Source organism: Oncorhynchus masou, unplaced genomic scaffold (genome assembly GCF_036934945.1).
Source record: "Oncorhynchus masou masou isolate Uvic2021 unplaced genomic scaffold, UVic_Omas_1.1 unplaced_scaffold_1388, whole genome shotgun sequence".
Taxonomy (NCBI): domain Eukaryota; kingdom Metazoa; phylum Chordata; class Actinopteri; order Salmoniformes; family Salmonidae; genus Oncorhynchus; species Oncorhynchus masou.
Window position 1 is genome coordinate 28,567 of NW_027003801.1, and position 72,089 is coordinate 100,655.

Here is a 72,089-nt window from a genome sequence, read left to right on the forward strand (position 1 = left end):
GAACCTTTCTATTGGGGTGAACCATCCCCTTAACATACAGTACCAGTCAAAAGTTTGGACACACCTACTCATTCAAGGGTTTTTCTTTATTTTTACTATTTTCTACATTGTAGAAATGTAGGGAAGACATCAAAACTATGAAATAACACATATGGAATCATGTAGTAACCAACAACGTGTTCAACAAATCAAGTGGAGGCCCAGTCATCTGATGCAGCCCTGCATCACTCTCCTTCTTGGTCAAATAGCCCTTACACAGCCTGGAGGTGTGTTGGGTCATTGTCCCGTTGAAAAACAAATGATAGTCCCACTAAGCACAAACCAGATGGGATGGCGTATCACTGCAGAATGCTGTGGTAGCCATGCTGGTTAAGTGTGACTATCATGGTGGTGCCCCCGGCAAAGCACCATCACACCTCCTCCCCCATGCTTCACGGTGGAAAATACACATGCAGAGATCATCTGTTCACCTACTCTGCTTCTCACAAAGACACAGCGGTTAGAACCAGAAGTCTTAAATCTGGACTCAAAGGACATTTCCACCGGTCTAATGGCCATTAGTCGTGTTTCTCTGCCCAAGCAAGTCAGGGGGCAGTGATCCCTATGGACCTGAAAGGGGCTGCAGTGTGCTCCAGTCTCCAGCAGGGGGCAGTAAACCCCTATGGACCTGAAAGGGGAAGTGAGGCGTTAAGTGTGATGCTATTGAACATTGCATCACTTAACCAGCATTCTGCAGCGATACGCCATCCCATCTGGTTTGGGTTTGTTCTCACCTGATTGTCTGTGAGGTGTACCAGGTGTGTCCCAACTTTTGACTGGTCCTGTAGTTTCTGTAGTGCAGAAAGTATGATGCTGTCCTAGTTCTGCTCTGTGTTCTGCTCCAAGGAAAGACTCATCTCTGGACACTCTCACATACCCTGTTACCTGCTGCACTGGTCCCCGCCTGCTCTGGTCTGTCTCTCCCAGTCTGGTACAGGTGTCCTCTCCTGCTCTGGTCTGTCTCTCCCAGTCTGGTACAGGTGTCCTCTCCTGCTCTGGTCTGTCTCTCCCAGTCTGGTACAGGTGTCCCCACCTGCTCTGGTCTGTCTCTCCCAGTCTGGTACAGGTGCCCTCGCCACTCTCTCTCTCCCCGTAGCTTTGCTCTCCTACATCACACATTTATGACTTGTTGACTGATCTGCTGTTGGACTATTTGATTAGTGATTGTTACTATGTTTGTATTATTATTTAGGATTGTTTTTAGCTCATTTAATGAGGGTTCAGCGTTGTGTTGGCTACATGTCTTAGATTGCTTAGTGCTGTGTTTCTCTCAGATCAAAGATGAGGCAATAAAGGATCATGTTGCTGCTGTTCAAAGGAGAAACTACACGCCTGCTCTGTCAATGAGGAAATATGATGAGTTTTCTCTTGCTCTGTCAATGAGGAAATATATAAATGTTTCTCCCTCGAGTTTTGGGAGAAACTACACTCTTGCTCTGTCAATGAGGAAATATATAAATGTTTCTCCCTCGAGTTTTGGGAGAAACTACACTCTTGCTCTGTCAATGAGGAAACATATGAATGTTTCTCCCTCGAGTTTTGGGAGAAACTACACTCTTGCTCTGTCAATGAGGAAACATATGAATGTTTCTCCCTCGAGTTTTGGGAGAAACTACACTCTTGCTCTGTCAATGAGGAAATATATAAATGTTTCTCCCTAGAGTTTTGGGACAAACCACACGCTTGCTCCATAAATGCACGTGAGATCGATGCACATTTCTCCCAAACAACATGGGAGAAATGGGACTGTTGCTCTGACATGTCAGGACTGTTTTCTTGGTACTGAACCGTGTCCCTGGACTTTCCTCATCTCCTGAATGTTGTGGCTTTAAAGATTCTGGTGACGATGGATTGCCCTTCAAGTGCTGCCTATAAATCCACATGTTGGAACCCTCCATCTAGACCGGCCATTATCTAGCTGCTTCTACTGTCTGGAAATGTGCAGTCTGACCCAGGTCCTGACATCCTGTCCAATGAAGTAGTCAGAGCGGCCTGAAGTTTCTGCATGTGAATGTAATAAGTCTGCTGATGTAGTATGATTATGTGGATATATGGATAAAACCTGCCCACCCTGATGTATTTATGCTTTCTGAAACCTGGCTACAAAAATATATTGGCAGCAATGGTTATAATGTTTTAGGTGCAGATGGTCAATCTAAGGGTGGTGGTGTTGCTGTTTACGCAAAACACAAGATCTCAGCGGTCTGACTTCTACTCAACCTCAGCAAGTTGAATATCTGGGGTTGAACCTTAACCTTGGTTCCTGTTTAAATATGGTTGTATCTTGTTGTTACAGACCATCTGCTCCTGTTTAAATATGGTTGTATCTTGTTGTTATAGACCATCTGATACTGTTTAAATATGGTTGTATCTTGTTGTTATAGACCATCTGCTCCATTTAAATATGGTTGTATCTTGTTGTTATAGACCATCTGCTCCTGTTTAAATATGGTTGTATCTTGTTGTTACAGACCATCTGCTCCTGTTTAAATATGGTTGTATCTTGTTGTTACAGACCATCTGCTCCTGTTTAAATATGGTTGTATCTTGTTGTTACAGACCATCTGCTCCTGTTTAAATATGGTTGTATCTTGTTGTTACAGACCATCTGCTCCTGTTTAAATATGGTTGTATCTTGTTGTTATAGACCATCTGCTCCTGTTTAAATATGGTTGTATCTTGTTGTTACAGACCATCTGCTCCTGTTTAAATATGGTTGTATCTTGTTGTTAAAGACCATCTGCTCCTGTTTAAATATGGTTGTATCTTGTTGTTATAGACCATCTGCTCCTGTTTAAATATGGTTGTATCTTGTTGTTATAGACCATCTGCTCCTGTTTAAATATGGTTGTATCTTGTTGTTATAGACCATCTGCTCCTGTTTAAATATGGATGTATCTTGTTGTTATAGACCATCTGCTCCTGTTTAAATATGGTTGTATCTTGTTGTTACAGACCATCTGCTCCTGTTTAAATATGGTTGTATCTTGTTGTTATCAGACCATCTGCTCCTGTTTAAATATGGTTGTATCTTGTTGTTATAGACCATCTGCTCTGTTTAAATATGGTTGTATCTTGTTGTTACAGAATCTGCTCAGATTTAAATATGGTTGTATCTTGTTGTTACAGACCATCTGCTCCTGTTTAAATATGGTTGTATCTTGTTGTTATACATTTACATTTAAGTCATTTATCTGCCAAAACTGCTCATCTTATCCAATGCGACTTACAAATTGGTGAATTCACCTTCTGACATCCAGTGGAACAGCCACTTTACAAAGTGCATCTAAATCAGAAGGGGGGGTGAGAAGGATTACTTATCCTATCCTAGGTATTCCTTGAATAGGTGGGGTTTCAGGTGTCTCCGGAAGGTGGTGATTGACTCCGCTGTCCTGGCGTCGTGAGGGAGTTTGTTCCACCATTGGGGGCCAGAGCAGAACAGTTTTGACTGGGCTAAAATCGGGAACTGTACTTCCTCAATGGTAGGGAGGGAGCAGGCAAGAGGTGGATGTTCAGCAGATGATTGCCCTTGCTTGGGTGTAGGGCCTGATCAGAGCCTGGAGGTACTGCGGTGCCGTTCCCCTCACAGCTCCGTGGCAAGCACCATGGTCTTGTAGCGGATGCGAGCTTCAACTGGAAGCCAGTGGAGAGAGCGGAGGAGCGGGGTGACGTGAGACAGGTTATAAACCATCTGCTCCTGTTTAAATATGGTTGTATCTTGTTGTTATAGACCATCTGCTCCTGTTTAAATATGGTTGTATCTTGTTGTTATAGACCATCTGCTCCTGTTTAAATATGGTTGTATCTTGTTGTTATAGACCATCTGCTCCTGTTTAAATATGGTTGTATCTTGTTGTTACAGACCATCTGCTCCTGTTTAAATATGGATGTATCTTGTTGTTATGAGACCATCTGCTCCTGTTTAAATATGGTTGTATCTTGTTGTTACAGACCATGTGCTCCTGTTTAAATATGGTTGTATCTTGTTGTTACAGACCATCTGCTCTCCTATGGTTGTATCAGGTTGTTCAGACCATCTGCTCCTGTTGGCTCTCTGGATTGTATTTTCATATTATCACAGCATTTAAACTCTGAGTTTGTCCTGATAGATGATCTGAATCAGGACTGGTTAACATCTAGCTCTGATCAACTCTCAATTCTATCCAATACCCAGAATCTCACTCAGATTGTCAACAGTGTAACGAGGTTGAATATAAAGTTTCCTCTGAAATCCTCTTTGATTGATTTGATCTGAACCAAAACTGCTCATCGTTTTAATGCTTCTGGTATTTGATCACTGTGCTATTGCCTGTGTGAGAGATGGTCAAATTCCTAAACATCCTCCACATGTCATTACGAAAAGAAACCAGAAGCTGTTTGATACTCCAGGTTTTTTACATGATGTATCCAGAATTAAATGGAATAGAATGGAATTAATCCCTGATGTTGAATTAGCCTTTTCTTACATCCACAATGCTTTCCAGGATGTACGCAATAAGCCCCTTTAAATAAATTCAGGATGAAGGGCAGAGAGAATCCCTGGTTTACTGAGGAACGTACTAAAATCACAAGGGAACTAAATGCTATGTGGGATAAAGCAAGAGGGTCTGGTTCAGCAGATGATTGGACGTCTGAAATATGGGTGTGGCTTTGATCTGAAAAGTGAAAGCAGACCACTACCTGAAATCTACTTCAGATCATTTAAATAATCCCTCCACATTCTGACAAGTAGTGAAAGGTTTGGAGTGAAAAGAAGATTCACAGCTTCCCAAACTATTGTTGGTCGACACTCAGGAAGTAACTGAGAGAACCTCCATTCTGAAGGCCTTGAATCAGCATTTTATAGATGCAGGCAGTTCATTTAAAAATGTTAAAGGTCCCCCTGTCCTTCCTTCACCAGGTTCTCCTTCACCAGGTTCAACTTCTCATCCTTGACACCCCTGTGCTCTCCTTCACCAGGTTCTCCTTCTCTTCCCTGACACCCCTATGCTCTCCTTCACCAGGTTCTCCTTCACCAGGTTCTCCTTCTCATCCCTGACACCCCTGTGCTCTCCTTCACCAGGTTCTCCTTCTCATCCCTGACACCCCTATGCTCTCCTTCACCAGGTTCTCCTTCACCAGTGTTCTCCTTCACCAGGTTCTCCTTCACCAGGTCCTCCTTCTCTCCCTGACACCCCTGTGCTCTCCTTCACCAGGTTCTCCTTCACCAGGTTCTCCTTCTCTCCCTGACACCCCTGTGCTCTCTTTCACCAGGTTCTCCTTCACCAGGTTCTCCTTCTCTCCCTGACACCCCTGTGCTCTCCTTCACCAGGTTCTCCTTCACCAGGTTCTCTTTCACATGTTCTCCTTCACCAGGTTCTCCTTCACCAGGTTCTCCTTCTCTCCCTGACACCCCTGTGCTCTCTTTCACCAGGTTCTCCTTCACCAGGTTCTCCTTCTCTCCCTGACACCCCTGTGCTCTTTTTCACCAGGTTCTCCTTCACCAGGTTCTCCTTCCCATCCTTCTCTGTTTCAGAAGTGTGTAAAGCCCTGAAATAAATTGATAGAACAGAATCCCCTGTCCCTGATGAACTAGACCCCTGCTTCCTACACCTGCTGCTGACATCATTGCTCCCCCATATATTTCTAACCTCACGCTTGACGTTCAGGAAATCCCCAAGTTATGGAAATCTGCTTTTGTACTGCCTCTCCTGAAAGGTGGAGATCCATTTACAGCTACTTGACAACTATCGACCCATATCAACGCTGTCTGTACTGTCAAAGGTCCTGGAGTCCTGGAGTCCTCAGTTAGAAGGTCCTGGAGTCCTCAGTTAGAAGGTCCCGGAGTCCTTAGTTAGAAGGTCCTGGAGTCCTCAGTTAGAAGGTCCCGGAGTCCTCAGTTAGAAGGTCCCGGAGTCCTCAGTTAGAAGGTCCCGGAGTCCTTAGTTAGAAGACTAATTTGGAGTCCTGCAAAGTCCTTAGTTAGAAGGTCCTGGAGTCCTTTTAGTAGGTCCTGGAGTCCTTAGTTAGTAAGGTCCTGGAGTCCTTTGTTAGAAGGTCCTGGAGTCCTTAGTTAGAAGGTCCCAGGAGTCCTTAGTTAGTAGGTCCTGGAGTCCTTAGTTAGAAGGTCCTGGAGTCCTTAGTTACATAGGACCTGGAGTCCTTAGTTAGTAGGTCCTGGAGTCCTTAGTTAGTAGGTCCTGGAGTCCTTAGTTAGTCCTTAGTTAGTAGGTCCTGGAGTCCTTAGTTAAGGTCCTGGAGTCCTTAGTTTAGGTCCTGGAGTCCTTAGTTAGTAGGCAGCTAAAGGCCTCCAAGAAAACAACTTATTTAATGCAGTCAGGCTTTAGGTCTGGACAAGCACTGTTTCAGCAACATGTATCAGGTATGATGTAAAATACTGGCATGGCTTTTTTCTCTGGAGGCCAGGAAGGACAGCTGGTAGGATGTACAGTACTGGCGGTTGTCAATCTTCCAAGTGATGTTATATATATGCAGGCCTCAACCAGACCCTGAGAGAACTTGATTCAGTGTATCATGCAGCCCTCAGGTTCATTAGCCAATAAGGAGACAATAACACATCATTGTGATCTCTACAGCGCTGTTGGCTGGTGGTCATCTACCTTGCGTAGGTTTAAACACTGGTATACACTGATTTATGGCCATAGGCCATATTGTAGGTTTAAATACTGATTTATAAGGTCATATTGTAGGTTTAAAACGGGAACGTTTTTCATCCAAACACTGATTTATAAGGCCATATTGTAGGTTTAAACACTGGTATACACTGATTTATAAGGTCATATTGTAGGTTTAAACACTGATTTATAAGGCCATATTGTAGGTTTAAACACTGGTATACACTGATTTATAAGGTCATAATGTGATTTAAACACTGATTTATAAGGCCATTTTAGGTTTTAGTGATGGTATATATGATTTATAAGGCCATATTGTAGGTTTAAACACTGGTATACATCTGATTTATAAGGCCATATTGTAGGTTTAAACACTGATTTATAAGGTCATATTGTAGGTTTAAACACTGGTATACACTGATTTATAAGGCCATATTGTAGGTTTAAACACTGGTATACACTGATTTATATTGGGTAAAATGCCATAGTTATTCTTTAGTCAGGTCAGTAAATAAATATAAATTACAGTCCCATTCTGATTTGCTTCTAACAGAACCAAGAAGTAGAACAGGTCCTGGTGGAAATAGTTTCAGTTACTAAGCAACGAGGTTCTGGACCATAGTAAAGACCAGTATGGACTATCAATACAGGTACTGTATGTAGAACCATAGTAAAGACCAGTATGGACTATCAATACAGGTACTGTATGTAGAACCATAGTAAAGACCAGTATGGACTATCAATACAGGTACTGTATGTAGAACCATAGTAAAGACCAGTATGGACTATCAATACAGGTACTGTATGTAGAACCATAGTAAAGACCAGTATGGACTATCAATACAGGTACTGTATGTAGAACCATAGTAAAGACCAGTATGGACTATCAATACAAAGTGACCATTTAGAATGAGGCCCAGTTCAATGAGAGGAAGTCTTAACAGAACTGGGGGATGACAGACAGGAAGTGGGGGTGGAGATCTAATATATTTTTGTGCCAAACACTAAAGCATGATATTGTAATAAATCTACACCCTATTCCCTACGTAGAACACTACTTTAGACCTGGTCAGAAGCACCATAGTGCACTACGTAGGGAATAGGGAACCATTTGGAACAGAGACAGTAATTCCCCTGAACATCTTCCTCTTCCTCATCTGGTTTCTTGAACAGCCCTTCACTCCTCCCCTCTTCCTCCCCTCCTCCCTCTTCATTCTATTCTATCAGCCACACCACTAGCTCACCTCCACACAATACATTTACAAGTTAAAGACACACCTTGGAATAAATAACAAAGGAAAACTATTACTAGATGAAGTTGAGTGTTTTTTATTATTTCCCATCACCATAAATCATATTTAATCACTGAACAGTAGCAGACCTAACTTCATCTGTTCCTGACTCTGGATAGTGGATTAAAAAGACCATCAATCTCCAATGATATTAAAGTACTATTCTGAACATTACTGATATACTGAGTGGCAAGTCAAGATATCTGCTGGTTTTATTGTTTGGTCAACAGCACCACCTGCTGGACAGGTTTAATGTTGCTGGACTGAGCAGTATGGGAGGATGAAAGATGACACATTTAGGGCCGGTTTCCTGGACATCTACATTGAACATACTGTTTAGTCCAGGACTAGGATTCATCTGTGTCTGGGAAACCAGACCATATAGTTTAGTAGAAAGGAAGTGATACCAGCTTGTAGTGGGCTGACTAGTCCTGAATTGTCCTTTAGTTCCTGGACCATTTTCCATGCAGCTCCAGGTGACAGAGAACACATCAATTAGGACCGAGCCAACAAGCTGATCAATGATACTGAGGAGAATTACATAGAGACAGAGAACCAACTGAGAAAACATATCAATGGTTCTGAATGACAACCAATATACATCAACACCAGACATCATGATTCATGGAAATGTACAAGATTAAAACATTGCATTGAATTTTAATTAGTAACAAATCAGTTTACAGTTTAACCAGCTCAGCAGTATCATTATAATCATTGAGATAAAACCCAGGATAGAGGGGCTGAGTGAATGTGGTCTGGACTCTGTGGAGGAGGGTCATTGTGTCAGAGACACTGTAGAAGGACAGAGTACCTGCCTTGTGATCCAGGTACACTCCTACTCTGGAGGACTGAGGGCCTGATACTTTAGTCTCAACATTATTGTGTATGAAACAATAACCACAACTATCGTAATATAAACTCCAGGACTTGTTATTGTATCCAAATCCACCATCATTACCTCCTCTGTTCTGCTGATGTCTTTATATGAGACTGCTGTATGAACACCACCAGTCCTCTCCACCTCCCAGTAACAGCGTCCAGACAGACCCTCTCTACACAGAACCTGCCACCAGTAGGTGAATCTGTCTGGATGGTCAGGATATGGTTGGACTTGGCCTGTACAGGTCACCTTTCTGTTCCCTTCAGACAGAGAGAGGAGTGTAATGGTCACCTTTCTGTCCCCTTCAGACAGAGAGAGGTCTATATATATATATATATATACACCAGGCTGCTGATGTCATGAAATATATATATATATATATATACACACCAGGCTGATGATGTCATTAAATATATATATATACACCAGGCTGATGATGTCATTAAATATATATATACACCAGGTTGATGATGTCATGAAATATATATATATATATATATATATATATACACACCAGGCTGCTGATGTCATGAAATATATATATATATAATTATACCAGGCTGATGATGTCATGAAATATATATACACACCAGGCTGATGATGTCATGAAATATATATATATATATATACACCAGGCTGATGATGTCATGAAAATATATATATACACCAGGCTGATGATGTCATTAAATATATATATATATACACCAGGCTGATGATGTCATTAAATATATACACCAGGCTGATGATGTCATTAAATATATATATACACCAGGTTGATGATGTCATGAAATATATACACCAGGCTGATGATGTCATTAAATATATATATATATATACACCAGGCTGATGATGTCATTAAATATATATATACACCAGGCTGATGATGTCATGAAATATATATACACCAGGCTGATGATGTCATTAAATATATATATATATATACACCAGGCTGATGATGTCATGAAATATATATATACACCAGGCTGATGATGTCATGCTGTCTGTCGGTTTGTATTGATACCTTTTCATAACGACAGCTACAAGATTGATGTTAGACTACAAGTTCATGTTCATGATGTCACTGCGACAACTGTCTACAGACATGTCAATAGATTTAAACCAGTCTTTAGTCTTGAAATCTTTGGTTGTTTCGTACACTACCGTACTCACTCTGTTTACTACACTACCGTACTCACTCTGTTTAGCACATGGCCTCACATGGGAATCCTTAAAGAGGTGGGTGGGGTCGATACTGAATGGGGGTAGACAAAGAAGAGCTCTCCAGTAGGTGTAACAAAACATTCAAGGCCCATTACCTCAAAAGTGGGGTTACAAGTTTATCAACTTTCAAAGCAGAATTACTTTCCCATTGTTCCTCAACTGTAGTGTCTGATAAACCATTTTCTATCTCTGAGTCTTACTTCTATCCAATGTAAAAAACACATTTTAAAATATTGATACATAAGATGGAATAGAGCTGGAAGGTCACAGTTGTCATCTCATTGTTACTTAGGGAGCTCGGTCTATTATATAGACAGTGGGTGAGTTCTCTCCAGGGTAGTTGCAAAAAACTTCCAACATTCTTTGAAAACCCGGTTGGAAGATTCACGGAATCAGGAGGGAATAAGAACTTTTGGCGCCAACCTGTTACTCATTGAGACTTTTTTGATATTTTTAAACAGGGAAATAAAACAAAAAATGAAGTTTGAAATGAGTGGGCTAATCCCCTTTAGCCACCTCGTGGCGCCAGATCTAGTGTGATTGAGGCAAAAATAGCAGCTTTAGCCAACTTTTTGGCTAGCTCTGGCTCTAACAGTACACCAACTGCGGAAAGCCAGCCAAGTTCATTTACTTCTGTTGAAATCAAAGGCTACAAAACATTTCCATACACACAACGGCTGTTAGATCGCAATATGATGCTACTATTGTCACAGCACTATTTACATCATCAGCAGACACTCTTATCCAGAGCTCGGGTTAAGTGTCTTGTTCAAGGGCACATTGGCAGACTTTTCACATCATTTGTTTGGGGATTAGATCCAGAGACCTTTCGTTTACTGTCCCAACGCTCTAGGCTACCTGCTGCCCCATCTGACAGATAGCTAGAGGCTAAGGCTGGATGCTAGACCTGAACTGGCTGTGGTAGCTACTAGCTTGCTAGTTTATTCACCTCAGTCGAGAAGGGTTGAAACGTTACAAAACTAACGTTACATGTCAGTTTGAGATGGTAGACGTTTTACAGGCACCCAGCCTATTGCTTATTTGCGTTGTTTGCAACAGTCGAGATGAAACTTTAGCTAACGTTAAATGTCAGTTTCACTACTAGCTCAATAGTGGGAATAAACACTAGTGTCGTTTTTTTCTGTTGAGTCAATCAATTACCTTGCCAGCTACATCAGTCATCTAAAGAGTAGCTGGTTTCTGCTCTGCTTGCTTTTACAAAAGGGTCGGACTCCGGCCGCAAGACCTGAACCTATAGTGGAGGGTCTGGGTGGGCATATATCCGCGGTGGCAGCTCTGGTGCGGGTCTTAGACCTCGCTCCACCTCTGACTCGGCCCCCTTTGGTGTCGCCTCTGGAGCGGGGACCGTGTCTGGAGGCTCCGGACTGGGGACCGTCTCTGGAGGCTCCGGACTGGGGACCGCCTCTGGAGGCTCCGGACTGGGGACCGTCTCTGGAGGCTCCGGACTGGGGACCGTCTCTGGAGGCTCCGGACTGGGGACCGTCTCTGGAGGCTCCGGACTGGGGACCGTCTCTGGAGGCTCCGGACTGGGGACCGTCTCTGGGCGCTCCGGACTGGGGACCGTCTCTGGACGCTCCGGACTGGAGGCTTCGTGCTATGGATCATCACTGGAGGCTTCGTGCCATGGATCATCACTGGAGATTCACCCAGGAGGACTGGTCCATGGATCAGGCACAGGACTCAACAGGCTGGGGAGAGACACAGGAGGACTGGTCCGTGGAGCAGGTACTGGAAGACCAGGCTGTGGTGGAGCACTGGAGATCTGGTGCGTATCCCTGGCACCACTCTTCCCGGCTGAATGCCCACTTTAGGCCGGCACCTCCAGAGCGCAGGCAGAGGACGAACCGGGCTGTGGGGGAGCACTGGAGATCTGCTGCTTTCCACTTGCACCTCTCCTCTTGGCTGAATGCCCACTTTTGCCTGGCACGGGCGGAGCGCAGGCATAGGACGAACCGGGCTGTCACAGCGCACTGGAGACACAGTGGGCAGAGCCGGCGCAGGATTGCCTGTGCCGAAACGGCGCACCGGAGACCAAGCACGCTGAGCTGCCACAATCTGCCCTGGCTGGATGCCCACTCTAGCGTCGCACTTGCAGAGAGCTGGCATATAGCGCACCGGGCTATGAGAGCGAACGGGAGACACCGTGCGCTTTACCGCCAAATGCGGTGCCCGACCAGTACCACGCTCCTTACGGTAAGCACGGGGAGTTGGCTCAGGTCTGTACCCTGACTCAGCCACTCTCCCTGTGTGCCACCACCTCCAAAAAATGTTTTTGGGCTGCCTCTTGTGCTTAGTCCGCTGTGCCAACTCCTCGTAGTGTCGCCGCTCTGCTTTAGACGCCTCCAGTTCCTCCTTCGGACGGCGATGTTCTCCAGCCCAGGGTCCCTTACCTTCCAATATCTCCTCCCATGTCCATTCCTCCAGAAAGCACTGCTGCTTCTCACCACGCTGCCTGGTCCGTTTATGGTGGGAAGTTCTGTCACGGCCGTCGTTAAAGGAAGACAAAGGTGCAGCGTGGTGAGCATACATTTTCCTTTTTTTTGAGTAAATGTCACCAACAAACGAAAAACCAACCGTGAAGCTTACAGGGCAAAGTGACACTAACAAAAATCACACCCTGACCAAACCAAAATGAGACATAAAAAGGCGTGACAACCTGGGCCTTAAAACATTCTGCACTTGAAATTGGGGCAAATGCTTAATAAATTAGAAAAAATGTATACTTAATTAAAATGGGGGAAATTACATTATTACTTAAGTTATTACATTATGAGATTACAGTAATTTTTGGTTATTACATTATGATTTGCAGTATGCCTGTCGGGCCCTTCACTCCTAGGGCCACTGACAAGGGGCCATCCAAATCTCCTTTAGTTGATCTTGAGCAAATCCTGGGCATCAAAGGACACCGCTGTGGAGCCCTGGTTGGTGGTGATCACGGGTCAATGCTGTTTCATATTGACGTTGCCACAGGATCCAGGATGGTGCTTCCTGAATGAGAAGAATCAGAGGGGTTGGTTAGGTTGGAAATGTCATTGCATGTTAACAGCTGTAACATTGTCTGAATAGTGATGAATACCAAGTGCTGTACAGGACTTACAACACATTGAGATGGTACTGAAGCTACGTGATGTGAAGATATGGCTGTTACTGCAGTGGCCTGGTGGACTGACAGAGTTGGTGGGATGAGATGGAGGAGTCTGGAGGTCAAAACATGAACAAACAAACCAAGAAAAACATCAGAAATACTGATTTATTACCAACTGTTAAACTCTAAAATACACAGTTTGTTATGATAAAAACATAATTTACAACAGTTTAAACTGGGTTCTCTGGATTAGACTGAATAAAAGTATGGTTGACACCAATGTAATGTGTAATAGCAGTTGTGGGTTAAGAAGTTGTGTTCCTTGTTGGCAGTGGAAGCTGGAACACACATCACCACCCAGAACATTCTGCTGTTTGTAAATCAACTTCCTCTGATCTAGGTTATGTGTTCCGTGTAACAGAGGTAGTATCACGTTGACATCACTGGAGAAGAATCTGTACTTACCTGATCTGTGGCCTCGCCTGGCTCCTCCCACAAGGAGGTGGAACAACATGGGGGATAATGGGGGAGGGGTGATACCAGCCGCTCAACAACAGACCGACAGGCAGTTCTGGGAAACAGAAGGACATTTCTGAGAAGTCACACCCCTACCTTTGTCTTGACATATCAATTATTGTTTGGTTATGTGCAAGCTGTGGCATATAAATGCAGCATTCAGTGGGGTGAATAAACTCTGAGCTTTTCTCTGCATTCTTTTGAGGTCGTCTGTTTACAACCTAACACCTTGCTTCGATGTATTTACTTTAATGCCTAAATGTTTTGATTCATCTTCAGAATTAGAATGAAATGAACCTTGTTTTCACATTAAACATAAAGAAAAGGTACATGTTCTAATCTTCCCGTCACATGATGACAAACACAAGCAGTATCTGTAACAGCACTGTTTCTAGACGGACAACAGAGGTTCATGATGATAAACACAAGCAGCATCTGTAACAGCACCGTTTCTAGACAGACAAACAGAGGAGGTTCATGATGATAAACAGTCTATTACAATTAGAATATAGGTTAACATAAACTATACCTCTTCAGTTAACTTTCATAAAAAATGCTCAAAATTAGTTGAAAAGATTCTTCACCTCCACAAATGAAGTATTAAAAACATGTGATAAAATGTGTAAACAGATTCAAGTTGTGAAATCCACTCATTTGGGATCTGGTGTTACACTAAAAGGGCGTTATCCTCAACGGGATCGGTCTCCCCCTGTGAGACGGTTGAGCTAATGTAGGCTAATGTGATTAGCATGAGGTTGAGCTAATGTAGGCTAATGTGATTAGCATGAGGTTGAGCTAACGTAGGCTAATGTGATTAGCATGAGGTTGAGCTAACGTAGGCTAATGTGATTAGCATGAGGTTGTAAGTAACAAGAACATTTCCCAGGACATAGACATATCTGACATTGGCAGAAAGCTTCAATTCTTGTTCATCTAACTGCCCTCTCCAATTTACAGTAGCTATTACAGTGGAATAATACCATTAGGAGGTCTCAATACAACATTTTGAACAGAATGGTTCATTGAATCAGTCTTCAACTTTGCAAATACACTGCTGACATTTAATGGCCAAAGTCTAAATTGTCTCAAACCTGACATATTACATTATGGCCCAACTCTTGTATTTCAACGATGGGAAGAAAAAAACATGTTTTTGTTTGCATTCATCTTTTACCAGATCTAATGTGTTATATTCTCCAACATTCATGTCACATTTCCACAAACCTCAAAAGGTCATTTTAAATGGTATCAAGGAAATGCGTATCCCTACTTCAGGTCCTGAGCGACCCGCAGTTACATTTGGAAATGTCCTTAAGAGGGTATCACTGTCTACAGACATGTCGATAAATGTAGTCTTGTCATCTTTGATTGTTTACTAATACTCTACTGTACTCACTCTGTTTACTAATACTCTACTGTACTCACTCTTTACTAATACTCTACTGTACTCTCTCTGTTTACTAATACTCTACTGTACTCACTCTGTTTACTAATACTCTACTGTACTCACTCTGTTTACTACACTACTGTACTCACTCTGTTTACTAATACTCTACTGTACTCTCTCTGTTTACTAATACTCTACTGTACTCTCTCTGTTTACTAATACTCTACTGTACTCTCTCTGTTTACTAATACTCTACTGTACTCACTCTGTTTACTAATACTCTACTGTACTCACTCTGTTTACTACACTACTGTACTCACTCTGTTTACTAATACTCTACTGTACTCACTCTGTTTACTACACTACTGTACTCACTCTGTTTACTACACTACTGTACTCACTCTGTTTACTACACTACTGTACTCACTCTGTTTACTACACTACTGCCTCCTAGCTTCAAGAGTGTTAATAACTTCTTGGAACTACTCCTCCCGGATCCGGGAGAATTGTCATCAACTGACACTCATTAGCATAACGCAACGGACAAAAAAATCCATCTAGAAAATATTAATATTCATGAAATCACAAGTGAAATACATTGAAACACAGCTTAGCCTTTTGTTAATCACCCTGTCATCTCAGATTTTGAAATTATGCTTTACAGCCAAAGCAAGACAAGGATTTGTGTAAGTTTATCGATAGCCTAGCATAGCATTATGCCCAGCTAGCAGTAGGCAGCTTGGTAACGAAAATCAGAAAAGCAATCAAATTAAATCATTTACCTTTGATGAGCTTCGGATGTTTTCACTCACGAGACTCCCAGTTAGATAGCAAATGTTCCTTTTGTGGCATAAATATTATTTTTGTAGCCGATATAGCTCCGTTATTTCTTCACGTTTGGCTGAGAAATTGACCGTAAATTGCGGTCACGACAACGCCGAAAAAATATTCCAAATTAGATCCATAATAATGGCAAACTTTTTTATAATCAATCCTCAAGGTGTTTTTCAAAATATCTGTTTGATGATATATCAACCAGGTCAGTTAGTAGAAACAATGGCCACACAAATCACTCTGAGAGACACCATCTGACCACTAACACAATGTTGTCGCTCATGCTCATTTTTCAAAATAAAAGCCTGGAACTGTCTTGTGACACTAGAAACATTAGGGAAGCTATAGAAAAAGGAATCTGGTTGATATCCCTTTCACTGCTCAATAGGAACGCAGAGGTTTCTAAATAAGAGTCACTTCCTGATTGGCTTTTTCTCAGGCTTTCTCCTGCAATATCAGTTCTGTTGTACTCACAGACAATATTTTTACAGTTTTGGAAACTTTAGAGTGTTTTCTATCAAAAGCTGTCAATTATATGCATATTCTATTATCTGGTCCTGAAAAATAGCCCATTTACTTTGGGAACGTTATTTTTCCAAAAATGAAAATAGTGCCCCTAGTTTCAAGAGGTTTTTAAGCATGTCCCAATTTAGGTTACCAAGCAGCACGAGCTCTGAAGATAGATGGGGGCAATCAGTTCACATATGGTGTCCAGGGCACATCTGGGGGCAGAGGCTGGTTTAAATGATGTTTCTAGAGACAATATTTCTCTCATCGTCACTCAATGCCTATGTTTACCTCCACTGTATTCACATATTGAGCAGGACTGGAGGCTCTACAGTGAAATAAGACAATAAATACCAACCAGAACAGCAATAGACAAGGCATATTGAGCAGGACTATTGACATTGAGGAGAGGCATGCTTAGCCAAGTGATCATAAGGGTTCAGTGAGTTCAGTGGTTGGGGTCACGATTCAGACAGCTAGCTAGGCCGTTTGTAGCAGGCTAGCAGATGGCTAGCGAGCCGGCTACCAGGAAGAGGCTAACAAGCTAGCAGATGATGGAGGAAGTCTGTTTTTAGCCTCCTCGTGCGTTTCCGTTGGTAGACCAGTAGTGATAGATTAGTGGGGTTCCGTGTGGTAAAGGGGACCAGTCCAATTGGCAAAATAAGTATAGTGGCCCAAGATATTGTCCGATGGACCTATATCAGTCGATATGCTCTAGACAGCTAACATTAGCGGGCCGCATTTAGCAGATGGGCGTTCAGGTGACGTCGCGACAAAGGGGCCTGTCGAATAAGCCCCTCGGGCAGATAACGTGGTCCTAGCATGGGCTAGCTCCAGGCTAATTGGTGCTAGCTTCGGGACAGAGATGTTAGCCAGGAGTAGACACACGGACTGCAGCTAGCTAGCTGCAATGATCCAGGCGAAAAGGTACAGAGCTTGCGGTGGGAATCCGGGGATATGGAGAGAAGACAGGTCCGGTATGCTTTGGCTAGAATTGCGTTGTGAAGGCTGGCGAGAGATTTCAGAGCTAAAGGTTAGCTGATGACCACTAGCACTGGTTAGCTGACCTCTAGCAAATAGCTAGGACAGAGACATGCATTATATCATTATATATTTCTACAGCGCTTTTTAACCCACACAGGGTTTATAACCCACACAGGGTTTATAACCCACACAAAGGTTTTTGACCCACACAGGGTTTATGCTTTAAAGTTTTAACTTGTCCACACAGGTCTAGACCCATCCGGTCCACAAATATGTCTCACATGCACCACTAATCATGGACTGGAATGTGGCTGTTTGGTTTTTATCAGCAAGCCATCTCTTAACTTAAACAGTTGCCAGCCAAAGCTTCAAAAGTCTTGTCCCAGTTAACTCAGAAAGGAGCCAGAGAGAGATTTTCCTACATTTGAATATAAACATTTATTTTATCAAACAAAACTATGCTACATTTTATCTCTGGGACCCTCGGGATGACAAATCAGAGCAGATGACTGAATGTAAGTACATTATTTACCTACAGAGGTGTCACGGCTGTCGTTGGTGGAAGGAGAGGAGGACCAAAGTGCAGCGTATTCATAATGAGTTTAATGAAGATGAATACTTGAACAAAAAAACAACAAACCGACACAACGAACAGTTCTGCAAGGTGCAACAAAACACTAAACAGAAAATAATCACTCACAACTCAAGTGGGAAAAACAGGCTGCCTAAGTATGGTCCTCAATCAGGGACAACGATTGACAGCTACCTCTGATTGAGAGCCATACCAGGCCAAACATAGAATGCCCACCCCAACTCACGCCCTGACCAACCTAAAATATGCCCTGACCAACCTAAAATAGAGACAAAAACAAGGAACCAAGGTCAGGACATGACAAGAGGTGAATGTATCAAACCAGTTGCTGCTATAACATGTTTTTCTACTCTCACCAAACAATAGTATTATTCCACTGTAATAGCTACTGTAAATTGGACAGTGCAGTTAGATTAACCTCACTAGGTTAGGGGCACTATTTTCACCACCGGATGAAAAGCCCAAGGTAAACTGCCTGCTATTCAGGCCCAGAAACTAGGATATGCATAGAGTGGGGCAAAAAAGTATTTAGTCAGCCACCAATTGTGCAAGTTCTCCCACTTAAAAATATGAGAGAGGCCTGTAATTTTCATCATAGGTACACTTCAACGCTGACAGACAAAATGAGGAGAAGAAATCCAGAAAATCACATCGTAGGATTTTTAATGAATTGTTAGCGTCCAGCACCTCGTATAAAGGTTAACAAGAATGTTTTCTGTCCATACAAGACATGTCCTGTAAAGTTTACTGTGACTACAGGGTTACCACCACACAGTCCTGTATATTAATGTACTCTGAGAGGTCAGCAGGGTACATGTAGTCACATTAGCAACAACGGTACACCGATCCTGAAGAGTCCTTAAGAGGTATTAATGTAGTCAGGTAGCAAGAGACCAGGGTGACCAGGGTTACCACCACACAGTCCTGTATATATTAATGTACTCTAGAGAGGTAGAAGCAGGGTCTACAGGGTTACCACCACACAGTCCTGTATATATTAATGTACTCTGTGAGGTAGAGAGGTAGAGACAGCAGGGTGACTACAGGGTTACCACCACACAGTCCTGTATATATTAATGTACTCTGTGAGGTAGAGAGGTAGAGACATGCAGGGTGACTACAGGGTTACCACCACACAGTCCTGTATATATTAATGTACTCTGTGAGGAGGAGAGGTAGAGACAGCAGGGTGACTACAGGGTTACCACCACACAGTCCTGTATATATTAATGTACTCTGTGAGTAGAGAGGTAGAGACAGCAGGGTGTACAGGGAGAGTCCTGTATATATTAAGCAGAGGTAGAGGTAGAGACAGCAGGGTTACCACCACACAGTCCTGTATATATTAATGTACTCTGAGAGGTAGAGAGGTAGAGACAGCAGGGTGACTACAGGGTTACCACCACACAGTCCTGTATATATTAATGTACTCTGTGAGGTAGAGAGGTAGAGACAGCAGGGTGACTACAGGGTTACCACCACACAGTCCTGTATATATTAATGTACTCTGTGAGGTAGAGAGGTAGAGACAGCAGGGTGACTACAGGGTTACCACCACACAGTCCTGTATATATTAATGTACTCTGTAGAGACAGAGGGTGTACAGGGTTACCACCACACAGTCCTGTATATATTAATGTACTCTGTGAGGTAGAGAGGTAGAGACAGCAGGGTGACTACAGGGTTACCACCACACAGTCCTGTATATATTAATGTACTCTGTGAGGTAGAGAGGTAGAGACAGCAGGGTGACTACAGGGTTACCACCACACAGTCCTGTATATATTAATGTACTCTGAGAGGTAGAGAGGTAGAGACAGCAGGGTGACTACAGGGTTACCACCACACAGTCCTGTATATATTAATGTACTCTACAGGGTTACCACCACACAGTCCTGTATATATTAATGTAGAGAGGTAGAGACAGCAGGGTGTGACTACAGGGTTACCACCACACAGTCCTGTATATATTAATGTACTCTGTGAGGTAGAGAGGTAGAGACAGCAGGGTGACTACAGGGTTACCACCACACAGTCCTGTATATATTAATGTACTCTGTGAGGTAGAGAGGTAGAGACAGCAGGGTGACTACAGGGTTACCACCACACAGTCCTGTATATATTAATGTACTCTGTGAGGTAGAGAGGTAGAGACAGCAGGGTGACTACAGGGTTACCACCACACAGTCCTGTATATATTAATGACTGTGAGGTAGAGAGGTAGAGACAGGGTGACTACAGGGTTACCACCACACAGTCCTGTATATATTAATGTACTCTGAGACAGCAGGGTGACTAGAGGTATATATTAATGTACTCTGTGAGAGAGGTAGAGACAGCAGGGTGACTACAGGGTTACCACCACACAGTCCTGTATATATTAATGTACTCTGTGAGGTAGAGAGGTAGAGACAGCAGGGTGACTACAGGGTTACCACCACACAGTCCTGTATATATTAATGTACTCTGTGAGGTAGAGGTAGAGACAGCACTACCACCACACAGGGTTACCACCACACAGTCCTGTATATATTAATGTACTCTGTGAGGTAGAGAGAGGTAGAGACAGAGGGTGACTACAGGGTTACCACCACACAGTATATATTAAGACAGAGACAGCAGGGTGACTACAGGGTTACCACCACACAGTCCTGTATATATTAATGTACTCTGTGAGGTAGAGAGGTAGAGACAGCAGGGTGACTACAGGGTTACCACCACACAGTCCTGTATATATTAATGTACTCTGTGAGGTAGAGAGGTAGAGACAGCCACCACACAGTCCTGTATATATTAATGTACTCTGTGAGGTAGAGAGGTAGAGACAGCAGGGTGACTACAGGGTTACCACCACACAGTTACTAATGCTAGACAGGGGAGACATACAGGTATGATCCTAGACAGAGGAGACATACAGGTAGTGGGTTAGTGATCCTAGACAGAGGAGACATACAGGTAGTGGGTTAGTGATCCTAGACAGGGGAGACATACAGGTATGTGGGTTAGTGATCCTAGACAGAGGAGACATACAGGTAGTGGGTTAGTGATCCTAGACAGGGGAGACATACAGGTAGTGGGTTAGTGATCCTAGACAGGGGAGACATACAGGTAGTGGGTTAGTGATCCTAGACAGGGGAGACATACAGGGTTAGTGATCCTAGACAGGGGAGACATACAGGTAGTGGGTTAGTGATCCTAGACAGGGGAGACATACAGGTAGTGGGTTAGTGATCCTGGAGTTACAGGTAGTGGGTTAGTGATCCTAGACAGGGGAGACATACAGTAGTGGGTTAATGTGGGTTAGTGATCCTAGACAGAGGAGACATACAGGTAGTGGGTGGGTTAGTGATCCTAGACAGAGGAGACATACAGGTAGTGGGTTAATGTGTGTTGTTTGTGGTGTGGAGTGTGAGTTGACTACAGGAATAATCCTAGGTGTCTGTTGCCTGGGTCATAGATTTGTGTTTTTGACAACTCTCATTACATTTGGCATCACCATGAGTGACAAGGATTTGGCATGATTACACAAATAGACTGGGACTCAGGCTAAGGTCTGCAGCAGTGAGGAATGTGTGTGATTTTTTTTTTTTTTTTTTTAATTTTACCTTTATTTAACCAGGCAAGTCAGTTAAGAACAAATTCTTATTTTCAATGACGGCCTGGGAACAGTGGGTTAACTGCCTGTTCAGGGGCAGAACGACAGATTTGTACCATGTCAGCTCGGGGTTTGAACTCGCAATCTTCCAGTTACTAGTCCAACACTCTAACCACTAGGCTACACTAGGCTACCCTGCCAAGTGGTTAGAGTGAAGAGCATGTTGTGGTGAGAACAGAACAGTGGAAGACACACTACAGATTATTCATAAGTATTCAGGAACTATTCAGAAACTATTCAGGAACTATTCAGAAGTTTCTGTGCTAGTTTCTGTTCTCTGGCATGTCTCCACCCAGCTGGGTCCTTTGCAGATACCAACAAACAGGACATGTCACTTACAGTGGTCACACCCAACCAGAACCGGCCGCATTCCTGAGTTACACAAAGACAGTTTGTATCAGCAGAAAAATACTAGCTCAAAACAATAGACAATTATCTGTGTAGAAAACAGCATAGCATGTCTAATTGGTAATTTTCCACAACACTATAAGGGTTACCACCACACAGTCCTGTATATATTAATGTACTGTGTGTGATGATGGAATGAGGTGAGGACCAAAGCGCAGTGTTAATCATATATATATTTCACCGAGAACACTAAAAAAAATAGCGAAGGAGAAACAAAACGAAACAGTTCTGAAAGGTGACATACAAATAACAGAAAACAATCACCCACGAAACACAGGTGGGAAAAGGCTATCTAAGTGTGATTCTCAATCAGAGACAACTAACGACACCTGCCTCTGATTGAGAACCATACCAGGCCAAACACAAAACACAACATAGAAAAAGGAACATAGACAACCCACCCAACTCACGCCCTGACCATACTAAAACAAAGACATAACAGAGGAACTAAGGTCAGAACGTGACAGTACCCCCCTCCCCCCAAAGGTGCGGACTCCGGCCGCAAAACCTGAACCCATAGGGGAGGGTCTGGGTGGGTGTCTGTCCACAGTGGCGGCTCTGGCGCGGGACGTGGACCCCACTCCACCATACTCATACTCTTTGTCCCACTCGCCTCCGTGGCCTCTTTCGAGCGGCGACCCTCGCTGCCGACCTCGGACTGGGGAGCCTAGCAATGGGTGCCGAATGGACCGGAGATTCCGGCAGCTCTGACGCGAAGGGCGACTCCGACAGCGCCGGAGTGACGGGCGATTCTTGCAGCTCCTGGATGACGGGCAGCTCTGGCAGCTCCAGACTGTAGGGAGGAGATGGAGAGACAGCCTGGTGCGGGGGCTGCCACCAGAAGGCTGGTGCGTGGAGGCGGCACCGGATAGACCGGCCAGTGGAAGCGCACTTGAGGTCTCGAGCACCGAGCCTGCACAACCCTACCTGGTTGGACACTCCGTCGGAGCCAGGCCAGTGCGGCGAGGTGGAAAAGACCACACTGGGCTGTGTTGGCGAACCGGGAATACCGTGCGCAGAGCTGGTGCCACCCCCTTTGCTATGAAGCCCCTACATAAGATCTGGTGCAAACAATTACCTTCAGAAGTCACATAATGAATTAAATAAAGTCCACCTGTAGGCAATCTAAGTATCACATGATATATCACATGATCTCAGTATAAATACACCTGTTCTGAAAGACCCCAGAGTCTGCAACACCACTAAGCATGGGGCACCACTAAGCAAGGCGCACCACTAAGCAAGGGGCACCACTAAGCAAGGGCACCAAGACCAAGGAGCACCACTAAGCAAGGGCACCATGAAGACCAAGGAGCACCACTAAGCAAGGGGCACCACCAAGCAAGGGGCACCACCAAGCAAGGGCACCACTAAGCAATGGGCACCACTAAGCATGGGGCACCACTAAGCAAGGGGCACCACTAAGCATGGGGCACCACTAAGCAAGGAGCACCAGGAAGACCAAGGAGCACCACTAAGCAAGGGGCACCACCCAAGGGGCACCACCAAGCAAGGGCACCACTAAGCAATGGGCACCACTAAGCATGGGCACCACTAAGCATGGGGCACCACTAAGCAAGGGGCACCACTAAGCAAGGGGCACCACTAAGCAAGGGGCACGATGAAGACCAAGGAGCACAACTAAGCAAGTGGCACCACTAAGCAAGGGGCACCACTAAGCAAGGGGCACCATGAAGCAAGCACCACTAAGCATGGGGCACCACTAAGCACTAAGCAAGGGGCACCACTAAGCAAGGGGCACCATGAAGACCAAGGAGCACCACTAAGCATGGGGCACCACTAAGCAAGGGGCACCACTAAGCAAGGGGCACCATGAAGACCAAGGAGCTCTCCATACAGGTTAGGGAAGTAGTGGAGAAGTACAGACCAGGGTTGAGTTATAAAAACATATCAGAAACTTTAAACACCCCACAGAGCCCCATTAAATACATTATTCAAAAATGGAAAGAATATGGCACCACAACAAACCTGCCAAGAGAGGGCCGTCCACCAAAACTCATGGACCAGGCAAGGAGGGCATTAGTCAGAGAGGCAACAAAGAGACCAAAGATAACCCTGAAGGATCTGCAAAACTCCACAGTGAGATTGGAGTATCTGTCTGTGGGACCACTTTAAGCCGAACACTCCACAGAGCTGGGCTTTACGGAAGAGTGGCCAGAAAAATGCCATTGCTTAGAAATAAAACAAGCAAACACGTTTGGTGTTCGCAAAAAGGCATGTGGGAGACTCCCCAAATATATGGAAGAATGTACTCTGGCCATCAAGGAAAACGCTATGTCTGGCACAAACCCAACACCTATAATTACCCCGAGAGCACCATCCCCACAGTGAAGCATGGTGGTGGCAGCATCATGCTTTGGGGATGCTTTTTTTAGGAGGGACTGGAAACTGGTCAAAATTGAAGGAATGATGGATGGTGCTAAATACAGGGAAATTCTTGAGGCAAACCTGTTTCAGTCTTCTAGAGATTTGAGACTGGGACGGAGGTTCACCTTCCAGCAGGACAATGACCCAAAGCATACTGCTAAAGCAACACTCGAGTGGCTTAAGAGGACACATTTAAATGTCTTGGAATGGCCTAGTCAAAGCCCAGACCTCAATCCAATTGTGGTATGACTTAAAGATTGCTGTACACCAGCAGGAACCCATCCAACTTGAAGGAGCTGGAGAAGTTTAGCATTGAAACGTGGGAAAGAATCCCAGTGGCTCGATGTGCCAAGCTCATAGAGACATATCCCAAGGGACTTGCAGCTGTAATTGCAGCAAAAGGTGGATCTACAAAGTATTGACGTTGGGGAGTTGAATAGTTTTGCACGCTCCAGTTTTCTTTTCTTTTTTCTCTTATTTCTTGTTTGTTTCACAATAAAGTGGTAGACATGTAGGCATTCAAAGTGGTAGACATGTAGGCATTCAAAGTGGTAGGCATGTTGTGTAAATCAAATGTTACCAACTCTCCAAAAATCTTTTTTAATTTCAGGTTGTAAGGCAACAAAATAGGAAAAATGCCAAGGGGGGTGAATAATTTCGCAAGGCACTATAGATGGCATTACAGGGCATTCAGAAGTTATTCAGAGACCTTTGGACACCTTTGGTTACATTAGTCTTTTTCTAAAATGGATTAAATAAAATCTAATCAGGAACTATAATTTAACCTAGGAACCAAAATCTTTGTCTCCTTCTCGACGTTGCATGCATTTCTTTCTCTCTCCCTCCCTCTAACCCCTCCCTCCCTCTCTCTAACCCCTCCCTCTCTATAACCCCTCCCCCTCTAACCTCTCCCTCCCTCTCTCTAACCCCCCCCTCTCTCTAACCCCCTCCCCCTCTAACCCCTCCCTCTCTCCTTCCCTCTAAACTCACCAATCTGGCAGAACCAGAAAGTCCACACCTCCCCAAAACTAACTTCTGTGAAAACAAAACTGATCTGAGTCTCTGTGTCATCTGTCTGTGTGAGAGGGAACAACCGTCCAAATGGCTCAACAGGGAGATCTGCTGGACCAGGACCAGTTCTGTTGTTCTGTCTGTCTGGATCTACTGAAGGAACCGGTCACCATCCCATGCGGACACAATTACTGTAGAAAATGTATTGAGGGCTGCTGGGATCAGGATGATCTGAAAGGGGTCTATAGCTGTCCTCAGTGCAGAGAGACCTTCACTCCAAGGCCTAATCTGATGAAAAATAACATGTTGGCTGAGCTGGTGGAGAAACTGAGGAAGACAGGACTCCAGGCTGCTCCCCCTCCTGCTCTGTGCTATGCTGGACCTGGAGATGTGGCGTGTGATGTCTGCACTGGGATCAGAAAGCAGAAAGCCCTCATGTCCTGTCTGGTGTGTCTGGCCTGTTACTGTGAGACTCACCTCCAATCTCACTATGAATCTCCTGCTTTCAAGAAGCACAAGCTGGTCAAAGCCACCGCACAACTACAGGAGAAGATCTGCTCTCATCATGACAAACTGCTGGAGGTTTACTGTCGTACCGATCAGCAGTGTATCTGTCTGCTGTGTGTGATGGATGAACATAAAGGCCATGATACAGTGTCAGCTGCAGCAGAGAGGACTGAGAAACAGGTAAGACCAGAACAACTTGTTGGTGACTGTCTGATAAACAAAGAATTAAAGATACAGTAGGAACTAAATCTGATTGAATATGAGATCATTCAAATTAAATGGATCCACAAATATGAACACAAACCTTGAGTATATAGATATGTTAACCCAGATTCTCCAAATGTATCACCATTTTCTAAAGTCTGTTAGGTTCTGAACAGAGTAAAAACTCAAACCAAGTTTATTCACCCACTGGGTCTTACAGCTACAAAGACAATGTGTGATTATACAAGAACATATGTTTATAAACTCATACTAGGCGGGACCAACTCCTTACACATCTAGACAGCCGATACATCTCTGTACTTGTCAGGGCCAACTTCTTACACATCTAGACAGCCAATACATCTCTGTTACTAGGCAGGACCAACTCCTTACACATCGAGACAGCCAATACATCTCTGTTACTAGGCAGGACCAACTCCTTACACATCTAGACAGCCAATACATCTCTGTTACTAGGCAGGACCAACTCCTTACACATCTAGACAGCCAATACATCTCTGGTACTAGGCAGGACCAACTCCTTGCACATATAGACAGCCGATACATCTCTGTTACTAGGCAGGACTAACACCTTACACATCTAGACAGCCAATACATCTCTGTTACTAGGCAGGACCAACTCCTTACACATCAAAACAGCCAATACATCTCTATTACGAGGCGGTACCAACTCCTTGCACATATAGACAGCCAATACATCTCTCTACTAGGCAGGACCAACTCCTTACACATCTCGACAGCCAATACATCTCTGTCACTAGGCAGGACATGAATTGGTTCCTCTCACTGGTGTAGTCATGGTCCTGCCTGATGCAAGAACCTTGGTGGGTGTGGAAGTGTATGTGTGTGAGATGACTGTAGTAGGAGGGTTGTTGTGGTGGGCCCCTCTGGCCCCCCTCCCAGAGGTTTCTTCACACTTCATCGTGTTGACTTGAAATTAAGCCGAATTCCTGGCTCCTCCCTAGTCATGCAGCTGGCCTGCCTTATCAGAGACTAACTAGACTGTTGAATTCCTGGCTCCTCCCTAGTTCTGCAGCTGTCCTGCCTTATCAGAGACTGAAACTAGTTGCCCTTTGTCTCCCTCTTTAGGAACATTGATATTCAACATAACATGTTTGAACAGAATATTTCAGCACTTCCCCTTGTCTCTCTCAGTAACTTTCCATACACCAAGTTCCTATCCACCCTTCATTGACCCCAACATATATATTCCTTGATGACATGTAAATTCATCAATACATTCTAGTATGGTAACATCAATAAGTATATTTCTAGATAGAATCCTACAAATCAAACACCATTATTATTTATTGTTATTCATTGTCAAACATCATTATTATTCATTACCAAACACCATTATCATCATTTCAGGGAAGTTAGGAACAAATATACAAAGGCAGTTAGCAAAGCTAAGGCTAGCTTTTTCAAACAGAAATTTGCATCCTGTAGTACTAACTCAAAAATCTTCTGGGACACTGTAAAGTCCATGGAGAATAAGAGCACCTCCTCCCAGCTGTCCACTGCTCTGAGGATAGGAAACACTGTCACCACCGATAAATCCACTATAATTGACAATTTCAATAAGCATTTCTCTACGGCTGGCCAAGCTTTCCACATGGCTACCCCTACCCTGGTCAACTGCCCGGCAACCCTCCACAGCAACCCGCCAAAGCCCTCAACATTTCTCCTTCACCCAAATCCAGATAGCTGATGATCTGAAAGAGCTGCAAAATCTGGACCCCTACAAATCAGCCGGGCTAGACAATCTGGACCCTCTCTTTCTAAAATGATCTGTCAAAATTGTTGCAACCCCTATTACTAGCCTGTTCAACCTCTCTTTCGTGTCATCTGAGATTCCCAAAGATTGGAAAGCTGCCGCGGTCATCACCCTCTTCAATGGGGGTGACACTCTAGACCCAAACTGCTACAGACCTATATCTATCCTACCCTGTCTTTCTAATGTCTTCGAAAGCCAAGTTAACAAACTGATTACCGACCATTTTGAATCCCACCATACCTACTCCGCTATGCAATCTGGTTTCAGTTCATGGGTGCACATCAGCCACGCTCAAGGTCCTAAACGATATCTTAACCGCCATCGATACGAAACATTACTGTGCAGCCGTATTCATTGATCTGGCCAAGGCTTTCGACTCTGTCAATCACAACCTTCTTATTGGCAGACTCGACAGCCTTGGTTTCTCAAATGATTTCCTCGCCTGGTTTACCAACTACTTCTATGATAGAGTTCAGTGTGTCAAATCGGAGGGCATGTTGTCCGGACCTCTGACAGTCTCTATGGGGGTACCACAGGGTTCAATCCCCGGGCAGACTCTCTTCTCTGTATATATCAATGATGTTGCTCTTATTGCTGGTGATTCTCTGATACACCTCTATGCAGACGACACCATTCTGTATACTTCTGGCCGCTCTTTGGACACTGTGTAAACAACCCTCCAGGCAAGCTTCAATGCCATACAACTCTCATTCCGTGGCCTCCAACTGCGCTTAAACACAAGTAAAACTAAAGACATGCTATTCAACTGATCACTGCCCGCAGCTACTCGCCTGTCCAGCATCACTAACCTGGACGGCTCTGACTTAGAATACGTGGACAACTACAAATACCTAGGTGTCTGGTTAGACTGTAAACTCTCCTTCCAGACCCATATCAAACATCTCCAGTCCAAAATGAAATCTAGAATCGGCTTCCTATATAGCAACAAAGCATCCTTCACTCATGCTGCCAAACATACCCTCGTAAAACTGACTATCCTACCGATCCTCTACTTCGGTGATGTCATCTATAAAATAACCTCCAACACTCTACTCAACAAATTGGATGCAGTCTATCACAGTGCCATCCGTTTTGTCACCAAAGCCCCACTACCCACCATTGCGACCTGTACACTCTCGTTGGCAGGCCCTTGCTTCATTCTCGTTGCCAAACCCACTGGCTACAGGTTATCTACAAATCTCTGCTAGGTAAAGCCCTACCTTATCTCAGCTCACTGGTCACCATAGCAGCAAACACTCCAGCAGGTATATCTCACTGGTCATCCCCAAAGCCAATTCCTCCTTTGGTCATCTTTCCTTCCAGTTTTCTGCTGCCACTGACTGGAACGAACTGCAAAAATCTCTGAAGCTGGAAATACTTATCTCCCTCACTAGCTTTAAGCACCAGCTGTCAGAGCAGCTCACAGATTACTGCAACTGTACATAGCCCATCTATAATTTAGCCAAACAACTCCCTCTTTCCCTACTGCATTTATTTATTTATTTATTTTGCTCCTTTACACCCCATTATTTTTATTTCTACTTTGCACATTCTTCCACTGCAAATCTACCATTCCAGTGTTTTACTTGCAATATTGTATTTACTTTGCCACCATGGCCTTTTTTTGCCTTTACCTCCCTTATCTCACCTCATTTGCTCACATTGTATATAGACTTATTTTTCTACTGCGTTATTGACTGTATGTTTTGTTTATTCCATGTGTAACTCGTTGTTGTTGAATGTGTCGAATTGCTTTGTTTTTGCTTGGCCAGGTCGCAGTTGCAAATGGGAACTTGTTCTCAACTAGCCTACCTGGTTAAATAAAGGTGTTCTCAACTAGCCTACCTGGTTAAATAAAGGTGTTCTCAACTAGCCTACCTGGTTAAATAAAGGTGTTCTCAACTAGCCTACCTGGTTAAATAAAGGTGTTCTCAACTAGCCTACCTGGTTAAATAAAGGTGTTCTCAACTAGCCTACCTGGTTAAATAAAGGTGAAATAAAGTAAAAATAAACTAAATAAAATGAGTTACCAAACATCATTATCATTAGTTATCAAACATCATTATCATTAGTTACCAAACATCATTATCATTAGTTATCAAACATCATTATCATTAGTTATCAAACATCATTATCATTAGTTACCAAACATCATTATCATTAGTTATCAAACATCATTATCATTAGTTATCAAACACCCAAACAGCTCCCTGATTTGTGTTCTGTTAAATCTATAATTATTCACATGACTACATAATAATATATTATCACACAGACACTTCCTCAATATTTGTATCCCTATATTCTATCGGCCCTGTGTCACATTACTATACTATTGATCTACTGGACTAATAAAGCTTGATAGCTCATTGAAGAGTGATTCTCCACAGAGGCAGCTGGGGATGAGTCAGCAGAAGGTCCAGCAGAGATTCCAGGAGAGAGAGAAGGAGCTGAAGGAGCTCCAACAGGCTGTGGAGTCTTTCAAGGTGAGTATTGTTGACCAGAGGAGACACACCATTTCACTTCTCTCCTCCAGTCAGAGAGAGAGAGAGGGGCCCCTATTCAATCCCACTGACCCCACTGTTGGGAACAGGCTGTCTGGACCCCTTTCAGAGAATAGACTGGTTCATGTAACCGACTGGGCTGCCTCATCACATAACCATGAGTAACCATGACGACTCATGTCCCCTATACATTAAAATGGAACTGTCTCACTCAATTGAATTAAATTCATAGGGCTTTATTGGCATGGAAATATATGTTTACATTGCCAAAGCAAGTGAAATAGACAATAAACAAAAGTGAAATAAACAATCAGAAATGGACAGTAAACATTACACTTGGAAGTGATTTAGGGGATGGGGGAGGATCTATTAGAAGTTAGTAGGACTCTTTTATTTTCTCAGAAGTACTGAGTTAGGTAGGAGGATTTAGAGGTGTAAACCGTGATTGAACACACTCCACCACAGTAGGTGGCGCCATGCACCTTTAACGTTGGTTTGTGGACCACACCTCTTAAAGGATAGGGTGCAGCATTTTTACCTTTTGATAAAAAGCATGTGGGTTTTGTTGTTCAACTACCTGCTACTCATGCCAGGACTATAGTATATGCATATGATTAGTATGTGTGGATAGAAAACACTCTGAAGTTTCTAAAACTGGTTCAATCATGTCTGTGACTATAACAGAACTTATGTAGCAGGCAAAAGCCCAAGGAAAAACTGTTCAGAAAAACAAAAATCCCTCTGGCAGTTCCCTGAATTGTCTTTGTCAAGGGAAATTAGATAGCGCCCAGTTTACAGTTCCTACAACTTCCACAGGATGTCACCAGTCTTTGGGTTGAAGTTAATCATTGGTGAAACGAAGAAGAGGCAGAGGTGACACTGTGGATTATGTTATGGAAGAGAGAAAACCGTGCATGTATTGTTGACTTGCTGTTATTGAATACAGATCGCCCCGTCAACAATTTGATCGATTATTAACGTTTAAAAATACCTAAAGTTGGATTACAAAAGTAGTTTGAAGTATTTTGGCATAGTTTTAAGCAACTTTTGAAATGTTTTGTCATGACGTTGCGTTTTGGAAAGCTGTTTTTTTTCTGGATCAAAACGGGCTTTATAAATGGACATTTTGGGTAAACATGGACGGAATTAATCGAAAAAAAGGACCAATTGTGATGTTTATGGGACATATTGGAGTGCCAACAAAGAAGCTCGTCAAAGGTAATGCATGTTTTATATTTTATTTCAGCGTTTTGTGTAGCGCCGGCGACGCTAATTCATTTGTTTACATCTCGTTCAGGTGGTTCAGGGGGGTGCATGCTATCAGATAATAGCTTCTCATGCTTTCGCCGAAAAGCATTTTTAAAATCTGACATAATGGCTGGATTCACAACGAGTGTAGCTTTAATGTGATTTAATGAACGTTTGAGTTTTATCGCGTATTATTTGAATTTGGCGCTAGCTATTGGCCACACGAGACGCCTCCATATCCCCAAAATAAGATTTGAGGACCTCCATTATACGAATGAACATTAAACATTAAACAACATTTATTTTCAAAAGAATAGAGACATTTCAAATGTTATAATTCAAGTGCAAACAGAGTGAGTCGTGCCCCAGACTGAGTCCTGGAGGTGAAATGGAAATGAATGAGGGAGGTAGAAGGTGTGGAGAAGAGTTCAGAACCAGAGAAGTTTATTTGAAGTGTATTTATTTATTTATTATGCATGTATGTGATTTAATGAAAGTTTGAGTTTTATCGCGTATTATTTGAATTTGGCGCTATGCATTTCCCCAGGCTATTGGCCACACGAGACGCCTCCATATCCCCAAAATAAGATTTGAGGACCTCCATTATATCATAGAAGAAGAAGTTGGTCTGTGAGGGTTTTGTTGTTCCTGAGGAGGGCTACTATTATTTTTATTTTCAAGTATTTTCAGAATGTATTAAAGCCAAAGCTAAAGCTTCCCTAAACAATTCAATATATCAGTCAATATATTTTCTCTGTGATTTATTTTCTCTCCGTCAACCGTTCCATCGCATCTTAACCGTCTTACCGGGCGGGCACTAGGACCCGGGGAGGCTGCTGCTGCAGAGGCTGCTGCACCGCTCGTGACTGTCAGTCCTCCTTGTAGCTCATTGGTTAAGCTGTGGCTCGAGACTGTTAACAGTTAACGGACAGGAAACGGCTCTGACAGGACACATTCATGTCGAGGCAGTGATGTGAATGTGTGGTAAGTTAGAATAGAGAGAGAGAGTTTTCACTACTATAGACTTTGGTCATAATCAAAGCTTTGTTAACCAATAGGTTTTTATGTGAGGCTGCCTGTAAGTTACAGTGTAACAGACGTTACTAACGGTAACGGTGTCTTTTAAATTCGACATAAGTTATGTGGCGATGATATCTAGTTAACGTTGTATTTAATGTAGTGTAATGACCTGACTCGATCATAAAGGAACAATTGTCCAGACAGAGGATTGAGTTACGAATTGACGGTTTATTAGCAACTTTACACAGGCTACTGTTTGGCCTGAGCTCACGCCAAATAAATGAAAGATACCCCACAAGCCAATCGGGACCTTCTCTTGTGAAGCCCAGACGTCAGAGAGAGAACAAAGGCTGAAGCTTAACTTCCAATGCCCCGCCCCCTCCACGCCACTCCGCCAACCACCAGGATGCCCGGCATCAGAACATCCCAGGCATTCCTGTGATTGGCAGATAGCAGGTTGATTGGCATGTCGGACCCCGCGAACACTGGGAACTGGTAAGTACAACACAACCAGCTACTAGCCGAACACATAACACACAGCTGTCTGTGCGGGTCGCTACAGTAGTTTTACTATCTGTGCCAGGCTATAAATGACGTAGATAATATCTAGTTAACGTTGTATTTAATGTAGTTTTACTATCTGTGCCAGGCTATAAATGACGTAGATAATATCTAGTTAACGTTGTATTTAATGTAGTTTTACTATCTGTGCCAGGCTATAAATGACACAGATAATATCTAGTTAACGTTGTATTTAATTGATCACAGCTTTCTGCTTTCCATGTAGAGTTTTTGGTAAAAAAACATTACATTTTATTATTTTGTCAGCACAAATTTGGAAAAAATTCTTTGTTTATCTTTGTCAAACAGGCTGGGCGTCCTCCCAAAGATATGCTTAAAGTTCTGAATGATGATATGAGATATATATGATATACCAAGAGGTGTTCTGTACCTGTCTGTCCAGGAGGGAGGAGAGTAGAGCAGGACCAAGAGGTGTTCTGTACCTGTCTGTCCAGGAGGGAGGAGAGTAGAGCAGGACCAAGAGGTGTTCTGTACCTGTCTGTCCAGGAGGGAGGAGAGTAGAGCAGGACCAAGAGGTGTTCTGTACCTGTCTGTCCAGGAGGGAGGAGAGTAGAGCAGGACCAAGAGGTGTTCTGTACCTGTCTGTCCAGGAGGGAGGAGAGTAGAGCAGGACCAAGAGGTGTTCTGTACCTGTCTGTCCAGGAGGGAGGAGAGTAGAGCAGGACCAAGAGGTGTTCTGTACCTGTCTGTCCAGGAGGGAGGAGAGTAGAGCAGGACCAAGAGGTGTTCTGTACCTGTCTGTCCAGGAGGGAGGAGAGTAGAGCAGGACCAAGAGGTGTTCTGTACCTGTCTGTCCAGGAGGGAGGAGAGTAGAGCAGGACCAAGAGGTGTTCTGTACCTGTCTGTCCAGGAGGGAGGAGAGTAGAGCAGGACCAAGAGGTGTTCTGTACCTGTCTGTCCAGGAGGGAGGAGAGTAGAGCAGGACCAAGAGGTGTTCTGTACCTGTCTGTCCAGGAGGGAGGAGAGAGAGCAGGACCAAGAGGTGTTCTGTACCTGTCTGTCCAGGGACCAGGAGGGAGAGGTAGAGCAGGACCAAGAGGTGTTCTGTACCTGTCTGTCCAGGAGGGAGGAGAGTAGAGCAGGACCAAGAGGTGTTCTGTACCTGTCTGTCCAGGAGGGAGGAGAGTAGAGCAGGACCAAGAGGTGTTCTGTACCTGTCTGTCCAGGAGGGAGGAGAGTAGAGCAGGACCAAGAGGTGTTCTGTACCTGTCTGTCCTGTAGCCTGTCTGTACCTGTCTGTCCAGGAGGGAGGAGAGTAGAGCAGGACCAAGAGGTGTCCTGTACCTGTCTGTCCAGGAGGGAGGACAAGGCCTGGTGGACCTGGAGAGCAGAGTTCTGACTGAACCTGTCTCTCTCTCTCTCTCTCTCTCTCTCTGTCTCTCTCTGTCTCTCTCTCTCCAGCGCTCTGCACAGTCAGCAGTGGAGGACAGTGATCAGATCTTTACTGAGCTGATCCGCTCCATTGAGAGAAGGAGCTCTGAGGTGAAGGAGCTGATCAGAGCCCAAGAGAAGGCTCAAGTGAGTCAAGCTGAAGGACTCCTGGAGCAACTGAAGCAGGAGATCGCTGAGCTGAGGAAGAGAAGCACTGAGCTGGAGCAGCTCTCACACACAGAGGATCACATCCATTTCCTCCAGGTAACTAAACTGTCTTGTTACATGTGATATGAAATTAACTTCATGGGAAATGTCTCTCTGTCCGTCCCTCTCTCTCTCTCTGTCCGTCCTGTCTCTCTCTCTCTGTCCGTCTCCTCTCTGTCTCTCTGTCCGTCCCTCTCTCTGTCTGTCCGTCTCTCTGTCCGTCTGTCTCTCTCTCTGTCTGTCTGTCCCTCTGTCTCTGTCCCTCTGTCTCTGTCCCTCTGTCTGTCTGTCCGTCCCTCTGTCTGTCTGTCCGTCCCTCTCTCTCTGTCTGTCTGTCCGTCCCTCTCTCTCTGTCGGTCTGTCCGTCCCTCTGTCTGTCTGCCTGTCCGTCCCTCTCTGTCTGTCTGTCTGTCCTCTGTCCCTCTGTCTCTCTGTCTGTCTGTCTGTCCGTCCCTCTCTCTCTGTCTGTCTGTCCGTCCCTCTGTCTGTCTGTCCCTCTGTCTGTCTGTCTCTGTCTGTCTGCCCCTCTGTCTCTCCGTCCCTCTGTCTGTCTGTCCCTCTGTCTGTCCGTCCCTATCTCTCTGTCTGTCTGTCCGTCCCTCTCTCTCTCTGTCTGTCCGTCCCTCTGTCCTCTCTCTCTGTCTGTCCGTCCCTCTGTCTGTCCTGTCCCTCTGTCTGTCCGTCCCTCTCTGTCTGTCCGTCCCTCTGTCTGTCCGTCCCCTCTCTCTGTCCTGTCCCTCTGTCTGTCCGTCCCTCTCTGTCGTCCGTCCCTCTCTCTCGTCCGTCCCTCTCTCTCTGTCTGTCTGTCCGTCCCTCTCTGTCTGTCTGTCTGTCCGTCCCTCTCTCTCTGTCTGTCTGTCCGTCCCTCTGTCTGTCTGTCTGTCCGTCCCCTCTGTCTGTCTGTCTGTCTGTCTGTCCGTCCCTCTGTCTGTCTGTCTGTCCGTCCGTCCCTCTGTCTGTCCGTCCGTCTCCTCTGTCTGTCCCTCTGTCTGTCTGTCCGTCCCTCTGTCTCTCTGTCCTCCTCTCTCTGTCTGTCCGTCTCTCTGTCCGTCCTCTCTCTCTGTCTCTCTCTCTGTCTGTCCGTCCCTCCTCTCTCTCTGTCTGTCTGTCCGTCCTCTCTCTGTCCGTCCCCTCTGTCTGTCTGTCTGTCTGTCCGTCCTCTCTGTCTGTCCGTCCCTCTGTCTGTCCGTCCTCTCTGTCTGTCCGTCCCTCTGTCTGTCCGTCTGTCTGTCTGTCCGTCTCTCTCTCTGTCCGTCCCTCTGTCTGCCGTCTCCGTCCTCTCTCTCTCTGTCCGTCCCTCTCTCTGTCCGTCCCTCCTCTGTCTGTCCGTCCGTCCCCCTCTCTCTGTCCGTCCCTCTCTCTGTCCGTCCCTCTCTCTGTCCGTCTCTCTCTCTCTGTCCGTCCCTCTCTCTCTCTGTCCGTCCCCCTCTCTCTCTCTGTCTGTCCGTCCCTCTCTCCTCTCTCTGTCCGTCCCCCTCTCTCTGTCTGTCCGTCCTCTCTGTCTGTCCGTCCCCTCTCTCTCTCTCTGTCCCCCCCTCTCTCTCTCTCTGTCCGTCCCCGTCTCTCTCTCTGTCCGTCCCCCCCTCTCTCTGTCTCTGTCCGTCCCTCCCTCTCTCTCTCTGTCCGTCCCTCTCTCTCTCTCTCTGTCCGTCCCCTCTCTCTCTCTCTGTCCGTCCCCCTCTCTCTCTCTCTCTGTCCGTCCCTCTCTCTCTCTCTCTGTCTCTGTCTGTCCCCTCTCTCTCTCTGTCCGTCCCTCTCTCTCTCTCTGTCTGTCTGTCCTGTCCTCTCTCTGTCCGTCTCTGTCCCTCTCTCTCTCTGTCTGTCCTGTCCTCCTCTCTCTCTGTCCGTCCTCTCTCTCTGTCCGTCCCTCTCTCTCTCTCTGTCTGTCCGTCCCTCTCTCTCTCTGTCTGTCCGTCCCTCTCTCTCTCTCTGTCTGTGTCCGTCCTCTCTCTCTGTCTCCGTCCTCTCTCTCTGTCCGTCCCCCTCTCTCTCTCTCTGTCTGTCTCTCTCTCTCTCTGTCTGTCTCTCTCTCTGTCTGTCCGTCCCCCTCTCTCTCTCTGTCTGTCCGTCTCTCTCTCTGTCTGTCCGTCCCTCTCTCTCTCCGTCCGTCCTCTGTCTGTCTGTCCGTCCCTCTCTCTCTCTGTCTGTCCGTCCCTCTCTCTCTGTCTCTCTGTCCGTCTCTCTGTCTGTCTGTCCGTCCTCTCTCTCTGTCTCTGTCCTGTCCCTCTCTCTCTCTCTCTGTCCGTCCCTCTCTCTCTCTCTGTCTGTCCCCCCCTCTCTCTCTGTCCTCCGTCCTCTGTCCGTCCCTCTCTCTCTCTGTCTCTGTCCGTCCCTCTCTCTCTCTCTCTCTCTGTCCGTCCTCCTCTCTCTCTGTCCGTCCTCTCTGTCCCTCTCTGTCTGTCCCTCTCTCTCTCTCTCAGTCTGGTCCCTCTCTCTCTCTCTGTCTGTCCTCTCCTCTGTCTGTCTCTCTCTGTCCGTCCTCTCTCTCTGTCTGTCCGTCTCTCTCTCTGTCCGTCTCTCTCTCTCTGTCCGTCCGTCCTCTCTGTCCGTCCTCTCTGTCTCTCTCTGTCGTCCCTCTCTCTCTCTGAGGTCAGTCTCTCTCTCTCTCTGTCCGTCTCTCTCTCTGTCAGTCTGTCCCTCTCTCTCTCTCTCTGTCCGTCTCCTCTCTCTCTCTCTGTCCGTCCCCTCTCCTCTCTCTCTCTCTCTCTCTCTGTCCGTCTGTCCCCTCTCTCTCTCTGTCTGTCTCTCTCTGTCTCTCTGTCCGTCTGTCTCTGTCTCTCTCTCTGTCCGTCTCTCTCTCTCTCTCTCTGTCCTGTCCCTCTCTCTCTCTGTCCGTCCCTCTCTCTCTCTCTGTCCGTCCTCTCTCTCTCTCTGTCCGTCCCTCTCTCTCTCTGTCCGTCTCTCTCTCTCTCCTGTCCCCTCTCTCTCTCTCTCTGTCCGTCCCCTCTCTCTCTCTCTCTCTCCTGTCCGTCTGTCTCTCTCTCTCTCTCTGTCCGTGTCTCTCTCTCTCTGTCTGTCCTCTCTCTCTCTCTGTCTCTCCCCCCTCTCTCTCTCTGTCCGTCCCCTCTCTCTCTCTCTCTCTCCTCTCTCTCTGTCAGTCCTCTCTCTCTCTGTCAGAGGTATCGTCTCTCTCTCTCTCTGTCCGTCTCCCTCTCTCTCTCTCTCTCTCCAGAGGTATCAGTCTCTCTCTCTCTCTCTCTCTCTCTGTCCGTCCCTCTCTCTCTCTCTCTCTGTCCTCTCTCCAGAGGTCTCTGTCTCTCTCTCTCTCTCTCTCTCTCTCCAGAGGTCCCCCTCTCTCTCTCTCTCCAGAGGTATCAGTCTCTCTCTCTCTCTCTCTCTCTCAGAGGTGTCCGTCTCTCTCTCTCCAGAGGTATCTGTCTCTCTCTCTCTCCTGTCAGTCTCTCTCTCTCTCTCTCTGTCAGTCTCTCTCCTCTCTCGTCCCTCTCTCTCTCCTGTCAGTCCCTCTCTCTCTCTCTCTGTCAGTCTCTCTCTCCTCTCTCTCTCTCTCTCTCTCCAGAGGTATCTGTCTCTCTCTCTCTCTCTCCAGAGGTATCAGTCCTCTCTCTCTCTCTCTCTCTCTGTATCAGTCTCTCTCTCTCTCCTGTATCCTCTCTCTCTCTCTCTCTCTGTCCGTCCCCTCTGTCTCTCTCTCTCTCTGTCCGTCTCCTCTCTCTGTCTCTCTCTCTCTCTGTCCCTCTCTCTCTCTCTCTCTCTCTCTGGTATCAGTCTCCTCTCTCTCTCTCTCTCTCTCTCTCCAGAGGTATCAGTCCTCTCTCTCTCTCTCTCTCCAGAGGTATCCCTCTCTCTCTCTCTCTCTCTCTCTGTCAGAGGTATCTCTCTCTCTCTCTCTCTCTCTCTCTCTCTCCAGAGGTATCAGTCTCTCTCTCTCTCTCCAGAGGTATCTCTCTCTCTCTCTCCAGAGGTATCAGTCTCTCTCTCTCTCTCTCTCTCTCCAGAGGTATCAGTCTCTCTCTCTCTCCAGAGGTATCAGTCTCTCTCTCTCTCTCTCTCCAGAGGTATCAGTCTCTCTCTCTCTCTCTCCAGAGGTGTCAGTCTCTCTCTCTCTCTCTCCAGAGGTATCTCTCTCTCTCTCTCCAGAGGTATCAGTCTCTCTCTCTCTCTCTCCAGAGGTATCAGTCTCTCTCTCTCTCTCTCCAGAGGTATCAGTCTCTCTCCAGAGGTATCAGTCTCTCTCTCTCTCTCTCTCTCTCTCTCCAGAGGTATCAGTCTCTCTCTCTCTCTCTCTCTCCAGAGGTATCAGTCTCTCTCCAGTATCAGTGTATCTTCAGACTTACCCAGCATCGTTGTCCGTCCTCTTCAGTCCTTTGGAGATGTGAGTCAGACTGTGTCTGAACTGAGAGAGAAACTAGAAGACTTCCTTAAAGGAGAATGGACCAAGATCTCCACTACAGGTGTGTTGAAAACAATAAGAACATCAACTTTAGACCATTGAAAGTTCCCTACTAGTCATATACATGTGGAATATGGTCTGATGATAACATTCCCTCTCTCTGTCAATGTGTTTGTGTGTCTGTAGTGAATATAGTGGATGTTGTACTGCCTCCAGAGCCCAAGACCAGAGAACAGTTGTTACAATGTGAGTCTCTTTATTGTGAAGTAACTAACAGTCTCTTTTTACTGACACTCCTAACAATCCCTCTAGAAATATATAGCAATAGTAGATCTAATCAAAGACTGGGTCTCTATCTGACTCCTCATATTTCTCTGATTTGATCTCTGCTGTGCTCTAATCAAAGACAGGGGAGATACAGTATCTGACTTAACTTATTGTTCTGACTCCCCTCGTTGGTCTCTGCTCTTCTCCCAGATTCCTGTCAGCTCACACTGGACCCAAACACAGCACACACACTCCTCTCTCTGTCTGAAGGGAACAGAAAGGTGACCTTTACAGACCAAGTCCAACCATATCCTGTCCATCCAGACAGATTCACCAACTGGTGGCAGGTTCTGTGTAGAGAGGGTCTGTCTGGACGCTGTTACTGGGAGGTGGAGTGGACTGGTGGTGTTGATACAGCAGTCTCATATAAAGACATCAGCAGAACAGAGAGAGATGGTGGATTTGGATACAATAACAAGTCCTGGAGTTTATATTACTATAGTGGTGGTTATTGTTTCAGACACAATAATGTTGAGACTAAAGTATCAGGCCCTCAGTCCTCCAGAGTAGGAGTGTACCTGGATCACAAGGCAGGTACTCTGTCCTTCTACAGTGTCTCTGACACAATGACCCTCCTCCACAGAGTCCAGACCACATTCACTCAGCCCCTCTATCCTGGGTTTGGTCTCTATGATTATAATGGTTCTGCTGAGCTGGTTAAACTGTAAACTGATTTGTTATTAATTAAAATTCAATGCAATGTTTTAATCTTGTACATTTCCATGAATCATGATGTCTGGTGTTGATGTATATTGGTTGTCATTCAGAACCATTGATATGTTTTCTCAGTTGGTTCTCTGTCTCTATGTAATTCTCCTCAGTATCATTGATCAGCTTGTTGGCTCGGTCCTAATTGATGTGTTCTCTGTCACCTGGAGCTGCATGGAAAATGGTCCAGGAACTAAAGGACAATTCAGGACTAGTCAGCCCACTACAAGCTGGTATCACTTCCTTTCTACTAAACTATATGGTCTGGTTTCCCAGACACAGATGAATCCTAGTCCTGGACTAAACAGTATGTTCAATGTAGATGTCCAGGAAACCGGCCCTAAATGTGTCATCTTTCATCCTCCCATACTGCTCAGTCCAGCAACATTAAACCTGTCCAGCAGGTGGTGCTGTTGACCAAACAATAAAACCAGCAGATATCTTGACTTGCCACTCAGTATATCAGTAATGTTCAGAATAGTACTTTAATATCATTGGAGATTGATGGTCTTTTTAATCCACTATCCAGAGTCAGGAACAGATGAAGTTAGGTCTGCTACTGTTCAGTGATTAAATATGATTTATGGTGATGGGAAATAATAAAAAACACTCAACTTCATCTAGTAATAGTTTTCCTTTGTTATTTATTCCAAGGTGTGTCTTTAACTTGTAAATGTATTGTGTGGAGGTGAGCTAGTGGTGTGGCTGATAGAATAGAATGAAGAGGGAGGAGGGGAGGAAGAGGGGAGGAGTGAAGGGCTGTTCAAGAAACCAGATGAGGAAGAGGAAGATGTTCAGGGGAATTACTGTCTCTGTTCCAAATGGTTCCCTATTCCCTACGTAGTGCACTACGGTGCTTCTGACCAGGTCTAAAGTAGTGTTCTACGTAGGGAATAGGGTGTAGATTTATTACAATATCATGCTTTAGTGTTTGGCACAAAAATATATTAGATCTCCACCCCCCAGTTCTGTTAAGACTTCCTCTCATTGAACTGGGCCTCATTCTAAATGTTCACTTTGTATTGATAGTCCATACTGGTCTTTACTATGGTTCTACATACAGTACCTGTATTGATAGTCCATACTGGTCTTTACTATGGTTCTACATACAGTACCTGTATTGATAGTCCATACTGGTCTTTACTATGGTTCTACATACAGTACCTGTATTGATAGTCCATACTGGTCTTTACTATGGTTCTACATACAGTACTGTATTGATAGTCCAGTCTTTACTATGGTTCTACATACAGTACCTGTATTGATAGTCCATACTGGTCTTTACTATGGTTCTACATACAGTACCTGTATTGATAGTCCATACTATGGTCTTCAACAGTACCTGTATGATAGTTCTAAGGAGCCCTCATACATGGTGGACATCTGTATTGATAGTCCATACTGGTTGTATCTAATGAAGTCCGGTCCATGTCGTTGATCATGTGGTTAACCAGACTGACCATGACAGAGGTTCTGATCACATTATTCACCTCATCTACACAACTTCACCTGATGTTCTCTCTGAGAACATTTCTCTAAGTGTGCGGTGAGTCAGCAGGATGTGATCACTCTTCATTTGTGAAATGACATATTGTAATGCATGTCAACATGTTCCAGGATTGTTCTCAGTTGATCTACTGTGGGCACTGTGTGTTCTGTTCATCAGAAAGCAGACAACCCCATCTGGTTTTCACTATCAGAAGGACATGGAGGAAATGGTGTAACAATTATCTCTCCAGCAGGATGTGAACTTGTCCAGTTCCCTTCATGGATTTAAAGGAAATGACTGGTTTATGTAAACTCCCTCTACCCCATGTCAACACCAATCCAATGCTTTTACATTTGTGAGGAGTCCAGAAGGAAAGCTACATTGACACAACTATTAGTACAAACTCATAAACTATGAACATCTAAGGACCTCAGAGAGGTGGACATCAGAGAGATGGAGGCAGGTACAGGGAACTGTTGTATCTAATGAATTCAGGTCCATCACTATGATCATGTGGTCAACATGGTCTGACCATGACAGAGGACACACATTAGTTCACCCCAATCTGAAAAGATCAACTGGCAAATTCCATCATGAGAACATTTCACTAAGAAAAGCGGTGAGTCAGCAGGATGTGCACTATGCTTCACCTTTACATTTACAGGAAATGACATATTGTAATGCATGTCAACATGTTCCAGGATTGTTCCAGTAGGATCTACTGACAGTAAACTGTTCTACCCTCAGAATAGACAGAAGACCCCATGGTGGTAATCGCTATATACTGACTGACCAGCAGGAGAGGACAGTGGAGGAAATGGTGAGGGACAGGAATGATACACTGACCAGCAGGAGAGGACAGTGGAGGAAATGGTGAGGGACAGGAATGATACACTGACCAGCAGGAGAGGACAGTGGAGGAAATGGTGAGGGACAGGAATGATACACTGACCAGCAGGAGAGGACAGTGGAGGAAATGGTGAGGGACAGGAATGATACACTGACCAGCAGGAGAGGACAGTGGAGGAAATTGAGGGGACAGGAATGATACTACTGACATCACAGGATATACTACAGTGGACTATGGTGAGTGACAGGAATGATACACTGACCAGCAGGAGAGGACAGTGGAGGAAATGGTGAGGGACAGGAATGATACACTGACCAGCAGGACATCACAGTGGAGGAAATTGGTGAGGGACTAGGAATGATATATATACAGGTATATACTGTATACTATTCAGGTACATCACTATATACTGTATACTATTCAGGTACATGTATACTATTAGGTACATCACTATATACTGTATACTATTCAGGTACATCACTATATACTGTATACTATTCAGGTACATCACTATATACTGTATACTATTCAGGTACATCACTATATACTGTATACTATTCAGGTACATCACTATATACTATTCAGGTACATCACTATATACTATTCAGGTACATCACTATATAGATTCAGCAGTTACAGCACTATATACCAGTGATCCATACTATATCACTATTCAGGTACATCACTATATACAGGTGTATACTATTCAGGTACATCAGGTTTATATATACTATTCAGGTACATCACTATATACTGTATACTATTCAGGTACATCACTATATACTGTATACTATTCAGGTACATCACTATATACTATATACTATTCAGGTACATCATATATATACAGGTATGTCCAGGTATACTATTCAGGTACATCACTATATGCCTCTATACTATTAGGTACTGTGTTGTATACACAGTATATACTATTCAGGTCCAGACAGGTTTATTCAGGTCACATCACTAGATACTATTCAGGTTGTTACAGCAGTATGATACCAGGTGGTGTACAGATGCCTCTAAAGCAGGTTTAGGTGCTGTATGTTACAGCAGTATATACTATTCAGGTACAGGTTTAGGTGCTGTGTTGTTACACAGTATGATTCAGTGTCCAGATGCCTCTAATGCAGGTTTAGGTGCTGTGTTGTTACACAGTATGATACCAGGTGGTGTCCAGATGCCTCTAAAGCAGGTTTAGGTGCTGTGTTGTTACAGCAGTATGATACCAGGTGGTGTCCAGATGCCTCTAAAGCAGGTTTAGGTGCTGTGTTGTTACAGCAGTATGATACCAGGTGGTGTCCAGATGCCTCTAAAGCAGGTTTAGGTGCTGTGTTGTTACAGCAGTATGATACCAGGTGGTGTCCAGATGCCTCTAAAGCAGGTTTAGGTGCTGTGTTGTTACAGCAGTATGATACCAGGTGGTGTCCAGATGCCTCTAATGCAGGTTTAGGTGCTGTGTTGTTACAGCAGTATGATACCAGGTGGTGTCCAGATGCCTCTAAAGCAGGTTTAGGTGCTGTGTTGTTACAGCAGTATGATACCAGGTGGTGTCCAGATGCCTCTAAAGCAGGTTTAGGTGCTGTGTTGTTACAGCAGTATGATACCAGGTGGTGTCCAGATGCCTCTAAAGCAGGTTTAGGTGCTGTGTTGTTACAGCAGTATGATACCAGGTGGTGTCCAGATGCCTCTAAAGCAGGTTTAGGTGCTGTGTTGTTACAGCAGTATGATACCAGGTGGTGTCCAGATGCCTCTAAAGCAGGTTTAGGTGCTGTGTTGTTACAGCAGTATGATACCAGGTGGTGTCCAGATGCCTCTAAAGCAGGTTTAGGTGCTGTGTTGTTACAGCAGTATGATACCAGGTGGTGTCCAGATGCCTCTAAAGCAGGTTTAGGTGCTGTGTTGTTACAGCAGTATGATACCAGGTGGTGTCCAGATGCCTCTAAAGCAGGTTTAGGTGCTGTGTTGTTACAGCAGTATGATACCAGGTGGTGTCCAGATGCCTCTAAAGCAGGTTTAGGTGCTGTGTTGTTACAGCAGTATGATACCAGGTGGTGTCCAGATGCCTCTAAAGCAGGTTTAGGTGCTGTGTTGTTACAGCAGTATGATACCAGGTGGTGTCCAGATGCCTCTAAAGCAGGTTTAGGTGCTGTGTTGTTACAGCAGTATGATACCAGGTGGTGTCCAGATGCCTCTAATGCAGGTTTAGGTGCTGTGTTGTTACAGCAGTATGATACCAGGTGGTGTCCAGATGCCTCTAAAGCAGGTTTAGGTGCTGTGTTGTTACAGCAGTATGATACCAGGTGGTGTCCAGATGCCTCTAAAGCAGGTTTAGGTGCTGTGTTGTTACAGCAGTATGATACCAGGTGGTGTCCAGATGCCTCTAAAGCAGGTTTAGGTGCTGTGTTGTTACAGCAGTATGATACCAGGTGGTGTCCAGATGCCTCTAATGCAGGTTTAGGTGCTGTGTTGTTACAGCAGTATGATACCAGGTGGTGTCCAGATGCCTCTAAAGCAGGTTTAGGTGCTGTGTTGTTACAGCAGTATGATACCAGGTGGTGTCCAGATGCCTCTAAAGCAGGTTTAGGTGCTGTGTTGTTACAGCAGTATGATACCAGGTGGTGTCCAGATGCCTCTAAAGCAGGTTTAGGTGCTGTGTTGTTACAGCAGTATGATACCAGGTGGTGTCCAGATGCCTCTAAAGCAGGTTTAGGTGCTGTGTTGTTACAGCAGTATGATACCAGGTGGTGTCCAGATGCCTCTAAAGCAGGTTTAGGTGCTGTGTTGTTACAGCAGTATGATACCAGGTGGTGTCCAGATGCCTCTAAAGCAGGTTTAGGTGCTGTGTTGTTACAGCAGTATGATACCAGGTGGTGTCCAGATGCCTCTAAAGCAGGTTTAGGTGCTGTGTTGTTACAGCAGTATGATACCAGGTGGTGTCCAGATGCCTCTAAAGCAGGTTTAGGTGCTGTGTTGTTACAGCAGTATGATACCAGGTGGTGTCCAGATGCCTCTAAAGCAGGTTTAGGTGCTGTGTTGTTACAGCAGTATGATACCAGGTGGTGTCCAGATGCCTCTAAAGCAGGTTTAGGTGCTGTGTTGTTACAGCAGTATGATACCAGGTGGTGTCCAGATGCCTCTAAAGCAGGTTTAGGTGCTGTGTTGTTACAGCAGTATGATACCAGGTGGTGTCCAGATGCCTCTAAAGCAGGTTTAGGTGTGTGTTGTTACAGCAGTGCAGGTGGTGTCCAGATAGGTGGTGTCCAGATGCCTCTAAAGCAGGTTTGTGCTGTGTTGTTACAGCATGATATAGGTGGTGTCCAGATCTAAAGCAGGTTTAGGTGCTGGTTGTTACAGCAGTATGATACCAGGTGGTGTCCAGATGCCTCCAGGTTTATGGTGCTGTGTTGTTACAGCAGTATGATACCAGGTGGTGTCCAGATGCCTCTAAAGCTGTGTTGTTACAGCAGTATGATACCAGGTGGTGTCCAGATGATAGCAGGTTTAGGTGAGAGTGTATGATGGTTACAGCAGTGATGATAGAGGGATGTGAAAGGTGGTGTCCAGATGCCTCTAAAGCAGGTTTAGGTACCAGAGTATGATGTCCAGATGTACTCTCTAAAGCAGGTTTAGGTGCTGTGGTTACAGCAGTATGATACCAGGTGGTGTCCAGATGTGAAAGAGGAGAGAGGTATGATACCATGCTGTTGTTACAGCAGTATGATACCAGGTGGTGTCCAGATGAAGCAGGTTTAGGTGATGTGTTACAGCAGTATGATACCAGGTGGTGTACTCCCTAAAGCAGGTTTAGGTGCTGTGTTGAGAGGATGATACCAGGAGGTGTCCAGGGATGTAAAGCAGGTTTGGTTGTACTCCCCCATGGAGTGATGATAGAGGGATGTGAAAGAGAGAGAGGTAATGGTTGTACTCCCCATGGAGTGATGATAGAGGGATGTGAAAGAGGAGGAGGTAATGGTTGTGATGATATGAGGTGGTGGATGTGAAAGAAAGCAGGTAATGGTTGTACTCCCCCATGTGACAGCAGGATGAAGGAGGTGGTGTCCAGATGCCTCCAGAGTGATGAGAGAGGTAATGGTTGTACTCCCCCATGGAGTGATGATAGAGGGATGTGAAAGAGGAGAGAGGTAAACTCCCCCATGGAGTGATGATAGAGGGATGTAGGTAATGGTTGTACTCCCCCATGGAGTGATGATAGAGGGATGTGAAAGAGGAGAGAGGTAATGGTTGTACTCCCCCATGGAGTGATGATAGAGGGATGTGAAAGAGGAGAGAGGTAATGGTTGTACTCCCCCATGGAGTGATGATAGAGGGATGTGAAAGAGGAGAGAGGTAATGGTTGTACTCCCCCCCTCCCCATGGAGTGATGATAGAGGGATGTGAAAGAGGAGAGAGGTAATGGTTGTACTCCCCCATGGAGTGATGATAGAGGGATGTGAAAGAGGAGAGAGGTAATGGTTGTACTCCCCCATGGAGTGATGATAGAGGATGTGAAAGAGGAGAGAGGTAATGGTTGGACTGGACTTATTTATTCCCTCATTACTGACTTATTCTGTTTCAATAACATCATTACAAAACACAAACTAATTACATTCAAGGAATTATTGTATTAAAGTAAATCTGTATTAAAATTCACCATAAAATGTACAGTTCATTCCATAGTTTAACATGGGTAATGCTCCTTCCTATAAGAGTCAATGATGTGTTGGATGAGATGGGACCCTGCCTTCACCTGGGGATATTTGTTGGATCCGTCACAACAGGTGATGAGGACCTCATCCTCAAGCTGCACAAAGAAAGCCAGGGACTGCAGTGTGCTCCAGTCTCCAGCAGGGGCAGTAAAACCCTATGGACCTGAATGGGAAAGTCTCCAGCCCACCCTATGGACCTGAAAGGGACTGCAGTGTGCTCCAGTCTCCAGCAGGGGGCAGTAAAACCCTATGGACCTGAAAGGGACTGCAGTGTGCTCCAGTCTCCAGCAGGGGGCAGTAAAACCCTATGGACCTGAAAGGGACTGCAGTGTGCTCCAGTCTCCAGCAGGGGGCAGTAAAACCCTATGGACCTGAAAGGGACTGCAGTGTGCTCCAGTCTCCAGCAGGGGGCAGTAAACCCATATGGACCTGAAAGGGACTGCAGTGTGCTCCAGTCTCCAGCAGGGGGCAGTAAAACCCTATGGACCTGAAAGGGACTGCAGTGTGCTCCAGTCTCCAAGAACCATAGTAAAGACCAGTCCATGATTCAAAAATGTATGTAGAACCATAGTAAAGACCAGTATGGACTATCAATACAGATACTGTATGTAGAACCATAGTAAATACCAGTATGGACTATCAATACAGATACTGTATGTAGAACCATAGTAAAGACCAGTATGGACTATCAATACAGGTACTGTATGTAGAACCATAGTAAAGACCAGTATGGACTATCAATACAGGTACTGTATGTAGAACCATAGTAAAGACCAGTATGGACTATCAATACAGGTACTGTATGTAGAACCATAGTAAAGACCAGTATGGACTATCAATACAAAGTGACCATTTAGAATGAGGCCCAGTTCAATGAGAGGAAGTCTTAACAGAACTGGGGGATGACAGACAGGAAGTGGGGGGTGGAGATCTAATATATTTTTGTGCCAAACACTAAAGCATGATATTGTAATATATCTACACCCTATTCCCTACGTAGAACACTACTTTAGACCTGGTCAGAAGCACCGTAGTGCACTACGTAGGGAATAGGAACCATTTGGAACAGAGACAGTAATTCCCCTGAACATCTTCCTCTTCCTCATCTGGTTTCTTGAACAGCCCTTCACTCCTCCCCTCTTCCTCCCCCTCCTCCCTCTTCATTCTATTCTATCAGCCACACCACTAGCTCACCTCCACACAATACATTTACAAGTTAAAGACACACCTTGGAATAAATAACAAAGGAAAACTATTACTAGATGAAGTTGAGTGTTTTTTATTATTTCCCATCACCATAAATCATATTTAATCACTGAACAGTAGCAGACCTAACTTCATCTGTTCCTGACTCTGGATAGTGGATTAAAAAGACCATCAATCTCCAATGATATTAAAGTACTATTCTGAACATTACTGATATACTGAGTGGCAAGTCAAGATATCTGCTGGTTTTATTGTTTGGTCAACAGCACCACCTGCTGGACAGGTTTAATGTTGCTGGACTGAGCAGTATGGGAGGATGAAAGATGACACATTTAGGGCCGGTTTCCTGGACATCTACATTGAACATACTGTTTAGTCCAGGACTAGGATTCATCTGTGTCTGGGAAACCAGACCATATAGTTTAGTAGAAAGGAAGTGATACCAGCTTGTAGTGGGCTGACTAGTCCTGAATTGTCCTTTAGTTCCTGGACCATTTTCCATGCAGCTCCAGGTGACAGAGAACACATCAATTAGGACCGAGCCAACAAGCTGATCAATGATACTGAGGAGAATTACATAGAGACAGAGAACCAACTGAGAAAACATATCAATGGTTCTGAATGACAACCAATATACATCAACACCAGACATCATGATTCATGGAAATGTACAAGATTAAAACATTGGATTGAATTTTAATTAATAACAAATCAGTTTACAGTTTAACCAGCTCAGCAGTATCATTATAATCATAGAGATAAAACCCAGGATAGAGGGGCTGAGTGAATGTGGTCTGGACTCTGTGGAGGAGGGTCATTGTGTCAGAGACACTGTAGAAGGACAGAGTACCTGCCTTGTGATCCAGGTACACTCCTACTCTGGAGGACTGAGGGCCTGATACTTTAGTCTCAACATTATTGTGTCTGAAACAATAACCACCTCTAGAGCACTTTAAACTCCAGGACTTGTTATTGAGTCCAAATCCACCATCTCTCCCTGTTCTGCTGATGTCTTTATATGAGACTGCTGTATCAACACCACCAGTCCTCTCCACCTCCCAGTAACAGCGTCCAGACAGACCCTCTCTACACAGAACCTGCCACCAGTAGGTGAATCTGTCTGGATGGACAGGATATGGTTGGACTTGGTCTGTACGTGTCACCTTTCTGTTCCCTTCAGACAGAGAGAGGAGTGTGTGTGCTGTGTTTGGGTCCAGTGTGAGCTGACTGGAATCTGGGAGAAGAGCAGAGACCAACGAGGGGAGTCAGAACAATAAGTTACGTCAGATACTGTATCTCCCCTGTCTTTGATTAGAGCACAGCAGAGATCAAATCAGAGAAATATGAGGAGTCAGATAGAGACCCAGTCTTTGATTAGATCTACTATTGCTATATATTTCTAGAGGGATTGTTAGGAGTGTCAGTAAAAAGAGACTGTTAGTTACTTCACAATAAAGAGACTCACATTGTAACAACTGTTCTCTGGTCTTGGGCTCTGGAGGCAGTACAACATCCACTATATTCACTACAGACACACAAACACATTGACAGAGAGAGGGAATGTTATCATCAGACCATATTCCACATGTATATGACTAGTAGGGAACTTTCAATGGTCTAAAGTTGATGTTCTTATTGTTTTCAACACACCTGTAGTGGAGATCTTGGTCCATTCTCCTTTAAGGAAGTCTTCTAGTTTCTCTCTCAGTTCAGACACAGTCTGACTCACATCTCCAAAGGACTGAAGAGGACGGACAACGATGCTGGGTAAGTCTGAAGATACACTGATACTGGAGAGAGACTGATACCTCTGGAGAGAGAGAGAGAGAGAGACTGATACCTCTGGAGAGAGAGAGAGAGAGAGAGAGAGAGAGAGAGAGAGAGAGAGAGAGAGAGAGAGAGAGAGAGAGAGAGAGAGAGAGACAGAGAGAGAGAGAGAGAGAGAGAGAGAGAGAGAGAGACTGATACCTCTGGAGGGACAGAGAGAGAGAGAGAGACTGATAACTCTGGAGAGAGAGAGAGAGACTGATACCTCTGGAGAGAGAGAGACAGAGAGAGAGAGAGGGGGGACTGACACCTCTGGAGAGAGAGAGAGAGGGGGACGGACAGAGAGAGAGAGGGACGGACAGAGAGAGAGAGAGGGGGACGGACAGAGAGAGAGAGAGAGAGGGGACGGACAGAGAGAGAGAGAGAGAGAGACGGACAGAGAGAGAGAGAGAGACGGACAGGAGAGAGAGAGAGAGAGGACGGACAGAGAGACAGAGAGAGAGGGACGGACAGATAGAGAGAGAGAGGGACGGACAGAGAGAGAGAGAGAGAGACGGACAGGACAGAGAGGGGACGGACGGAGAGAGAGAGGGGACGGACGGACAGAGAGAGAGAGAGGGGACGGACAGAGAGAGAGAGAGAGAGAGAGAGAGAGGGACGGACAGAGAGAGAGAGAGAGAGAGAGGGACGGACAGAGAGAGAGAGAGAGAGAGAGAGAGAGAGAGAGAGAGAGAGAGAGACGGACAGAGAGAGAGACGGACAGAGAGAGAGACTGATACCTCTGGAGGGACAGAGAGAGAGAGAGAGGGACCTCTGGAGAGAGAGAGAGAGAGAGAGAGGGACGGACAGAGAGAGAGAGAGAGGGACGGACAGAGAGAGAGAGAGAGAGAGAGAGAGAGAGAGACTGATACCTCTGGAGGGACAGAGAGAGAGAGACTGATAACTCTGGAGAGAGAGAGAGGGATACCTCTGAGAGAGAGAGGGACAGAGAGAGAGAGAGAGAGGGGGACGGACAGAGAGAGAGAGAGGGGGACGGACAGAGAGAGAGAGGGGGACGGACAGAGAGAGAGAGAGGGGGACAGACAGAGAGAGAGACGGACAGAGAGAGAGAGAGGGACGGACAGAGAGAGAGAGAGAGAGAGGGACGGACAGAGAGAGAGAGAGGGGGGGACGGACAGAGAGAGAGAGAGAGGGGACGGACAGAGAGAGAGGGACGGACAGAGAGAGAGAGGGGGACGGACAGACAGAGAGAGAGAGGGGACGGACGGACAGAGAGAGAGAGAGGGGGACGGACGGACAGAGAGAGAGAGAGGGGGGACGGACAGAGACAGAGAGAGAGAGGGGACGGACAGAGAGAGAGAGAGAGGGACGGACAGAGAGAGAGAGAGAGAGAGAGTGACAGAGAGAGAGAGAGACGGACAGAGAGAGAGGAGAGAGAGAGAGAGAGAGACGGACAGAGAGAGAGAGACGGACAGAGAGAGAGACGGACAGAGAGGACGGAGAGAGAGAGGGGGACGGACAGAGAGAGAGAGACTGATACCTCTGGAGGGACAGAGAGAGAGAGAGAGACGATACCTCTGGAGAGAGAGGGACAGACAGAGAGAGACAGAGAGAGAGAGGGGGACGGACAGAGAGAGAGAGAGAGAGAGGGGACGGACAGAGAGAGAGAGAGAGAGAGAGGGACGGACAGAGAGAGAGAGAGAGAGGGGGACGGACAGAGAGAGAGAGAGAGAGAGGGGACGGACAGAGAGAGAGAGAGAGGGGACGGACAGAGAGAGAGAGGGGACGGACAGAGAGAGAGACTGATACCTCTGGAGGGACAGAGAGAGAGAGAGACTGATAACTCTGGAGAGAGAGAGAGGACTGGACTGGAGAGAGAGAGGGACAGAGAGAGAGAGAGAGAGGGGACGGACAGAGAGAGAGAGGGGGACGGACAGAGAGAGAGAGAGGGGGACGGACAGAGAGAGAGAGAGGGGGGACGGACAGAGAGAGAGAGGGGAGAGAGAGAGAGAGGGGGACGGACAGAGAGAGAGAGAGAGGGGACGGACAGAGAGAGAGAGAGAGGGGACGGACAGAGAGAGAGAGAGGGGACGGACAGAGAGAGAGGGGGACGGACAGAGAGAGAGAGGGGACGGACGGACAGAGAGAGAGAGGGGACAGAGAGAGAGAGGGGGACGGACAGAGAGAGAGAGAGGGGACGGACAGAGAGAGAGAGAGAGAGACGGACAGAGAGAGAGAGACGGACAGAGAGAGAGAGGGACGGACAGAGAGAGAGAGACTGATACCTCTGGAGGGACAGAGAGACAGAGAGACTGATACCTCTGGAGAGAGAGGGACAGACAGAGAGAGAGAGAGAGAGAGAGGGGGACGGACAGAGAGAGAGGGGGACGGACAGGACGAGACAGAGAGAGAGAGAGGGACGGACAGAGAGAGAGAGAGGGGACGGACAGAGAGAGAGAGAGAGAGGGGACGGACAGAGAGAGAGAGAGAGAGGGGGACGGACAGAGAGAGAGAGAGGGACGGACAGAGAGAGGGGGACGGACAGAGAGAGAGAGGGGGAGACAGAGAGAGAGAGGGGACGGACAGAGAGAGGGGGACGGACAGAGAGAGAGAGGGGACGGACAGAGAGAGAGGGGGACGGACAGAGAGAGAGAGAGGGGGACGGACAGAGAGAGAGAGGGGGACGGACAGAGGAGAGAGAGAGAGGGGGACGGACAGAGAGAGAGAGAGAGAGAGACGGACAGAGAGAGAGAGGGGACGGACAGAGAGAGAGGGAGAGAGAGAGGGGACGGACAGAGAGAGAGAGAGAGAGAGGGGACGGACAGAGAGAGAGAGAGAGGGGACGGACAGAGAGAGAGAGAGAGAGGGGGACGGACAGACAGAGAGAGAGAGAGGAGGGGGACAGACAGAGAGAGAGAGAGGGGACGGACAGAGAGAGAGAGAGGGGACGGACAGAGAGAGAGAGGGGACGGACAGAGAGAGAGAGGGGGACGGACAGACAGAGAGAGAGGGACGGACAGAGAGACAGAGAGAGGGGGACGGACAGAGAGAGAGAGAGAGGGGGACGGACAGAGAGACAGAGAGAGAGGGGACGGACAGAGAGAGAGAGGGGGACGGACAGAGAGAGAGAGAGGGGACGGACAGAGAGAGAGAGAGGGGGACGGACAGAGAGAGAGGAGGGGGACAGACAGAGAGAGAGAGGGGACGGACAGAGAGAGAGAGGGGGACGGACAGAGAGAGAGAGAGAGAGAGATAGGGACGGACAGACAGAGAGAGAGAGAGAGATAGGGACGGACAGACAGAGGGACGGACAGACAGAGGGACGGACAGACAGAGGGACGGACAGACAGAGGGACGGACAGACAGAGAGAGAGGGATGGACAGACAGACAGAGAGAGAGGGACGGACAGACATACAGAGAGAGAGGGACGGACAGACAGACAGAGAGGGACGGACAGACAGACAGAGGGACGGACAGACAGACAGAGGGACGGACAGACAGACAGAGGGACGGACAGACAGACAGAGGGACGGACAGACAGACAGACAGAGGGACAGACAGACAGACAGAGGGACGGACGGACAGACAGACAGAGAGATAGGGACGGACAGGCAGACAGAGGGAAGGACAGACAGAGGGACGGACAGACAGACGGAGGGACGGACAGAGGGACGGACAGACAGACGGACGGACGGACAGACAGACAGAGAGATAGGGACGGACAGGCAGACAGAGAGATAGGGACGGACAGGCAGACAGAGAGATAGGGACGGACAGGCAGACAGAGAGATAGGGACAGAGAGAGAGAGAGAGAGAGAGAGAGGGACGGACAGAGAGAGAGAGAGAGGGACGGACAGACAGAGAGAGAGACAGAGAGAGGGACGGACAGAGACAGAGAGAGAGAGACACCTCGGACAGAGAGAGGACAGACAGGGGCGGACAGAGAGAGAGAGAGGGGCGGACAGACAGAGAGAGACCTCTTGGGCGGACAGAGAGAGAGAGAGAGAGGGGCGGACAGAGAGAGAGAGAGACAGAACACCTCTTGGTCCGGACAGAGAGAGAGAGAGAGAGAGGGCGGACAGGAGAGAGAGACAGAGAGGAGGGCTGGACAGACAGGACAGAACACCTCTTGGTCCTGCTCGGACTCTCCTCCCCTCCTGGACAGACAGGTACAGAACACCTCGGACAGAGAGACTCTCCTCCCTCCTGGACAGACAGACAGAACAGGTCCTGGACCTCCCTCCTGGACAGAGAGACAGAAGACCTCTTGGTCCTGAGACTCTCCTCCCTCCGGACAGAGAGGTACAGAGACACCTCTTGGTCGGACAGACTCCTCCCTCCTGGACAGACAGACAGAACACCTCTTGGGCGGACTCTCCTCCCTCCTGGAGAGGGGCGGACAGAGACAGAGAGGTCCTGGGCGGACAGAGAGACAGAGGGCGGACAGAGAGAGAGAGAGGGGCGGACCTCTTGGTCCTGGGGACGGACAGAGAGACAGACAGCGGACAGAACAGAGAGGGGACCAGAGAGAGAGAGGGGGACGGACAGAGACAGAGAGGGGGGGACAGAGACACCTCTTGGTCCGGACAGAGAGAGAGAGGGGGACGGACAGACAGGACAGAGGGACGGACAGAGAGAGAGAGAGGGACGGACAGAGAGAGAGAGAGGGACGGACAGAGAGACATTTCCCATGAAGTTAATTTCATATCACATGTAACAAGACAGTTTAGTTACCTGGAGGAAATGGATGTGATCCTCTGTGTGTGAGAGCTGCTCCAGCTCAGTGCTTCTCTTCCTCAGCTCAGCGATCTCCTGCTTCAGTTGCTCCAGGAGTCCTTCAGCTTGACTCACTTGAGCCTTCTCTTGGGCTCTGATCAGCTCCTTCACCTCAGAGCTCCTTCTCTCAATGGAGCGGATCAGCTCAGTAAAGATCTGATCACTGTCCTCCACTGCTGACTGTGCAGAGCGCTGGAGAGACAGAGAGAGAGAGAGACAGAGAGAGAGAGAGAGAGAGAGAGAGAGAGAGAGATAGACAGGTTCAGTCAGAACTCTGCTCTCCAGGTCCACCAGGCCTTGTTCTCCCAGACAGACAGGTACAGAACACCTCTTGGTCCTGCTCTACTCTCCTCCCTCCTGGACAGACAGGTACAGGACACCTCTTGGTCCTGCTCTACTCTCCTCCCTCCTGGACAGACAGGTACAGAACACCTCTTGGTCCTGCTCTACTCTCCTCCCTCCTGGACAGACAGGTACAGAACACCTCTTGGTATATCATATATATATCTCATATCATCATTCAGAACTTTAAGCATATCTTTAGGTCCAGCCTGTTTGACAAAGATAAACAAAGATTTTTTCCAATTTTTGCTACAAAATAATCAAATGTAATGTTTTTTACCAAAAACTCTACATGGACAGCAGAAAGCTGTGATCAATTAAATACAACGTTAGCTAGATATTATCTGTGTCATTTATAGTCTGGCACAGATAGTTAAACTACATTAAATACAACGTTAACTAGATATTATCTGTGTCATTTATAGCCTGGCACAGATAGTAAAAATACTGTAGCGACCCGCACAGACAGCTGTGTGTTATGTGTTCGGCTAGTAGCTGGTTGTGTTGTACTTACCAGTTCCCAGTGTTCGCGGGGTCCGACATGCCAATCAACCTGCTATCTGCCAATCACAGGAATGCCTGGGATGTTCTGATGCCGGGCATCCTGGTGGTTGGCGGAGTGGCGTGGAGGGGGCGGGGCATTGGAAGTTAAGCTTCAGCCTTTGTTCTCTCTCTGACGTCTGGGCTTCACAAGAGAAGGTCCCGATTGGCTTGTGGGGTATCTTTCATTTATTTGGCGTGAGCTCAGGCCAAACAGTAGCCTGTGTAAAGTTGCTAATAAACCGTCAATTCGTAACTCAATCCTCTGTCTGGACAATTGTTCCTTTATGATCGAGTCAGGTCATTACACTACATTAAATACAACGTTAACTAGATATCATCGCCACATAACTTATGTCGAATTTAAAAGACACCGTTAGTAACGTCTGTTACACTGTAACTTACAGGCAGCCTCACATAAAACCCTATTGGTTAACAAAGCTTTGATTATGACCAAAGTCTATAGTAGTGAAAACACTCTCTCTCTATTCTAACTTACCACACATTCACATCACTGCCTCGACATGAATGTGTCCTGTCAGAGCCGTTTCCTGTCCGTTAACTGTTAACAGTCTCGAGCCACAGCTTAACCAATGAGCTACAAGGAGGACTGACAGTCACGAGCGGTGCAGCAGCCTCTGCAGCAGCAGCCTCCCCCGGGTCCTAGTGCACGCCCGGTAAGACGGTTAAGATGCGATGGAACGGTTGACGGAGAGAAAATAAATCACAGAGAAAATATATTGACTGATATATTGAATTGTTTAGGGAAGCTTTAGCTTTGGCTTTAATACATTCTGAAAATACTTGAAAATAAAAATAATAGTTGCCCTCCTCAGGAACAACAAAACCCTCACAGACCAACTTCTTCTTCTATGATATAATGGAGGTCCTCAAATCTTATTTTGGGGATATGGAGGCGTCTCGTGTGGCCAATAGCCTGGGGAAATGCATAGCGCCAAATTCAAATAATACGCGATAAAACTCAAACTTTCATTAAATCACACATGCAGGGTACTCAATTAAAGCTACACTCGTTGTGAATCCAGCCATTATGTCAGATTTTAAAAATGCTTTTCGGCGAAAGCATGAGAAGCTATTATCTGATAGCATGCACCCCCCTAAAACCACCTGAACGAGATGTAAACAAATGAATTAGCGTCGCCGGCGCTACACAAAACGCTGAAATAAAATATAAAACATGCATTACCTTTGACGAGCTTCTTTGTTGGCACTCCAATATGTCCCATAAACATCACAATTGGTCCTTTTTTTTCGATTAATTCCGTCCATGTTTACCCAAAATGTCCATTTATAAAGCCCGTTTTGATCCAGAAAAAAAACAGCTTTCCAAAACGCAACGTCATGACAAAACATTTCAAAAGTTGCTTAAAACTATGCCAAAATACTTCAAACTACTTTTGTAATCCAACTTTAGGTATTTTTAAACGTTAATAATCGATCAAATTGTTGACGGGGCGATCTGTATTCAATAACAGCAAGTCAACAATACATGCACGGTTTTCTCTCTTCCATAACATAATCCACAGTGTCACCTCTGCCTCTTCTTCGTTTCACCAATGATTAACTTCAACCCAAAGACTGGTGACATCCTGTGGAAGTTGTAGGAACTGTAAACTGGGCGCTATCTAATTTCCCTTGACAAAGACAATTCAGGGAACTGCCAGAGGGATTTTTTGTTTTTCTGAACAGTTTTTCCTTGGGCTTTTGCCTGCTACATAAGTTCTGTTATAGTCACAGACATGATTGAACCAGTTTTAGAAACTTCAGAGTGTTTTCTATCCACACATACTAATCATATGCATATACTATAGTCCTGGCATGAGTAGCAGGAAGTTGAACAACAAAACCCACATGCTTTTTATCAAAAAGTAGAAATGCTGCACCCTATCCTTTAAGAGGTGTGGTCCACAAACCAACGTTAAACCCTCACAGTGCATGGAGCCACCTACTGTTCTGGAGTGTGTTCAATCACGGTTTACACCTCTAAATCCTCCTACCTAACTCAGTACTTCTGAGAAAATAAAAGAGTCCTACTAACTTCTAATAGACCCTCCCCCATCCCCCAAATCACTTCCAAGTGTAATGTTTACTGTTCATTTCTGATTGTTTATTTCACTTTTGTTTATTGTCTATTTCACTTGCTTTGGCAATGAAACATATATTTCCATGCCAATAAAGCCCTATGAATTTAATTCAATTGAGAGAGAGACAGTTCCATTTTAATGTATAGGGGACATGAGTCGTCATGGTTACTCATGGTTATGTGATGAGGCAGCCCAGTTGGTTACATGAACCAGTCTATTCTCTGAAAGGGGTCCAGACAGCCTGTTCCCAACAGTGGGGTCAGTGGGATTGGATAGGGGCCCCCCTCTCTCTCTCTCTGACTGGAGGAGAGAAGTGAAATGGTGTGTCTCCTCTGGTCAACAATACTCACCTTGAAAGACTCCACAGCCTGTTGGAGCTCCTTCAGCTCCTTCTCTCTCTCCTGGAATCTCTGCTGGACCTTCTGCTGACTCATCCCCAGCTGCCTCTGTGGAGAATCACTCTTCAATGAGCTATCCAGCTTTATTAGTCCAGTAGATCAATAGTATAGTAATGTGACATAGGACCCATAGAGAGGAAGGTCTACAATCCTGAGGAAGTCCCTTTACAATATTATATTATGTTGCAATGTGAATGATTATAGTTTTTATGGTAGGATTACATGTATCAAGGTGTTGAGACTGAACTTTGGACTCATAAAACGCCATTCAGAATGATAATAGTGTTTGACTTTAGAAAATGGTGATACATTTTGAGAATCTGGGTTAACATATCTATATACTCAAGGTTTGTGTTCATAGTTGTTCTTGTGGATCCATTTCATATTGTATATAATGAATGATCTCATATTCAAACAGATTTAGTTCCTACTGTATCTTTAATTCTTAGTTTATCAGACAGCCACCAACAAGTTGTTCTGGTCTTACCTGTTTCTCAGTCCTCTCTGCTGCAGCTGACACTGTATCATGGCCTTTATGTTCATCCATTGTACACAGATAACAGATACACTGCTGATCGGTACGACAGTAAACCTCCAGCAGTTTGTCATGATGAGAGCAGATCTTCTCCTGTAGTTGTGCGGTGGCTTTGACCAGCTTGTGCTTCTTCAAAGCAGGAAATTCATAGTGAGGTTGGAGGTGAGTCTCACAGTAAGAGGCCAGACATGCCAGACAGGACATGAGGGCTTTCTGCTTTCTGGTCCCAGTGCAGACATCACACGCCACATCTCCAGGTCCAGCATAGCACAGAGCAGGAGGGGGAGCAGCCTGGAGTCCTGTCTTCCTTAGTTTCTCCACCAGCTCAGCCAACATGTTATTTTTCCTCAGATTAGGCCTTGGAGTGAAGGTCTCTCTGCACTGAGGACAGCTATAGACCCCTTTCAGATCATCCTGATCCCAGCAGCCCTCAATACAGCTCCTACAGTAACTGTGTCCACAGGGAATAGTGACCGGCTCCTTCAGTAGATCCAGACAGACAGAACAACAGAACTGGTCCTGGTCCAGCAGAACTCCCTGTTGAGCCATTTAGACGGTTGTTCACTCTCACACAGACAGACGACAGAGAGACTCAGATCAGTTTCGTTTCCTCAGAAGAGAGTTTGTGAAGGGGAGGGACTTCCTGGTTCTGCCAGAGGGCTGGGGTTAGAGGGAGGGAAGGAGGGAGTGAGAGAGGGAGGGGTTAGAGGATGGGAGGGAGAGAGAGAGGCAAAGTTGAGAAGGAGACAATATTTTAGTTCCTAGGTTAGGACCCTTAATATGGAATAAATTAAATAGAGTGGTTAGAATATATAAAGGGTATCAGTTTCTATGAAATACATAGCTATAATGCTTTTAATGAATGTTGTAAAGTCTTAAACTGATGTGCTGTGATACTAACTATAAGCGTCCATAATAACTCATACGTGGTTGTAAAAGTGTACAATGTGTTGTAGATAATTAGCTACAATGGGGGGAGGGGGGACTTGAAATGGATACAATGTACTGTAGGTGAAATGAATACTGTATGTACAGACTGATCATTGAGAATGATGTGACACTTTACATTACAGTGTGTTTATTGGTGTGTAATTGGTCCTGGTGGTACAGTGGTGTAACAGGTACTGTGATGCCTCATTCCTCCACTGTACCAGCAGCAGTAACCCAAACCAGTAATAAGGCTACTGTCATGGAAAGAGGTACAGGAAATATAAAGGATCTATACATCTATGATATACTGTATGTAATGATATGTCTTCTAGATGGTGTTCTATACTGTATGTAATGATATGTCTACTAGATGGTGTTCTATACTGTATGTAATGATATGTCTTCTAGATGGTGTTCTATACTGTATGTAATGATATGTCTTCTAGATGGTGTCCTATACTGTATGTAATGATATGTCTTCTAGATGGTGTTCTATACTGTATGTAATGATATGTCTTCTAGATGATGTTCTATACTGTAGGTAATGATATGTCTACTAGATGGTGTTCTATACTGTATGTAATGATATGTCTACTAGATGGTGTTCTCTACTGTATGTAATGATATGTCTTCTAGATGGTGTTCTATACTGTATGTAATGATATGTCTTCTAGATGATTTTCTATACTGTAGGTAATGATATGTCTACTAGATGGTGTTCTATACTGTATGTAATGATATGTCTACTAGATGGTGTTCTATACTGTATGTAATGATATGTCTACTAGATGGTGTTCTATACTGTATGTAATGATATGTCTACTAGATGGTGTTCTATACTGTATGTAATGATATGTCTACTAGATGGTGTTCTATACTGTATGTAATGATATGTCTTCTAGATGGTGTTCTATACTGTATGTAATGATATGTCTTCTAGATGGTGTTCTATACTGTATGTAATGATATGTCTTCTAGATGGTGTTCTCTACTGTATGTAATGATATGTCTACTAGATGGTGTTCTATACTGTATGTAATGATATGTCTACTAGATGGTGTTCTATACTGTATGTAATTATATGTCTTCTAGATGGTGTTCTATACTGTATGTAATGATATGTCTACTAGATGGTGTTTTATACTGTATGTAATGATATGTCTACTAGATGGTGTTCTATACTGTATGTAATGATATGTCTTCTAGATGGTGTTCTATACTGTATGTAATGATATGTCTACTAGATGGTGTTCTATACTGTATGTAATGATATGTCTACTAGATGGTGTTCTATACTGTATGTAATGATATGTCTACTAGATGGTGTTCTATACTGTATGTAATGATATGTCTACTAGATGGTGTTCTATACTGTATGTAATGATATGTCTACTAGATGGTGTTCTATACTGTATGTAATGATATGTCTTCTAGATGGTGTTCTATACTGTATGTAATGATATGTCTACTCGATGGTGTTCTATACTGTATGTAATGATATGTCTACTAGATGGTGTTCTATACTGTATGTAATGATATGTCTTCTAGATGGTGTTCTATACTGTAGGTAATGATATGTCTACTAGATGGTGTTCTATACTGTATGTAATGATATGTCTTCTAGATGGTGTTCTATACTGTATGTAATGATATGTCTACTCGATGGTGTTCTATACTGTATGTAATGATATGTCTACTAGATGGTGTTCTATACTGTATGTAATGATATGTCTTCTAGATGGTGTTCTATACTGTAGGTAATGATATGTCTACTAGATGGTGTTCTATACTGTATGTAATGATATGTCTACTAGATGGTGTTCTATACTGTATGTAATGATATGTCTACTAGATGGTGTTATATACTGTATGTAATGATTTGTCTACTAGATGGTGTTCTATACTGTATGTAATGATATGTCTACTAGATGGTGTTGTATACTGTATGTAATGATATGTCTACTAGATGGTGTTCTATACTGTATGTAATGATATGTCTTCTAGATGGTGTTCTATACTGTATGTAATGATGTGTCCCTGTCTACTAGATGGTGTTCAATACTGTATGTAATGATATGTCTTCTAGATGGTGTTCTATACTGTATGTAATGATATGTCTTCTAGATGGTGTTCTATACTGTATGTAATGATATGTCTACTAGATGGTGTTTTATACTGTATGTAATGATATGTCTACTAGATGGTGTTCTATACTGTATGTAATGATATGTCTTCTAGATGGTGTTCTATACTGTATGTAATGATATGTCTACTAGATGGTGTTCTATACTGTATGTAATGATATGTCTACTAGATGGTGTTCTATACTGTATGTAATGATATGTCTACTAGATGGTGTTCTATACTGTATGTAATGATATGTCTACTAGATGGTGTTCTATACTGTATGTAATGATATGTCTACTAGATGGTGTTCTATACTGTATGTAATGATATGTCTTCTAGATGGTGTTCTATACTGTATGTAATGATATGTCTACTCGATGGTGTTCGATACTGTATGTAATGATATGTCTACTAGATGGTGTTCTATACTGTATGTAATGATATGTCTTCTAGATGGTGTTCTATACTGTAGGTAATGATATGTCTACTAGATGGTGTTCTATACTGTATGTAATGATATGTCTACTAGATGGTGTTCTATACTGTATGTAATGATATGTCTACTAGATGGTGTTATATACTGTATGTAATGATTTGTCCACTAGATGGTGTTCTATACTGTATGTAATGATATGTCTACTAGATGGTGTTCTATACTGTATGTAATGATATGTCTACTAGATGGTGTTCTATACTGTATGTAATGATATGTCTTCTAGATGGTGTTCTATACTGTATGTAATGATGTGTCCCTGTCTACTAGATGGTGTTCAATACTGTATGTAATGATATGTCTTCTAGATGGTGTTCTATACTGTATGTAATGATATGTCTTCTAGATGGTGTTCTATACTGTATGTAATGATATGTCTTCTAGATGGTGTTCAATACTGTATGTAATGATATGTCTTCTAGATGGTGTTCTATACTGTATGTAATGATATGTCTTCTAGATGGTGTTCTATACTGTATGTAATGATATGTCTTCTAGATGGTGTTCTATACTGTATGTAATGATGTCTTCTAGATGGTGTTCTATACTGTATGTAATGATATGTCTACTAGATGGTGTTCTATACTGTATGTAATGATATGTCTACTAGATGGTGTTATATACTGTATGTAATGATATGTCTACTAGATGGTGTTCTATACTGTATGTAATGATATGTCTACTAGATGGTGTTCTACACTGTATGTAATGATATGTCTACTAGATGGTGTTCTATAATGTATGTAATGATATGTCTTCTAGATGGTGTTCTATACTGTATGTAATGATGTGTCCCTGTCTACTAGATGTTGTTCAATACTGTATGTAATGATATGTCTTCTAGATGGTGTTCTATACTGTATGTAATGATATGTCTTCTAGATGGTGTTCTATACTGTATGTAATGATATGTCTTCTAGATGGTGTTCTATACTGTATCTAATGATGTCTTCTAGATGGTGTTCTATACTGTATGTAATGATATGTCTTCTAGATGGTGTTCTATACTGTATGTAATGATATGTCTTCTCGATGGTGTTATATACTGTATGTAATGATATGTCTTCTAGATGGTGTTCTATACTGTATGTAATGATATGTCTTCTATATGGTGTTCTATACTGTATGTAATGATATGTCTTCTAGATGGTGTTCTATAATGTATGTAATGATGTCTACTAGATGGTGTTCTATACTGTATGTAATGATATCTCTTCTATATGGTGTTCTATACTGTATGTAATGATATGTCTTCTAGATGGTGATATATTCAGTATGTAATGATATGTCTTCTAGATGGTGTTCTATACTGTATGTAATGATATGTCTACTAGATGGTGTTCTATACTGTATGTAATGATATGTCTACTAGATGGTGTTCTATACTGTATGTAATGATATGTCTTCTCGATGGTGTTCTATACTGTAGGTAATGATATGTCTACTAGATGGTGTTCTATACTGTATGTAATGATATGTCTACTAGATGGTGTTCTACACTGTATGTAATGATATGTCTACTAGATGGTGTTCTATACTGTATGTAATGATATGTCTTCTAGATGGTGTTCTATACTGTATGTAATGATGTGTCCCTGTCTACTAGATGGTGTTCAATACTGTATGTAATGATATGTCTTCTAGATGGTGTTCTATACTGTATGTAATGATATGTCTTCTAGATGGTGTTCTATACTGTATGTAATGATATGTCTTCTAGATGGTGTTCTATACTGTATGTAATGATGTCTTCTAGATGGTGTTCTATACTGTATGTAATGATATGTCTTCTAGATGGTGTTCTATACTGTATGTAATGATATGTCTTCTAGATGGTGTTATATACTGTATGTAATGATATGTCTTCAAGATGGTGTTCTATACTGTATGTAATGATATGTCTTCTAGATGGTGATATATACAGTATGTAATGATATGTCTTCTAGATGGTGTTCTATACTGTATGTAATGATATGTCTACTAGATGGTGTTCTATACTGTATGTAATGATATGTCTACTAGATGGTGTTCTATACTGTATGTAATGATATGTCAACTAGATGGTGTTCTATACTGTATGTAATGATATGTCTCTGTCTTCTAGATGGTGTTATATACTGTATGTAATGATATGTCTTCTAGATGGTGTTCTATACTGTATGTAATGATATGTCTTCTAGATGGTGTTATATACTGTATGTAATGATATGTCTTCTAGATGGTGTTCTATACTGTATGTAATGATATGTCTTCAATATGGTGTTCTATACTGTATGTAATGATATGTCTTCTAGATGGTGATATATACAGTATGTAATGATATGTCTTCTAGATGGTGTTCTATACTGTATGTAATGATATGTCTACTAGATGGTGTTCTATACTGTATGTAATGATATGTCTACTAGATGGTGTTCTATACTGTATGTAATGATATGTCTACTAGATGGTGTTCTATACTGTATGTAATGATATGTCAACTAGATGGTGTTCTATACTGTATGTAATGATATGTCTCTGTCTTCTAGATGGTGTTATATACTGTATGTAATGATATGTCTTCTAGATGGTGTTCTATACTGTATGTAATGATATGTCTTCTAGATGGTGTTATATACTGTATGTAATGATATGTCTTCTAGATGGTGTTCTATACTGTATGTAATGATATGTCTTCAATATGGTGTTCTATACAGTATGTAATGATATGTCTTCTAGATGGTGTTCTATACTGTATGTAATGATATGTCTACTAGATGGTGTTCTATACTGTATGTAATGATATGTCTACTAGATGGTGTTCTATACTGTATGTAATGATATGTCAACTAGATGGTGTTCTATACTGTATGTAATGATATGTCTCTGTCTTCTAGATGGTGTTCTATACTGTATGTAATGATATGTCTACTAGATGTTGTTCTATACTGTATGTAATGATATGTCTTCTAGATGGTGTTCTATACTGTATGTAATGATATGTCTACTAGATGGTGTTCTATACTGTATGCAATGATATGTCTACTAGATGGTGTTCTATACTGTATGTAATGATATGTCTACTAGATGGTGTTCTATACTGTATGTAATGATATGTCTTCTAGATGGTGTTCTATACTGTATGTAATGATATGTCTACTAGATGGTGTTCTATACTGTATGTAATGATATGTCTTCTAGATGGTGTTCTATAATGTATGTAATGATGTCTACTAGATGGTGTTCTATACTGTATGTAATGATATGTCTTCTATATGGTGTTCTATACTGTATGTAATGATATGTCTTCTAGATGGTGATATATACAGTATGTAATGATATGTCTTCTAGATGGTGTTCTATACTGTATGTAATGATATGTCTACTAGATGGTGTTCTATACTGTATGTAATGATATGTCTACTAGATGGTGTTCTATACTGTATGTAATGATATGTCTTCTAGATGGTGTTCTATACTGTATGTAATGATATGTCTACTCGATGGTGTTCTATACTGTATGTAATGATATGTCTACTAGATGGTGTTCTATACTGTATGTAATGATATGTCTACTAGATGGTGTTCTATACTGTATGTAATGATATGTCTACTAGATGGTGTTATATACTGTATGTAATGATATGTCTACTAGATGGTGTTCTATACTGTATGTAATGATATGTCTACTAGATGGTGTTCTACACTGTATGTAATGATATGTCTACTAGATGGTGTTCTATAATGTATGTAATGATATGTCTTCTAGATGGTGTTCTATACTGTATGTAATGATGTGTCCCTGTCTACTAGATGTTGTTCAATACTGTATGTAATGATATGTCTTCTAGATGGTGTTCTATACTGTATGTAATGATATGTCTTCTAGATGGTGTTCTATACTGTATGTAATGATATGTCTTCTAGATGGTGTTCTATACTGTATCTAATGATGTCTTCTAGATGGTGTTCTATACTGTATGTAATGATATGTCTTCTAGATGGTGTTCTATACTGTATGTAATGATATGTCTTCTCGATGGTGTTATATACTGTATGTAATGATATGTCTTCTAGATGGTGTTCTATACTGTATGTAATGATATGTCTTCTATATGGTGTTCTATACTGTATGTAATGATATGTCTTCTAGATGGTGTTCTATAATGTATGTAATGATGTCTACTAGATGGTGTTCTATACTGTATGTAATGATATCTCTTCTATATGGTGTTCTATACTGTATGTAATGATATGTCTTCTAGATGGTGATATATTCAGTATGTAATGATATGTCTTCTAGATGGTGTTCTATACTGTATGTAATGATATGTCTACTAGATGGTGTTCTATACTGTATGTAATGATATGTCTACTAGATGGTGTTCTATACTGTATGTAATGATATGTTTTCTCGATGGTGTTCTATACTGTAGGTAATGATATGTCTACTAGATGGTGTTCTATACTGTATGTAATGATATGTCTACTAGATGGTGTTCTACACTGTATGTAATGATATGTCTACTAGATGGTGTTCTATACTGTATGTAATGATATGTCTTCTAGATGGTGTTCTATACTGTATGTAATGATGTGTCCCTGTCTACTAGATGGTGTTCAATACTGTATGTAATGATATGTCTTCTAGATGGTGTTCTATACTGTATGTAATGATATGTCTTCTAGATGGTGTTCTATACTGTATGTAATGATATGTCTTCTAGATGGTGTTCTATACTGTATGTAATGATGTCTTCTAGATGGTGTTCTATACTGTATGTAATGATATGTCTTCTAGATGGTGTTCTATACTGTATGTAATGATATGTCTTCTAGATGGTGTTATGTACTGTATGTAATGATATGTCTTCAAGATGGTGTTCTATACTGTATGTAATGATATGTCTTCAATATGGTGTTCTATACTGTATGTAATGATATGTCTTCTAGATGGTGATATATACAGTATGTAATGATATGTCTTCTAGATGGTGTTCTATACTGTATGTAATGCTATGTCTACTAGATGGTGTTCTATACTGTATGTAATGATATGTCTACTAGATGGTGTTCTATACTGTATGTAATGATATGTCAACTAGATGGTGTTCTATACTGTATGTAATGATATGTCTCTGTCTTCTAGATGGTGTTATATACTGTATGTAATGATATGTCTTCTAGATGGTGTTCTATACTGTATGTAATGATATGTCTTCTAGATGGTGTTCTATACTGTATGTAATGATATGTCTTCTAGATGGTGTTCTATACTGTATGTAATGATATGTCTTCTAGATGGTGTTCTATACTGTATGTAATGATATGTCTTCTAGATGGTGTTCTATACTGTATGTAATGATATGTCTTCTAGATGGTGTTATATACTGTATGTAATGATATGTCTTCTAGATGGTGTTCTATACTGTATGTAATGATATGTCTTCAATATGGTGTTCTATACTGTATGTAATATGTCTTCTAGATGGTGTTCTATACTGTATGTAATGATATGTCTTCTAGATGGTGTTCTATACTGTATGTAATGATATGTCTTCTAGATGGTGTTCTATACTGTATGTAATGATATGTCTTCTAGATGGTGTTCTATACTGTATGTAATGATATGTCTTCTATATGGTGTTCTATACTGTATGTAATGATATGTCTTCTAGATGGTGATATATACAGTATGTAATGATATGTCTTCTAGATGGTGTTCTATACTGTATGTAATGATATGTCTACTAGATGGTGTTCTATACTGTATGTAATGATATGTCTACTAGATGGTGTTCTATACTGTATGTGATGATATGTCTTCTAGATGGGGTTCTATACTGTATGTAATGATATGTCTACTCGATGGTGTTCTATACTGTATGTAATGATATGTCTACTAGATGGTGTTCTATACTGTATGTAATGATATGTCTTCTAGATGGTGTTCTATACTGTATGTAATGATATGTCTTCTAGATGGTGTTCTATACTGTATGTAATGATATGTCTTCTAGATGGTGTTCTATACTGTATGTAATGATGTCTTCTAGATGGTGTTCTATACTGTATGTAATGATATGTCTTCTAGATGGTGTTCTATACTGTATGTAATGATATGTCTTCTAGATGGTGTTATATACTGTATGTAATGATATTCTTCTAGATGGTGTTCTATACTGTATGTAATGATATGTCTTCTATATGGTGTTCTATACTGTATGTAATGATATGTCTTCTAGATGGTGTTCTATACTGTATGTAATGATATGTCATCTAGATGGTGATATATACAGTATGTAATGATATGTCTTCTAGATGGTGTTCTATACTGTATGTAATGATATGTCTACTAGATGGTGTTCTATACTGTATGTAATGATATGTCTTCTAGATGGTGTTCTATACTGTATGTAATGATGTGTCCCTGTCTATTAGATGGTGTTCAATACTGTATGTAATGATATGTCTTCTAGATGGTGTTCTATATTGTATGTAATGATATGTCTTCTAGATGGTGTTCTATACTGTATGTAATGATGTCTTCTAGATGGTGTTCTATACTGTATGTAATGATGTCTTCTAGATGGTGTTCTATACTTTATGTAATGATATGTCTTCTAGATGGTGTTCTATACTGTATGTAATGATATGTCTTCTAGATGGTGTTATATACTGTATGTAATGATATGTCTTCTAGATGGTGTTCTATACTGTATGTAATGATATGTCTACTAGATGGTGTTCTATACTGTATGTAATGATATGTCTACTAGATGGTGTTCTACACTGTATGTAATGATATGTCTACTAGATGGTGTTCTATACTGTATGTAATGATATGTCTACTAGATGGTGTTCTATACTGTATGTAATGATATGTCTTCTAGATGGTGTTCTATACTGTATGTAATGATATGTCTTCTAGATGGTGTTCTATACTGTATGTAATGATATGTCTTCTAGATGGTGTTCTACTCTGTATGTAATGATATGTTAGGACCCATAGTATTAAATATAGTGGTTAGAATATATAAAGGGTAACAGTTTCTATGAAGTACATATCTATAATTATTTTAATTACCTTTATAATGCCTTATAACTTTATTTAATCAGGCAAGTCAGTTAAGAAAAAATTCTTATTTTCAATGACGGCCTGTGAACAGTGGGTTAACTGCCTGTTCAGTGGCAGAACGACAGATTTGTACCTTGTCAGCTCAGGGGTTTGAACTTGCAACCTTCCGGTTACTAGTCCAACGCTCTAACCACTAGGCTACCCTGCCGCCCCAATAACTCACTTGTCTATAATAATTAATAAGTAGTTGTAATGAGGAGGAACTTGATATTGATACAATGTAGGTGAAATGAATACTGTATGTATTGACTGATCATTGAGAATGAGGTAATACTTTACATTGCAGTGTGGTTATTACTGACAGGTCTAGGGTCAGGGTTAGAGAATGATGTAACACTTTACATTACAGTGTGTTTATTACTGACAGGTCTAGGGTCAGGGTTAGAGAATGATGTAACACTTTACATTACAGTGTGTTTATTACTGACAGGTCTAGGGTCAGGGTTAGAGAATGATGTAACACTTTACATTACAGTGTGTTTATTACTGACAGGTCTAGGGTCAGGGTTAGAGAATGATGTAACACTTTACATTACAGTGTGTTTATTACTGACAGGTCTAGGGTCAGGGTTAGAGAATGATGTAACACTTTACATTACAGTGTGGTTATTACTGACAGGTCTAGGGTCAGGGGTAGAGAATGATGTAACACTTTACATTACAGTGTGTTTATTACTGACAGGTCTAGGGTCAGGGTTAGAGAATTATGTAACACTTTACATTACAGTGTGTTTATTACTGACAGGTCTAGGGTCAGGGTTAGAGAATGATGTAACACTTTACAGTACAGTGTGTTTATTACTGACAGGTCTAGGGTCAGGGTTAGAGAATGATGTAACACTTTACATTACAGTGTGTTTATTACTGACAGGTCTAGGGTCAGGGTTAGAGAATGATGTAACACTTTACATTACAGTGTGTTTATTACTGACAGGTCTAGGGTCAGGGTTAGAGAATGATGTAACACTTTACATTACAGTGTGGTTATTACTGACAGGTCTAGGGTCAGGGTTAGAGAATGATGTAACACTTTACATTACAGTGTGGTTATTACTGACAGGTCTAGGGACAGGGTTAGAGAATGATGTAACACTTTACATTTACATTACATTTAAGTCATTTAGCAGACGCTCTTATCCAGAGCGACTTACAAATTGGTGAATTCACCTTCTGACATCCAGTGGAACAGCCACTTTACAATAGTGCATCTAAATCATTAAGGGGGGTGGTGAGAAGGATTACTTATCCTATCCTAGGTATTCCTTGAAGAGGTGGGGTTTCAGGTGTCTCCGGAAGGTGTGGTGATTGACTCCGCTGTCCTGGCGTCGTGAGGGAGTTTGTTCCACCATTGGGGGCCAGAGCAGCGAACAGTTTTGACTGGGCTGAGCGGGAACTGTACTTCCTCAGTGGTAGGGAGGCGAGCAGGCCAGAGGTGGATGAACGCAGTGCCCTTGCTTGGGTGTAGGGCCTGATCAGAGCCTGGAGGTACTGCGGTGCCGTTCCCTCACAGCTCCGTAGGCAAGCACCATGGTCTTGTAGCGGATGCGAGCTTCAACTGGAAGCCAGTGGAGAGAGCGGAGGAGCGGGGTGACGTGAGAGAACTGGGAAGGTTGAACACCAGACGGGCTGCGGCGTTCTGGATGAGTTGTAGGGGTTTAATGGCACAGGCAGGAGCCCAGCCAACAGCGAGTTGCAGTAATCCAGACGGGAGATGACAAGTGCCTGGATTAGGACCTGCGCCGCTTCCTGTGTGAGGCAGGGTCGCACTCTGCGGATGTTGTAGAGCATGAACCTACAGGAACGGGCCACCGCCATGATGTTGGTTGAGAACGACAGGGTGTTGTCCAGGATCACGCCAAGGTTCTTAGCGCTCTGGGAGGAGGACACAATGGAGTTGTCAACCGTGATGGCGGATCATGGAACGGGCAGTCCTTCCCCGGGAGGAAGAGCAGCTCCGTCTTGCCGAGGTTCAGCTTGAGGTGGTGATCCGTCATCCACACTGATATGTCTGCCAGACATGCAGAGATGCGATTCAGCCACCTGGTCATCAGAAGGGGGAAAGGAGAAGATTAATTGTGTGTAAGTCTGCATAGCAATGATAGGAGAGAGACCATGTGAGGTTATGACAGAGCCAAGTGACTTGGTGTATAGCGAGAATAGGGAGAGGGCCTAGAACAGAGCCCTGGGGGACACCAGTGGTGAGAGCGCGTGGCGAGGAGACAGATTCTCGCCACGCCACCTGGTAGGAGCGACCTGTCAGGTAGGACGCAATCAAGCGTGGGCCGCGCCGAGATGCCCAACTCGGAGAGGGTGGAGAGGAGGATCTGATGGTTCACAGTATCGAAGGCAGCCGATAGGTCTAGAAGGATGAGAGCAGAGGAGAGAGTTAGCTTTAGCAGTGCGGAGCGCCTCCGTGATGCAGAGAAGAGCAGTCTCAGTT

General features: G+C 43.9%; 3 protein-coding genes across 4 annotated transcripts; 1 reads left to right on the top strand and 2 right to left on the bottom strand.

Annotated features, from left to right (window-relative positions):
• Positions 1-11,750: 11,750 nt before the first annotated feature.
• On the bottom strand, positions 11,751-12,969 carry LOC135530588 (uncharacterized). Its single transcript, XM_064958888.1, has 2 exons — positions 12,869-12,969; positions 11,751-12,546 (listed from the first exon to the last, which is right to left on the bottom strand). Exons 1-2 carry the CDS (start codon positions 12,967-12,969, stop codon positions 11,751-11,753), a joined length of 897 nt encoding a protein of 298 aa, XP_064814960.1.
• Positions 12,970-25,445: 12,476 nt separating this feature from the next.
• On the top strand, positions 25,446-40,263 carry LOC135530591 (tripartite motif-containing protein 16-like). Of its 2 annotated transcripts, XM_064958892.1 has the most exons (6): positions 25,446-26,127; positions 30,340-30,435; positions 34,705-34,938; positions 39,134-39,293; positions 39,419-39,478; positions 39,710-40,263. In XM_064958892.1, the coding sequence occupies exons 1-6, from the start codon at positions 25,531-25,533 to the stop codon at positions 40,225-40,227; spliced, it is 1,665 nt and encodes a 554-aa protein (XP_064814964.1). In that variant the 5' UTR covers positions 25,446-25,530; the 3' UTR covers positions 40,228-40,263. The 2 variants fall into 2 exon arrangements, 1 of the variants encoding a protein (XP_064814964.1); XR_010453869.1 differs by lacking the exons at positions 25,446-26,127; positions 30,340-30,435; positions 39,134-39,293; positions 39,419-39,478; positions 39,710-40,263 and adding an exon at positions 30,810-31,671 and having other exon boundaries at positions 34,705-34,807.
• An 8,927-nt stretch (positions 40,264-49,190) lies between these two features.
• Positions 49,191-59,604, bottom strand: LOC135530590 (tripartite motif-containing protein 16-like). The gene is made up of 6 exons (XM_064958891.1): positions 58,935-59,604; positions 58,400-58,495; positions 55,021-55,254; positions 50,169-50,328; positions 49,984-50,043; positions 49,191-49,752 (listed from the first exon to the last, which is right to left on the bottom strand). Exons 1-6 carry the CDS (start codon positions 59,529-59,531, stop codon positions 49,235-49,237), a joined length of 1,665 nt encoding a protein of 554 aa, XP_064814963.1. The 5' UTR covers positions 59,532-59,604; the 3' UTR covers positions 49,191-49,234.
• Between the last annotated feature and the right edge of the window lie 12,485 nt (positions 59,605-72,089).

What these genes read in the sequence shown, in the direction of transcription:
- LOC135530591 (XM_064958892.1), top strand. Translation starts at nt 25,531, where the DNA reads ATGGCTCAACAGGGAGATCTGCTGGACCAGGACCAGTTCTGTTGTTCT. An exon ending in CAGAGAGGACTGAGAAACAG is followed by an intron (nt 26,128 to 30,339) that starts GTAAGACCAGAA and finishes GATTCTCCACAG; the next exon opens with AGGCAGCTGGGGATGAGTCA. An exon ending in ATCACATCCATTTCCTCCAG is followed by an intron (nt 34,939 to 39,133) that starts GTAACTAAACTG and finishes CTCTCTCTCCAG; the next exon opens with AGGTATCAGTCTCTCTCCAG.
- LOC135530588 (XM_064958888.1), bottom strand. Translation starts at nt 12,969, where the DNA reads ATGCCCAGGATTTGCTCAAGATCAACTAAAGGAGATTTGGATGGCCCC. An exon ending in GGCATACTGCAAATCATAAT is followed by an intron (nt 12,547 to 12,868) that starts GTAATAACCAAA and finishes CGGCCGTGACAG; the next exon opens with AACTTCCCACCATAAACGGA.
- LOC135530590 (XM_064958891.1), bottom strand. Translation starts at nt 59,531, where the DNA reads ATGGCTCAACAGGGAGTTCTGCTGGACCAGGACCAGTTCTGTTGTTCT. An exon ending in ATCACATCCATTTCCTCCAG is followed by an intron (nt 50,329 to 55,020) that starts GTAACTAAACTG and finishes CTCTCTCTCCAG; the next exon opens with AGGTATCAGTCTCTCTCCAG. An exon ending in GACCAAGATCTCCACTACAG is followed by an intron (nt 50,044 to 50,168) that starts GTGTGTTGAAAA and finishes GTGTGTCTGTAG; the next exon opens with TGAATATAGTGGATGTTGTA.